Raw genomic sequence first — 72,089 nt, forward strand, 5'->3', positions numbered from 1 at the left:
ATACACAATGCAACAATAACTTAGAGATATAATTTATGTTTCATTCAATCTAGAAGTATTGACATTTTCATTAATTTAGTCATGCAATTTGTTCATAATGTCATGGTTTAAATGTGTTGAAAACTTAGATTTTTTTAATTCTATGGTTGAAAATTTTGATTTTTTCTTATCTTTAATGTTATGATTGAAAATAATTATAATTTTAGCGATCTTTAGTGTCATGTTATTATATGTTTAACGACATGGATGAAAACTGATGAAATTTTAATGTCTTTCGAATCCCATTATTTTATCTCTATTTCCATTACTAAAAAAAATTGAAATTATACCTGGGGAAGAAAACTTTTATTCTACCAAAAACATTAGTGTGTTTTTTCTATTTATTTTGCACAAAAGAAATTGGTTTTTGCACAAAAAAAATGGTTTCACTGCCATTTTTAAATATTATTTTTCAAAAACTAGCCATTATATATAGCCATTGCATATTAATATTTTAATAAATTAATAAGCTAATATCATTATTTAAATATTACTTTTCAAAAACTAGTCATTTAATATAGCCATTACCTATTAATATTTTTAATAAATTAATGAAATAATATCGTTATTTAAAAAAAATATAATAAAAAACTAGCCATTACCTAATAATATATGTTTTTAATATGTTAATAAATATATATTATAACTTAAACATTATTGTTCAAATATAGTCGTTACTTGAAATTATGTCTCTACATTGTTCTCTATTTAAGCCTTTTCCATGGTCTACCTCTTCATATGGTCGTGATGATGAACCACACTCGTTGGTTCGAAACATGTCAGCCAAAATATTATCTCATGTGATTTATATCGAAAGTCTTTGTTTAATTCATTATGGATCACAGAAGCTTGAATACAAAAATTTTTAAATATTTTGAAAATTAACCCTAAAAAAAACATCATTCTAAATATACACTTTTCTTTTTTGGATAGTTTTCAATATATTTTTCTCGTTTTTTGGCTATGGTTCCCATTTTGAGTTTATAGTTCCCATTTCAAAGTTTACGTTGTCTTCGGTCATGTTGTGGTCACCAACAACCCCCCTCTTTGTTTGATATTAGCAATAACACCAAGCAAAGGGGGACCCTTAACAAAAAATCCAAAAAATATTTTTATCAAAATTTTTGTATTTTAACTCCCTAAAGCTAGATCGCATTGCGAAGAGAGAGTGAAGCATTTCCTATCGACGGGAAATTCATCACATCACATATATTTAAAGCACTCTTAAATGAAAAATCTTAAGGAATCGCCGACGACCGATATGCGACGTCGCATATCGCAACATCGCATAAGCAGCACACAGTGATTGAATGAAAAACATGATCTGCGATCTGCGATGAATGAGACTATCAATTCCTGCGATGACACTTTTTGACATCGCAATCCTCGATACTGTGATGCGAATCGCAGAAACCACTCATCGCAAGATTTCCTCGACATAGTCTGTAAACCCAAAATTGAGCGCGCACCTTAAGGGAAATTAATGATTGTACGCCTGAGTATCCAAGAATGATTGTGTCGCGTTTTTCGAAGAGTCAAGTCATTATGAGTGTCATGATTATGCATTCATTAGAACTTAAAGCTTTCATGTCAATCTTTTCGTCATTTCTCTTTTCCTTTGCGTAAACTGTAAGGCAGCAACTAATATAAATCAGTATGCCGGAAACATCTAAGGAAAAGGGGAAAGCGCCAATACTAGGAGAACAGAGAGGAGATGCCTTCGCAAATGGTTGCCGCATGCAGCAGGACCACGGATTCCAGAGTATCACTCAACAGATACTGATGGAAATAGACTATCCAAGACTCAGAGTCAAAGGCGCACAAAAGCAGCATGTTTACAAAAGATCCTGAAGTTCAGACTGGGTAAAGCAAAAAGAAAAATGCTAAAGAGGGAGGACGCTCAAGAAAAGCCTGGAACAAAGAATGGAAGCAATTTTCAATATAGAAGATTGTTCAGGCAACAAAATCCCTAACTCATTGAGTCATTCGCACGGCCAGAAACCGAAATAGCAACAACAGAATCAGTTTGAAAGAAATCTGGGTTTTACTAAGTATACACACAATGAATACACCCAGCCAGAGGAAGATTTTCGAAAATATCTTCTAGTTTGTCAGAAAGAGGTGCCAGCTCTTGTTATTTCTACTTTTATCGCTCGAACGAAAGGAAAAGACAACCAGCCGACTCTTTCCAGGCGAACGTTGCATTGCTTACAGCACTAAGGAGCAGATATAGAAACAGTTAGAAATTAGATTCAATTTTTAGAAATAAATTTGTTTTAGTAAAAGGGCAGTCATTTGAAGTTGTTTCCTAAATTTGTGTAATTAAGATTAATTAGTTAGTAGTATTTAACCCTTCTCATCGCATTTGGAGAAGGGTCCGGAAATTTGTCAAAAAACTTGTCCTCAGAACATGCACTTTTACACCCTCGGAGGGGGTTTTTGATGAATGGATGGATCGAGATTTATTTATGTTTGCATTTTAATGTCTACTACTGATGTTGCACTTCTGTACTCTTAGTAGATATTAGAAAAAGTAGAGATAAATCGTTATTGCTTGAAGTTTGTGAGTGAAATCAGTCATAAATGGTACTTTTATCTCTTGACCAATTTCTGCTTATATTCTTAGAGTGATATGCAGCTGAGTTGTTTATATGTTAATGTATGAATGTGTGGGTTACCATTTGGCACTTCTGTATGGTGGAGTCATTTATTTGTGCTTGACATATGAATAACTTATTATGCGATATGCTGTTCACAACTGTTTTGCCTAACTTTTTATGCAGAATGGTTTATCTTAATTGATTTCTATTCTTATGATAGCTGAATGATCTTTATTACCAGTTATTGTTCGAAATCTTTTTAGATCGCATAATAGAGGAAATCTACCCCGGGTTAGCGTAGATTAGATGTGTTTTTTTTGTTAGATTACAATAGCATAGAGTCAGTTTAGAAGTTAGAATTAAATTAGCTTAAAATACTTCTAGATCAGCATCATCAAACTCTACACACACACACACCCCTTAGATTGGGAAACTGGTCCCATTATCCCTAGTCGGACCCGCTATACCAAACGGACAAGGAGCTGCCAACCAAGTTCCGGACCGGGTGGGTATCCCCCTTGTTGTTGACCCGATTTCCGGGCCCTCAACATATTTGGCGCTAGAAGGAGGGCACGAACTATGAATGGCACCTAAATCAAAATCTAAATACCATTCTGAGAGTAAATCACCCTCATCAACTCCCCCAACCTCTCCAATACGGTTAAACCCGGAGTTAGAAGTCGCTCGAGTATCCACCGCTGCTACATACCCTAATATATCAGACCAACTTATCATTGAACCCCTGAAATTCAAACTTTGATTTGTAAACTCTAGGGATTCTCTATTTTTACTAAGAGGTCTAATAAATCTAAAAGCAGCGTGACTTCGCAGTACAACCCTGCTCATCCCCTGACCAGATTGAAGAGTGAAAAATTTAGCATCCAACCAAGTGAAATCCCTCTCCCCACTAGGAAAAGAGCAAGGAAAACACCACCAGAGTTTGACAGTGAGACTCTTTCATCTACTTCGTCCATTTCAACTCCCTCACCGCGAAGTCATCCACCCACATCTTCATCCCAAATCACTCATCCATCTTCCACAACCCTTCCTCTTCAATAATCAAAGATCATAATATCTTCATCTTCTCAGCATCAGGGATCATCCTCTACACTTTCATTAACTAGCAGCTCAACGATGGCCCAGTCTCCATGGAACAATCCTGGGGCGGTCTTAATGCCTCCACCCCTGAGCCCAATACCGGCCCATCCTGAGGAATGGCTACCTAAATTCAATCCAGAAACAAGCATGCTAGCTGAAGAGCATATCAATAATTTCATGCTTTCTGTTAATCTCAATGGAATTACCAACGAAGATGCTGTTGTCCGGCGTTTTCCCTATACAATGCAAGGAACAGCCGGGTCATGGTACTTTTCGTTACCTTTCGGGTCTATCACAAGTTGGGACATTTTTCAAAGTCAATTCCTTACCAAGTTCGGTGATGACAGATCAACAGCGACATTGATCAATGACCTATCCAATCTTAAAGCTGAGGCTAGAGAACCCATCAAAGATTTCAATTTACGGTTCAATAAGATCCTCAACAAAATTCCCGCTGCTTCTCAACCCAGCGAGGAAGTAAGATGTGAATGGTATATCACGGCCTTACCATCAAACTTGGCTATCTTCGTAGATAGGGCAAACAAGACGACCTTAGTTGAAAACTTGACAGAGGCGTTAGCAGTAGAAAAGCGCGTAGTAGCCCTAGAAAAGAGATCTGCAATAGAGGAATGCAAATCTAAGAAAATCTCTTTCAAAGAAGACACCAAGAAGAAACAAACGAAAGATCCTTTCGATTTGGAAGGATTACAAAAAGTGTTAAAGGCCATGTCTAATGAGATGATTGACATAAGAAAACATGTAGCAGAAACTTCTTCAAAAAAGCCCTACAGAGCTTTTAAAAGAAATCCTCCCATGGATGTGAAACCACCCAATGCTGTCTCAAACGTCGAATCTGAAGAAGAAGAAGAAGAAGAGAATACCACTGAAGGGCAGACCGATGATGAAGAAGTTGTAGAACTACAAGGAATGTGGGATTTCATCCTCCCACAAGAAGAAGATCAAGAAGCATTTCCGGTTAGCACACGAAGAAAAAATCAACTTGATCCTCCCCAAACTACCCCTAAACAGAAGGGCGCCAGCCCTGCAACAAAAGATAAGGTCGCAACAAAGAAAACAACCGCTAGAGCGACCCAATTTAGCCCAGTCCAATCAGATCAAGCACCTCCATCAAGAACACTGATAGTGTCGGATGAAATGGAGTATAACATTATTGATGACATGAAAAAGACTAGGGCTAATATCACTCTTTACGAGTTGAGCAAATTGAAACATCAACAGAAAATAATGATGAAAGAATTACATGCCGTGCCTACTACATCTTTACCTACAACTGTAGCTTCCATCAACATGGGAAGACCTCCAACCAAAACGATCAATAAGATTGATCCAAATGACATCGCCTTGATTGGAGGAAGATTAAGATCTCATACTCCTCCTTTTCTTCTCACTTATGAAATTTTCAATAAAAACGTGCACAATTGCTTGGTTGATTTTGGTGCTTCAACGAATATTTTACCCAGATCAATATGTGCCAAATTGAATGTTCAACCACAAAAATCCGCAGTGCGCATAGTTCAACTTGATCGATCTCAAGTCGAAGTGATTGGTGAACTTAATCAAGTGACCATAAGATTGTCGTCTAACCCGAAGGTATGCCAGGTTATCGACATTCTAGTAGCTGATATCCCTGAATTCTATGGTTTGATTCTTATCAGGGATTGGTCCAAAAAACTCCACGGATATTTCTCAACCGACTGGTCGCACATGTGGTTACCCTACAACGGTAAACCGAATAAAATAAAGGTTGAACGAGAGTTGCACCAAAAGTACATAGTGACGGAATTGGAAGGAGAGAATGAAGCAATAGCATACAACAGCAGTATCATAGGAAATTACTCGGTAGATTCTTTCCTCGGCAATTTCAATGCTCATATTTCACCTTACTTAGAAAATTCAGTTTTGTCCCAAGTTGAAAATTTTTCCCAAATTGATAATTCAAAATGTGTTAATTTTTTAGATAACCCTGTAAATACATCTTTGTTTTGGAAATTATATTTTGATGGCTCTAAATCTAACGAGGGAGCAGGAGCAGGATGCGTTCTGATTAGCCCATACGGAAATAAGACCATGCTTACGTGCAGACTTGAGTTCGATTGCACAAACAATACAACGGAATACGAGGCCTTGGTGCAAGGCCTATACAAAGCAATCGGGTTGAACGTTAAGTATCTTCAAGTTTTTGGAGATTCTGAGATTGTCGTCAAACAGGTACGTAACACCATACATTGCCTATCAGGTCATTTGAAGCACTATCAATCTTTAGTACAAGATCTGACTGCACATTTCATAGCATTCAATATTTCGTCAATCCCAAGACTCCAAAATGTGAGCGCGGACCTGTTAGCTAACGTAGCCTCTAGACTTATTCCCTCCGAAGATTTTAGTCCAGATAGATTCTCAATAGAATTAATCTTTAGACCATCCATCCCTGACAACATCACCAACTGGAGAGTATTCAACGACGATCCTGACATTGTAAATTTCCTCACTTCTGAAGGATCCTACTCAAACCAAATAATTGACGAAGACCATCATGATCACCAAATACAACAAAATAGCACTGATAATGCTATACCTAAATCGGTGGTTAAGTTAGAAGACTTATATGATCTAAAAAGTCGGTTTAAAAGGTCTGCCAATTCTAAACTCTACAGTTTGACTCTGAACTATGAATTAGTGAACCTAGGAACCGATGAGAAGCCACAAAATGTTAATCTAGGCCACGGCCTAGCCCCTGAAGAAAAATCAGCATATATCCGTCTTCTGAGACAATACAAAAACGTTTTTGCCTGGAATTACGATGAGCTGAAGACATACGACACTTCTATCATTCAACACACTATCCCTATGATTGACAATGAAAAACCTGTCCAGCAGAAACTCAGAAAAATCCACCCCAACTTAGAAAATCAGATAAAGACTGAGCTAAATAAGTTGTTGAGAGCCAGAATAATTTTCCCCGTCAGACATTCCAAATGGGTATCCAATATGGTGCCCGTTAGAAAGAAAAAAGGAGATATTAGGATATGTATCGATTTCCGGAATCTCAACAAAGCCTGTCAAAAAGACAATTTTCCCCTCCCACCTATGGAGCAAATATTACAGGTAGTAGCAGGCTCAGAATTAATGTCTTTTCTGGATGGATTTTCAGGATACAATCAAGTGCTGGTGCATCCCGATGATCAGTTAAAAACCACATTCCAAACTAATGGGGCACATACGCATATCGGAAGATGCCATTTGGTCTTATCAATGCCGGTGCTACCTTTCAGAGAGCTATGGACATCGCGTTTAAAGGTTTAGTCAATAAATCTGTAGTGATTTACCTGGATGATATAATAGTGTACTCCAAGAAGCGAAGCGACCATATCAAAGACTTGAAACAAATCTTTCAAATATGTTTAAGGTATGGGATTTCACTTAACCCAAAGAAATCTTTTTTCGCATTAAGTGAAGGGAAATTGCTAGGATTCATAGTGTCGAAATCTGGTATTCACATTGAACCTGACAGAATCAAAGAAATTTCCGAAATATCCATGCCTCATAACAAAAAAGCCATGCAATCTTTCCTTGGTCAAATCAATTTTGTAAAGAGATTTGTCCCAGATTTTTCACGTATTGTTTCTCCTTTGCAAAATATGATAAAAAATAATTCAAATTTTAAATGGGGTCAAGACGAGCATGAAGCATTCAACTTGATCAAGCAAGCCATCATTAACGCTCCATCTTTAGCAACCCCAAATTTTTCAGAATCTTTTATCCTATACACATTTGCCTCAGAGAAATCTTATGCCGCGATTCTAACTCAAGCAAATCAAGAGAAGGCGGAAGCTCCAATCGCATTTTTTAGCTCGAACTTACAAGGTGCTGAACTCAATTATTCAGACGTGGAGAAACAGGCATATGCTGTTTTCAAAGCGATCAAGTATTTCAGACCTTTCTTACTTAAAGCCCATACCAAAGTCGTAGTATCGTTTCTGGCGGTAAGAAACCTTCTGATACAGAAGGATGTGGGCGAAAAGAGAGCAAATTGGATTACCGCCTTACAAGAATACGATCTTGAGATCAAGCCAGCAAACATTGTAAGAGGTCAAGGCTTCTGCAAGATGTTAGCTGGAGCATCGCAAATTCCTGAGAACTCATCTAAAGAGGTACATACGTATGAGGTAAGCCTAAACGACGCAGAATCATTATATGCTGACACCATTTATTATCTTAAGAATGGGTATGCTCCATCACACCTAGACCACACCAAGAAAAGAGCTCTGAGATTGAAAGCTAAACAATACCAGCTCATAAATGATGTTCTGTTTAAAAGGAATTACGATTATGTACTTCTTAGGTGTCTTGAGAAAACTGAAGCCGAAAAGGTTTTGCAGGAACTCCACGATGGACCAGCAGGTGGACACTATGCTGGAGAAGCTACTGCACATAAAATCTTACGTGCAGGATATTATTGGCCCACGCTGTTCAAAGACTCATACAATTACGTAAGGAAATGCCAAGTCTGCCAGACTGCTGCAGGGAAACAAAAGAAATCGTCCATGCCACTACAGCCGATTAATATCGAGCAACCATTCAGCCAATGGGGCTTGGACATAATAGGTGAGATCGTTCCTCACTCTTCTAAGCAGCATAGGTATATCCTCACGGCAATAGATTATTTTACTAAATGGGTAGAAGTAGTTCCTCTCAAAACAGCTAATTCTGAAAACATTATTGAATTCATAGATCAATTTATCATCACTAGGTTTGGATTGCCAACGGCCTTAATGTTTGATAATGCCTCATACTTTTCTGGAAATACAATGACTGAGTTTGCACTTAAAAGAGGGTTCAAACTGAAGTATTCTGCCAACTACTATCCGCAAGGTAATGGGTTGGCTGAATCAACAAACAAAAACCTAATCAGGATTATTAAAAGAACAGTCGACCAAAACCAAAAGAATTGGCACAAAGCGCTGGTAAATGCTTTATGGGCAGATAGAATTACGAAGAAAGCTTCAATCGGCACTTCTCCCTTTAATTTAGTTTATGGGAAAGAAGTGGTTCTTCCAACTCACTTAGTCATTCCCTCTTTGTCTTTAGTACAATACATCGATGAAGTATCTACTTCCTCCTTACAATTGAGACAGATGGAAATAATCAAACTAGAAGAACGACAAGAACAAGCTAAGAAAACCCATGCTCACCACCAAGCGCTAATAAAATCCTCTTTTGACTCAAGCATAATGACCAGAAAAAACTTTCAGATGGGAGATTTAGTTTTGAAATGGGATAAGGCTCATGAAGAAAAGGGCAAACATATGAAATTTCAGAAGCTGTGGCTTGGTCCTTTTTAGATTGTAGAAGTCATAGGCCCATCGACGTTTGTGTTGCAGGATTTGGCAGGTAGAAGAGATTCTTTGCCTGTGAATGGACAGATTCTTAAAATGTATTTTCCATAGAAGATCATTCTTCTATTTTTGTAGGATAGTTTTAGTTTTTCATTTGTTTTTCTCTTTCTTATAAATAAAATTGGTTGTAAATGATCATCAAAAAGGATTCATGAAAGAGCACACCAATTCTCTATCAGATTTTGATTTCGCTTGTACAAGTAGCAAAACTTTTCGAAAAATCTGATTTTTATTATTGACAAATAGAGTTAACTTTAGCCTGAATATGATGTTAGTTTCAACCTCAAAAAAAAAAAAAAACTTTGATGAAAGCAACCTTTGGTAAAAAATTGTTTTATGTCAGCACAATGAAAGGTATCATCAATAATAAAATAAATATTCTCTGTAAAGCTGCTGTTTTCAAACTCTATTATTGTCGTCCAGAGCTTTCTTAAGGAAAAACAATGACTTCCTCCCTGCTAAAGGAAATCGCAGCATTCAGAGAAACAATCCGAGAAAACACTATATCTCAAAGAATAAGAGGTCTCATCACGAGCCGGCTTATCATGATCACAGATTTTATAACTTGCTAACTTTGCCAATACTGTCTATCAAAACAGGGCAACGACTCAAGATTGTTGCAATCAAAAGACAAGGGGTCTCATCACGAGCCAGCTTGTTCAGCAAAAGTGTAAATCAAGTGAATGTCTGTGTCATAATTTGGCCACCAAACCAAGACATTGTTCTTTAGAGAATAAAAAAGGAAAAAGTGTCAAAAAGGATTTTTCTCTGAAATGTTGTGAATAACCTCAAGCAGGAAAAAGGATCATTGCTGGATAACATGGTAACCCTGTCAAGGCTATGGACGCTTGCGGGCAGCAGAGGCTCTACCTACGAAAAATGAGCATATTTTAAAAAGCCAGTACGCAGAGAAGACCTTATTTTATCTTTAAAAAGACCGAGTAATGTCTGGTATGAATGCAAGAACTAAGCCTGAGGAAGCAGACAATTGGAATATGAAAAGGTTGAGACAAAGTATCATTGACAGGATAAGGAGTAATGTACTCTATCTGTCCATAACAAAATTTAGACATATGAAAATTTTTCTGTTTCGGAAGTGGAAATTCAATAGAAAAGCAGAGATAACTGGTTCTTCACAGTGAATCGCCATTGTTGTGGTCACCAACAACCCCCCTCTTTGTTTGATATTAGCAATAACACCAAGCAAAGGGGGACCCTTAACAAAAAATCCAAAAAATATTTTTATCAAAATTTTTGTATTTTAACTCCCTAAAGCTAGATCGCATTGCGAAGAGAGAGTGAAGTGTTTCCTATCGACGCGAAATTCATCGCATCGCATATATTTAAAGCACTCTTAAATGAAAAATCTTGAGGAATCGCCGACGGCCGATATGCGACGTCGCATATCGCAACATCGCATAAGCAACACACAGTGATTGAATGAAAAACGTGACCTGCGATCTGCGATGAATGAGACTATCAATTCCTGCGATGACACTTCTTGACATCGCAATCCTCGATACTGCGATGCGAATCGCAAAAACCACTCATCGCAAGATTTCCTCGACATAGTCTGTAAACCCAAAATTGAGCGCGCACCTTAAGGGAAATTAATGATTGTATGTCTGAGTATCCAAGAATGATTGTGTCGCTTTTTTCGAAGAGTCAAGTCATTATGAGTGTCATGATTATGCATTCATTAGAACTTAAAGCTTTCATGTCAATCTTTTCGTCATTTCTCTTTTCCTTTGCGTAAACTGTAAGGCAGCAACTAATATAAATCAGTATGCAGGAAACATCTAAGGAAAAGGGGAAAGCGCCAATACTAGGAGAACAGAGAGGAGATGCCTTCGCAAATGGTTGCCGCATGCAGCAGGACCGCGGATTCCAGAGTATCACTCAACAGATACTGATGGAAATAGACTATCCAAGACTCAGAGTCAAAGGCGCACAAAAGCAGCATGTTTACAAAAGATCCTGAAGCTCAGACTGGGTAAAGCAAAAAGAAAAACGCTAAAGAGGGAGGACGCTCCAGAAAAGCCTGGAACAAAGAACGGAAGCAATTTTCAATACAGAAGATTGTTTAGGCAACGAAATCCCTAACTCATTGAGTCATTCGCACGGCCGGAAACCGAAATAGCAACAACACAATCAGTTTGAAAGAAATCTGGGTTATACTAAGTATACACACAGCGAATACACCTAGCCAGAGGAAGATTTTTGAAAATATCTTCTAGCTTGTCAGAAAGAGGTGCCAGCTCTTGTTATTTCTACTTTTATCGCTCGAACGAAAGGAAAAGACAACCAGCCGACTCTTTCCAGGTGAACGCTGCATTGCTTACAGCACTAAGGAGCAGATACAGAAACGGTTAGAAATTAGATTCAATTTTTAGAAATAAATTTGTTTTAGTAAAAGGGCGGTCATTTGAAGCCGTTTCCTAAATTTGTGTAATTAAGATTAATTAGTTAGTAGTATTTAACCCTTCTCATGGCATTTGGAGAAGGGTCCGGAAATTTGTCAAAAAATGTGTCCTCAGAACATGCACTTTTGCACCCTCGGAGGGGCTTTTGATGAATGGATGGATCGAGATTTATTTATGTTGGCATTTTAATGTCTGCTACTGATGTTGCACTTTTGTACTCTTAGTAGATATTAGAACAAGTAGAGATAAATTGTTATTTCTTGAAGTTTGTGAGTGAAATCAGTCATAAATGGTACTTTTATCTCTTGACCAATTTCTGCTTATATTCTTAGAGTGATATGTAGCTGAGTTGTTTATATGTTAATGTATGAATGTGTGGGTTACCATTTGGCACTTCTGTACGGTGGAGTCATTTATTTGTGCTTGACATATGAATAACTTATTATGCGATATGTTGTTCACAACTGTTTTGCCTAACTTTTTATGCAGAATGGTTTATCTTAATTGATTTCTATTCTTATGATAGTTGAATGATCTTTATTACCAGTTATTGTTCGAAATCTTTTTAGATCGCATAATAGAGGAAATCTACCCCAAGTTAGCGTAGATTAGATGTGTTGTTTTTGTTAGATTACAATAGCATAGAGTCAGTTTAGAAGTTAGAATTAAATTAGCTTAAAATACTTCTAGATCAGCATCATCAAACTCTACACACACACACACCCCTTAGATTGGGAAACTTGTCCCATTATCTCCAGTCGGACCCGCTATACCAAACGGACAAGGAGCTGCCAACCAAGTTCCGGACCGGGTGGGTATCCCCCTTGTTGTTTACCCGATTTCAGGGCCCTCAACAGGTCAGTATAAGATTTTCTACATGAACAAGGAATAAGGTAGACTCTCGGACTAGGCATAGGATCCATTTTTTCAATAGGATATTTGAGTAACTGCTTCAGGGTTTTATAAGTTCTAAACAGGTTTTTAATGTTCTTCCTAGATAATAATTTTCAAATATAATCTATAATAGGTTTTATATATGGAAGGGATAGGACGGCTCTCAGAGGGGAATGGGATGATTGGAAGGGTGTGAACGAGCTTGTTAAAATATGTAACTAGGTTTAGTCTTCATAATGACATATGTAATCATGATTTTATGTAATTGATGTGTTGATGGTGCTAGAACCACCAAAATTTCAAGCGGATCTCCCATGTAAGAAGTGCCAATTAGACCTCAGACTATTTCGTGTAGGAGTCCCAGCACTGGGTCATAAGGTAATGCCTTGACTACGATCTCGCACAAAGCCAAGTAAGATAAATATGTCATTAGCAAGGGTGTGACTGATGCAGAGAGTTAAGGAATGTCTACGAGAGGTTCCAACACTTTAAAGGAGAGGAAGGTGAAGGTGAGCTCCAGGTTGAAAGGCATCAGTCCCAACTCAAATAGGAACACACCACAGGAAGGACATGCACAACTTCCGGCAAAGCAATCCACTCAAATGTTGCAGTCACAACCACAAGGTAAGATAACACAAACAACACTCACGAATCAGTTTAAGACAAGTGTGATGATTGATATAGCAAGGTTCATGAGATAGGTATGTCTGATGTCCGACAGAGCAGTCGACATGGACGGTGAAAACATTAACAAGATATGCAACAGATTAACAACAAGATTCATATAATTTCATACAAATCAGTTCATATACAAGTACGTATGTTAAACAACATATATCATTAAGGCAACTAGAGCATTCCAACTACAATAACAACATATGCATCAAAATGTGTTGGCTCTTATTATTAAAGAAGTGTAAGTCAAAATCATACAATACACCATGTAAACATGCTAGCCCCATCAGTGGAATGACACAACCAAATCCCCCTTCTCCTCCAAAGAAATGTACTAGCTCCATGTAGTGGAAAAGCCAAGGCCCTATACAATACTATCCAAGCCTTCTTCAAGATAGTCTTAGTAGAAGCTTAGCTGACCAAAATCCTATACAATTAGTTATAAGGGATTATTTATAGCAAAGGGTGGGGTGACCCTTGACATTCCCCTTTGTGATAGTTCAAATACACTCATGACTCTTCACCTACTCTATGATAGTTACATCCAACTATTGACACTCGACTTACATTTGACATGACTCAACATTACAATGCACATGTACTCATGTGAGACAACATGGCTTGAGCAAGCCTTGAAATACATCACTGACACTTGATCCCCTATGGTGAGACCAACTCTTTGACGTGCTTGTGATGGTGAAGCTAGTGAGCTTATGCCAAGCTTGATTGTCAATGATGGTGTGCATGTACCTCATGGTGACATCTTGCTGAAGCAAACTCTTGCCTCCATTACAACCGATGCATTGGTTCGGCTCCTTCATCCAACTTGTCTGCTAACATGCACATGATATTCTTGGATATGGTTGAACCAGGAACATACTGATGCATAGTGTCCGTGCTGATATTCAATTGTGTGATGGTCGTCATGCACATCAACTTGTCAAAGTGCATGTTCAGCCCGAGTTGGACTTGCTTCTTGTCTTCACCTTGGTGAGTGTGTTGAATGGGTTGGATTGCGTGTGTGCACTCAATGACATGGATGTTGTTGGATCCTTTGCATGCGATCAAAAACACTTCTCACCATGTTTGTTCTGTGTTAGCTGTTGGGATGGATCCTTAACTTGTACTGGTGCAATTTCATCCATGAGTGCATGTTGCGCCCACTGTTGTTCATGTTATCACTACAACTCATTGGATTGTCTGTACCACTTTATGTTCTTCCTGAGTTGCTTCTTCACCACATGCAACTCCTTCTTTGTTCCATCTTCTACCATCGTGCAAGTTTCATGTCGCACCATCACTTCATAGCCTGAATCTCCAAAGTTTCTTTCATTATCAGTGGATTTTCTTGATCTTGAAACTTTGATCGACCCTTATGTTGTCAACAACCTTGCTCTTGCATTCACTATGTTTGCTTCATTCGATGCATTCAATATGTTGCCTTCCATTGTTGTTCATGATGTTTCTCGTTGTGATGTTGTTGCTTGATGTCCTTGTCCACAAATAACTTGATGTCTTCGTGAGTAGGCAAGCTCATAGATACTTGATGAACTGCATCCCCAATAATTCTCTGGATGGTGTCTTCGTCTCTTCTCTCCTAGAAACCATTTGACCTATACTGCTAAGATGTAGATGAACACCTACAATACCTAGAGACATGACAACACACATAACAAGAAATATATTAGTCGAAAACTAGAATGAACATGAGAACTGACTTGCAACATACCTGGGTGAATGATCGTGAAGGTTGCAAAATTTTGACCGGGAGGTCAGGAGACTGACTGCCAAGACTACGCAAGGAACAGTTTGAGTTGCTGAGAGACTAACTGACTGGCAAAACTACACAATGCAGAGTCCAGTCTAGCAACTAACTATTAGGATTGTGAATTGTGCAATTTCAGTTGGGAAAGACTGTTGGCCCAGGGATATATTTGAACAATTTCTTGAGCCAAGTAGCCACTGTCCTCAAGAAATGCACAAAATAGTCCTGGAGGCTAGTGCTTGGTAGGAATGCACAAATCTAGAGAGGAAGGTGAGCCTTCCTTCCCCATATTGCATAATTCATCCTTGGTGAAGGCAGAGTCCATGCCAAGGTTGGCCCTATTCGCAGACAGGCAACTGAAAGCAACTAAGATAGTAAATGCATGGCAACACTAAGTGATAGCAGAAGTGATTGACAATGCATGAGAAACATGAATGAAATATTTAGCATATAGATCAACATGCATGTGGGTGAGGCAATTCGTTGGTTGGGCAAATGTTTGTGCAAAACAATTTCATGCTTGCGACAATAGTGAGATAGCAATGAAAATTGAAACAGAGCTAGGACAAGCTATAATACATGTAAATGATAGCATGTGTTCAAAGAAATCAAGCAAACATCACTTTCACAAGCGAATACACAAAAAACGACAAAAATGCAGCACAAGGCATGGGAAGTGAGCTTACCCCAAAACAGTAGAGATGAAGATGCTGACTGCTCCTAGATGTGATGTGGGATGTTAAAGCTACAAGGTTGATGTGAGGAATTAGCTATGCAGCATCTGGTTGATGAGTTTTTATAAGATCGAGGTTGTGATGCACATGCCACAAATCTAGGAGAAGCAACACTTGGAGGGAGGTTTTTGAATTATTCCTTGCATGTAACCTCCAACTGCTAAACATAGATCCCTAAAACAAGGCATCCCTTTGCATGTTTCCTTGGGAGAAATAGATTATCCATGCAATTTTGTTTTTCTCAGTCCTGGAGGGAACCGGTCAACTCAACTGCACATGCAAGAGGCTGCTTGACTACTGGAGAAAAATGTGCATTTCTGGCTGGGAGCTGGGCAAGCTGCCCAGGAGATTTGTGCAATTTCTGGGATGAACAGCTAACTTCTGCGTAGATTTGCACAGATCCTGGGCTGAAAAACCTACTGCTAGAAAAAAATTTGCAAATCCTGCTAGGAGGGTTGGCTGGTAGGATTGCGCAATCCTGTAGGCCAACAAGTTGTCAGAGAGGATTGCACAATTTCTAGGGGGAAAGCTAGTTTCCCTCCAGAAATGCACAATTTTCAAGGAGAAATTGCTCAACCTGTAGCTAGACCATGTCTGGGTGAGCAACCTGTGAAGGGAAAAGATCAAAATATGAGCAACAAGCTGCCTTTGAGCAAGGAAGACACTGAAGCTTGAGGACTTGACGAAGCAAGGCAGGCTGCTATGAAGGTTAGTAGGGAGGCTCCAAAACAGGCTAAGGAAAAATTTTGGAGAGTGGTTGTAGCCGCTAAAACACTTGGTGACACACTGGTAGAACTTCAGCTCTTCGAATGGACCTTGATTGTGAAAAGCGAGTCTAACACCTCCGAAAGTATTATTCAGATCTCATCTCATCTTGGCTTCACACTAGCTTGATTGTAAGATGTAGAATCTACCAGACTCATGGTAGATTGACAAACATTCCAATCCAAGACAACATAATTGTTTCGATTAGGGTTGAGGAGTATATAAGTTCACAAGTAGTATAGTCGTCAGAGTCTAAGTTTCGTCTCTGGCGTTGCTCCACTGCCAATAGACCTAGACAGTACCCCGGTGGAGCCACATAGGAACATAAGCATGGCCACGCTACCAATGATCCTGGTCAGTACCCTGGTGGAGTTACTTGCATCACCTCCCTATGCAGGAAGACTTTCTCTTCTTTCTCCTTATTCATTTTTCATTTGAATTTTTTGACTTTTCATTTTTTTCATTTTCACTATGCATAACACTTATTCATTTCAGAGGTGGAAGAGGGATCCGAACTTATTGAGAGCAAAGGAGGTTGTTCCAAAAGAGAAGTAGCTTATTGTATATCTGACATGATTTCTAAGGTTTCCCCCCTCACCTTACTCTACTTGACTAAGCTTACAAGGGTTAAACCAAAAACAGCCGACTAGAGCACATGACACTAGTTAGCGTGCAAGCATTGTATTTTTTACCAATGTTCAATTTGAACACTACGTATTTTCCTTCGATGTATAATGGACTAAGTGTAACAAGCTCATCATTCAAAGGCAAGATGACAGATAACCAAGTAGTCATAGTTTTACAAGCCCTCTTGTACTTTACCCAGCTCGTTCCATGAGTCACACATGGTTTCATGAAAGCTGACCTACGAACGAAAAAAGTGAATGAACTAGAAATCAACAAAGAAAAGCAAGAGTGGAAGAAAAAATGAAAGCGAAGCAAGTAAACAAACAAGCAAGAAAACAAATAAGCAAACAAATCATGTAATCAAACAAGCATGCAAGCAAACAACTAAAAGCAGACACTACACCTACTCCTACACTAACGGTGCATAGGCCTGATCACGTGAAGTGATACTTCCAATGTAGCCATCGGTACATTGGTAGACCCATGTTGCTGAAGGCTTGGTCCACGAGTAACCTAGTTGTGTGGACCAGCAAACAAGAAAAATATAGTCGTGAAGACAACCGAAATTTGTGTTTCAAAGTGCGCACGGGACATAAGTGAGTGCATGTGCATGACGAGTAGTCAGTGAAATTATCGTGGTGTTGTGTGATACTACGTGTAACTCTGAAACAAAAGCACACTCTTGACTGTGACATGCAAGCAAACGAAAGAAAAAAAGATAACTTGTGTTGCACACGAGTGTTTGCAATGTAAGGTTCCTCGAATGCATAGGCAATGAGATTTGGTAGTTCGAGTGGAGGAAGTGTGATCTGTGTGTGAGATGGATCCTCAATGCATACAGATGACTGATGAGGAGCCTTGGGTGATTGAACAATTTCATGATTGGATGTGAGACTAACCCCAAAAGAGAAAGGACCTGATGCAACCATCATCTCGGGCTGAAGTGCCTCGACAGTGTTGGGTATCTCAACTTCATCATTAGGTAGATCATCATAAACCAGTGTCTTCAAAAGATCATCTACGGTAGATTCATGACCGTGATAAAAAATGGAAGCAAATGGATCACGACTGCCATGATTAGATAAATCAATGAATTCTTTGGCATCCTCATGATCATATGAATTGAATAGAGGGGTAGATGTAAAGCGAACGAAGTCATCCTATATATTTACAGCAAAGACAGATGAAGGATCAAGTGGATCTTTAATGAATAACTTATCCTTTCCATTGTCGAATGATGCACTAGCAATGGGTGCACCCGTGGATGAAGATACACCTGTAAAATCATGGATGGCAGGTTCACCAAAGAAGCTACGAAAGAACAGAGGGGGCTTAGACGGAAGGGAGTCATCCTTCTCCAAGTGTTCATGTTCAAGCCACCCATTCATACTCTTCATGAATGACAGCACATGTTGGTTTCGCAACACCAACTCTGTCAGTGGGCTGTTCCTCATTCATGTAGAAATCCCCATTGTAGATCAACAGATTATGCAATATACTAAATAAAAATACCAGATCTACTTCTATAACAAACTTGTGGAAGCTTAATTTATTTTGAGCAAGATCAAATAGAACACATATAATAGAGGAGAAGATTCAATCATGCATGAAACATAGAAGAATACTCTGGGGAAAGCCTCAACTAAAAACCCCACTATTTGTAGTATCATACAAGTGGGAATATCTCAAGGTTACACAAAGCTTTAGCTCTCAAGCTATCCAGCTCTCAGTACAATCCTCTGCTACTCCTAGACAGTCGAAGGCTTCTCACAAACCTTCTCTTCTACCCTCCAAGCCTACTATTTCCTTGTGCAGTTTCTCCTGGGGTCCAATGATGCCACCTTTGTGAATTCACCTCTCACACTGCTCACTGAACTCAGAAGTAATTGCACAATCCTAAAGGAGATAATTCCTTCTGCATGGATGAGTTTCCTATATAGGAAAATTCCTCCAACTGATAGTACACTATCCCTTCCTCTGATCTCAATTAGGTCTCTGACTGAACTGACATGGATGAGTTATTTATGATAAAATATTCAATTATTTGAAGTGCAACAATTACATGCATGCATGGATTAACCAACTGAACTCACAATTTGTTCAACAAACTATTTGAACTAATCTAACTGGACTTAACTCAGTTAATTGAGCTAACTAATTACAACTCAAAGTACAACTTATCCTGATCTCCTTTTATCAAGGGATAACTTCCTCAATCAATGGAGAACTGTTGCATGTCTTCACATAGACTTCATGTTTGATTTCCTACAACTAATTAACTCAAGATGAATTAATTAATCATTTTACAAACAACTGCTAAGATCAAATTCGAATTTTACTTCTCAATTTTAATTCAGGGACTAACTAAAATTAGAGTCTATACCAAAACGATATTTATTGCAATGTTATTTTTAGCACTTCCATTTTCATTCCTTGTTGCTATGTCCAACACTAGTACCTAAAATTTTATTTATAGCAATGCTATTTTTATCATTTCTTGTTGTTATTTCCAAAACTCCCCTCAACAAGAGAGGAATTCAACTCGAACCTGATCCTAAACCTTTGGAATGTTCTGCATGCAACACTTCTCCCAAGTGTTTTTTCTCCATCAACTCTAGAAACAAAAAATCTCCCAACTGACCTCCTTATTAGGATAGAAACAGCCTCTGATACTGAAGCTCCCTCTTCCACTGATAAGTGCTCCCTCTATGACCTTTAATCTGCTACAACACTCCATGCATCTTGCACTATTCCACACCTCTCTGTGCCATCCTGCACTGGTGCAACATTCTTGTGCCTCTCGCATTGTTGCAACCTACTAGCTCTACATTGTCTTGGGATTCCTACACTGTAGCTCTCTCTGCTCCATCCGCATTTGCCTCTACCCACTTAGCCAATCCTGCTACTCCTCATTGGGGCTCCCGTAGCAACGTCTAATCAAAGAAGCTAGGTACTCCAATGATCCTACCCCTATTTCAGCCTTCTTCAGAATATCACTCCACATCGCCCTACCTCTTTCCTAGAGGTATGGATGCATGTTCTCCCTCTACCCATTTGGCTCGAAATTTCCAACTACTAGAGGTCCCTGCATGAGTACATACCTCCACTCAATCTCCTCTAAACTTCTCCAGTTGTGGCTGCTCCATAACCTCCTGAAGTTGCTTCACCAATTATGGCTCCTCCATAATTGTCTAAGACTTCTTCTGGCGATGCATGTTGAAAGGTAATGTACAGTCCCTCTCAACCACGAAGTCTCCAATAATTGCCTTTCTCCTCAAGGCTTTGCAAGCATCTTGAACCTCAAGAGCATACAGGTTCTTAAATCGTGAACCGATCTGCTTCACCTGTCTCATGGTGACGTGTCTAAGGAAAACCTTTCCCTTACTGAAGACTACATCATAGGCTTTGTTTCCTAGCATTGAATCAATACGAAGTTTTTATTCATTCTGGGAACATACTTCACATTAATTAAGGTAATGCGAGCTCCATGCTCCCTCTTAAAAACAAGTGTGCCTAATCCTAAGACATTATACTTTTCATCATTACCCATCGTTACGAGTACTTGTAGATCTTTCTCCTCCAAGGTACTGAACAAACTCTTATCACGGGTCATGTGGAATGAAGCTCCACTGTCAAGAAACCAACCACATCCCACTATGGATGAAACCATGCATGCAAAGAGGGTGAAATCCAACTCGAACTATGAGGCCAATGCCTCACCTTCAGATCCTTCCTTGGATCCCATCTTAGATTTCTTCAATGGAAAATTTGTTGCAAAATGGCCCACCTCATGACAATGAAAGAATCACACTTTTGATTTTTCAAACTTCTTCCTCACATGGGAAGAACTTGATTTGGGATGAGAATCATTCTCCTTCCCTTTCTTTGCCTTACTTGCTAAGGTGTAGTTTTCTTCATCCTCCTTGGATGAAGAACCATCTATGAAGCTTCCTCTTATCTCCTCCTGCATCAGATCCGACCAAAGTCATTCCCAATCTGGCAATTTCTCTCTTCCATTGACTGAGTCTTGGTAGCTATGCCAACCCTTAGGAAGACTGAGGAGAGAAAGACTCACCATGTCATCATTGGTTGTAATGATCCCTACTCTTCCAAGCTCATCCCTGCAGGTGGTGAGATTGTTCAAATATGTAGAGATCGTGTAGCCCTTTTCACACTTGACTTTCCAAAGCTTGTCTTTCAATGCCAGCGTCCTTTGACCATTGTTGTTCTGATATAGATCTTTCAATGTTTTCCACATTGAAAACATCATCTCCTTCCCATGGAGGCTTGAGACAATCTGGTCTCGAACTCCCTCCAGCAGGATTCTCCTCGTTTTAGCCACACATTTCTTCCATTTTGCCAGTTCTGTAGCATTAGCTGCTGCCAGCTTGGGGACTTCTTAATTAATTAAGTCCTTTAGACCATTTTCCTCTAATACTGCTTCCATGCGATCCTTCTAGGCTATATAATTTGAGCTACCATCAAGGGCATACTTGAGTCTTAAACCGTTGAATACCATTGGTGAAATTGAGATGTGATAGTAACTCGATTTCTATATTCAGGAACCTCAAACTTGAACTTCTCCCTTCTTGTATATTGTTCTTCACTTTAATCACCTTTGCTCTGATACCATGTAGAACTATTTCAAAAAAACCTTTCTCTGATACCATGTAGAAATTCTTGTTGTAGATCAACATATTATACAATATACTAAAGCAAAATACTAGATCTACTTCTACAACAAACTTGCGGAGGCTTAATCAATTTTGAGAAACATCAAATAGAACACATATAATAGAGGAGAATATTCAATCACACATGAAACATAGAAGAATACTTTGGGGAAATCCTCAGCTAAAAGCCTCGCTATCTGTATAATTTAGCATACAAGTGGAAATATCTCAGGATGACACAAAGCTTTAGCTCTCAAGCTATCCAACTCTCAATACAATCCCTCTGTTACTCATAAATGGTTAGAGGCTTCTCACAAAGCTTCTCCTCTGCCCTCCAAGCCTCCTATTTCCTTGTGCAATTTCTCCTTGGGTCCAACGTTGCCACCTATGTGAATTCACCTCTCACACTGCTCCCTAATCTTAGAAGTAACTGCGCAATCCTGAAGGAGATAATTCCTTCTGCATGGATGAGTTTCCTATATAGGAAAAGTCCTCCAACTGATAGTACATTGTCCCTTCCTCTGATCTCAGCTAGGTGTCTCACTGAAATGACATGCATGAGTTATTTATGAGAGAATATTCAGTTATCTGAAGTGCGGGAGTTACATTCATGCATGCATTAACTAACTGAACTCACAATTAGTTCAACAAGCTATTTTAACTAATCTAACTGCACTTAACTCAGTTAACTGAGCTAACTAATTACAACTCAAAGTAAAACTCATCCTGATCTCCTTTAGTCAAGGGATAACTTCCTCAATCAATGGAGAAATTGTTGCATGTCTTCACATGGAATTCATGTTTGATTTCCTACAACTAATTAACTCGAGACGAATTAATTAATCATTTTACAAACAGCTGCCAAGATCAAATTCAAATTTTACTTCTCAATTTTAGTTCAGGGACTAACTAAAATTGGAGTCTATCTCTGAAATGCTATTTATAGCAATGTTATTTTTAGCACTTTTGTTTTTCATTCCTTTTTACTATGTCCAACACTGGTAACTGAAATACTATTTATAGCAATGCTATTTTTATCATTTCTATTTTTAGCATTCCTTGTTGCTATTTCCAATAGTTCACAATAAGTGAAGAGTCCAGAATGGACAAACACAAGAAAACATCATCCAGAGGAACACCTGGGTGTGAAGACAGAGATCAAAGAAAAGAATGCATATGGGAACCCGAAGGACTCACGACCAACTCTTCGTGAAAATTACATTGAGTGATGTTGGGAGGGTGTGAAGAATGAACAGATGTGAAAACATGATCCTTAGCATCACTGGGCAATGGTGGAACTGTTGAATGAAAGGGAGGCCGATAGTTTGTTGAGACAGTGCCTGCACCCACATGGGATTGCGTAATTCCATCAACGAAGAAGGTTGAGTGAGGCTTTATATCAAGCTTCCTCTTGGGATGGCATATTTCTTAATAGAATACTTCAACTGGTCCCAGAGATGAGAGAACTTCATCTGGCTCCTCAAAGCTTGAAACTACAAGTCATGGAAGCACTGCCAAAAATCAATAACGGATTCATGCGGATCCCTTCGTTGTTGTAACAGATTCCAGTCAAGATGGTCTGGATCAGAATGATAGAATGTGTCTTCGATAAGATCATAGAAGTTCTCACATGAGTGCTAGTGTCAGCTGGTAGGTTTAGCACCCAATGAAATGGAGATTCGCAAAGTGTGTATGCGAGTAGTAACCCAACCTATTTGTAAATAAACTCATCTTCCACATAAATCATGGAAGGAAAGTTATGTAAGTGCTCAAGCCAGGCTAGTTTTCCTTCATCATCATACGTGTGAGTGGAAAATATATTGAAAAGCTTCACTAAGATGGAGACAACTTGAAGATTTGAAAAGCACCTCGGGGGAAGAAGAATGCAAGACTCCATGAAAGATATGCAAAGGTTCAAAACTGGATGAGAGGACATTGTTTGTCATCATGCCCTCCTTCCAGTGCAAAATGTTGATGATGCTAGACTTACCAACATGTCAAGGGGATATCCCTAGTAGGAAGTCCCAATTAGACCTCAAACCATTGGGTGTAGGAGTCCCAGTAGTGGGTCATAAGGTAATTCCTTGACCACAATGTCACATAGAGGCAATTAAGATAACTCTGTCAATAGCAACGGTGTGACTAATGCAGAGAGTCAAGGAATGTGTACAAGAGGTTTTGACACTTCGAAGGAAGAGGAAGGTGAAGGTGAGTTCCAGGTTAAAATGGATTAGTCCCAACTTAGGTAGCAACACACTACATAAAGTGTTGGCTTGTGTTATATTCTTTCCACAACTAGCCCATGTAGTTAATCGGGAGGTTAGAGGGGGGGTAGAGCCCCCCCTTCGTTGCGCCGATTGTGTAGCGAGCGGGTCACAGGGTGTTTGAGGGGTGTAGGTAACCCCACTCTATGGGGTCTGGGGCAGCTCCCCAGAAAATTTTGGTCATAGAACCTATGTTAGGTTCGGCAGACCCACCTATGGTTTTGTGCATGATTTTTACACATGTTTTTGGATGCAATGGTTTTCAGTCCATGGTTTTGGACGCGATGGTTTTCCGTCCATGGTATTGGATGCTTCAGAATATATAAATATGTATTATAAAATTGAAAAGAACATAATGAAAAATCAAGCTCGTAGTCCCAGTTTTGGGATCCAGAGGAAGATCTCTGTGTATATGTCTTTTATGTGTTATGCTCTCGCATTGTTTATGTGTTTTAGAGTTCGTATGCAGGTGATTTCTGTACGGGGTTAAAACCTACATTTGGTATCAGAGTTGTTTTTAGCTTCAAGGGGATGCCTTTTTTGTTGACGGGTTTTGCTTGGGCCTATGGTAGACCTTGTTGAGTGGGAGATCTGTGAGATTGATTCTGGTAATGAAAGAAGATGGAGAGCAGTGGAAAGATAGAGACCAAGAAATTTAATTGTCAGAGTTTTGAGTTGTGGAAACTCGAGATGGAGGATTTGTTGGTGGATAAAGATTAGTGGATTGTGGTAGATCCAGTTACTAAACGAATGGGAGTGTCTGATGAAGAATGGAAAAAGTTGGATCGAAAGCAAAAGAGCATAATATGATTGTGTGTCTCAAATTCATTATTACTGAATGTATCAGGGGAAGCTACAGCGAAGGCTTTGTGGAAGAAGTTAGGGACTTTGTACCAATCTAAGTCTCTGGTGAATAAATTGTTCCTGTGGAAAAATTTGTATAACCTGAGGATGAAAGATGGAGACTGGGTGACAGAGGATCCGAACGTATTTAATACTGTGGTAATTTAGTTAGCATATATTGATATTAAAATTTTAGATGAAGATAAGTGCATCACTTTTTTGTGTTCTATAGTGGATTCGTCGGATAATCTGGTTATTGTAATAGGTAGCAATGCAATTACCTTGTAGTTTGATGAAATAGTCTCATCCTTGTTGACGGAGGAGATGAGACGGAAAAATATGGAGAGCTAGAATGGTGATGCCTTGTCTGTACGAGGATGGTCCTAGAACAGAAACAAAAATAACTCATCAAGTGGGAGATGTAAATCTAGAGGGAGATCTAAATCTCCAGGAAAACCTGTAAAGGTGGTGTACTGGAAATGTGGAAAGGAGGGGAACTACAAAAAGGACTATAAATCTAAATCTTCTAATAAAGTAAAGGGATGTGATGATGCTCCTTCTATAGAGGTAGAAACCACCTTAGATGAATGTGGGGATGTGTACTTGGCTTCTTCAAGTACACATGTAGATTATGAGGCATGGTTGATCAACATAGGTTCATCCTTTCACTTCACTCCCTATAGAGAGTGGTTCTGCGAGTAAGAGAAATATTATGGTGGTGATGTCTTCTTAGGGGATGATAGGAAGGCTAGAATCATTGATCGAGGAAAAGTAAAGTTGAATTTGCAAGGTGGAAGGCTTAGAACACTTCCAGGTGTTCTGCATATTCCTACATTGGCCAGAAATCTGATTTCTGTAAGCAAGTTGGATGGTGCAGGTGTAAAAATAGTGTTTGAGAAGCAATATGGTTCGGGGAGCACTGGTATTGATGTGGAGAGTTCGGTTTGGAACTCTGTAGTAGCTAAAAGGTAGCTCAGTTGTTGATGGATGCAACAATATTGTGGTTGTTGAAAGTGGAGCAGAAAATCTAGTAGTCTCTAGAGAGAAGACAATGTTGTGGCATCAAAGGATTGGACATATTGGGGACAAGGGCCTTCAAATACTTTATGGTAAAGGTATGGTAGAATCTATGACTAATATCTCTCTGGATTTTTATTTCTATGAAAATTGTGTATATGGGAAGCGGAATTGTGAGTTTCCCCTCTGGTGGTAAGAGGGCGAAAAAGATATTAGAGCTTGTGCACAGTGATGTGTTTGGACCTGTGAATGTTCCATCACTGGGTATGTTTATGTACTATGTATCATTTATAGATGACTTCTCAAGGAATACATGGATATATTTCCTTAAGAAAAAATCTGAAGTCTTTGACATGTTTAAATAATTTAAGGCTCTGGTGGAAAACCAGAAAGAGAAGAAGATAAAGGTGTTGAGGACAAATAACAGTGGGGAGTTTTGAAGTAAGGAATTTGAAGAATTCTATAAGAATTGTGGTATAGCATGGCAAAAGGCTACTCCATATACACCTTAGCAAAATGGAGTTGTAGAAATAATGAACAAGATGTTGATGGAAAGGGCAAGAAGCTTGATCAGTGGTGCCGGGTTAGGACAAGAATTCTAGGCAAAGGCGGTGGGGACAGCATGTTACCTGGTCAACAGATCACCTTCATCAACGTTAGAGGATAAAACTCCACAAGAGGTATTGACTGGTAAGAAACCCTCTCTTTCACATCTGAGGGTATTTGGATGTGATGCATATGTACATGTTCCAAAGGAGAAACGAACTAAGTTGGATAGTAAATCTGAAAAGTGCATCTTTATTAGGTATAAGGATGGTTTAAAGGGTTATAAGCTTTGGAACCTAGTAACAAGAAAGGTTCCGTATAGTCGAGATGTGGTGTTCAGAGAGGTGAAAGATGTTATTAAACATGAAGTCCAACCAAAGGAACCTGAGAAGATAGAGTTTGAGGTAAAGGAGGAAGAATCAGACTCTACAGCAGAGGAGGGATCAGAAGATGAAGAGCCACAAACTCCAGGTGTGAGAAGATGAGTTCGAGAAAGAAGGCAGCTAGAAAGGTATAGTCCATCTGCTTTCTGTTAAAATTTTTCTTTATCTATTACTGATGATGATCCCAGAACTATCAAGGAAGAAGTAGATTCAGAGGATGGAAAACTATGGAAAGAGGCCATGGTTGATGAAATAGCATCTTTCACAAAAATGAAGCTTGGGATCTGGTGGAGTTTCTGGCTAGAAGGAAACCCATTGGCAGCAAATGTGTGTTCGAGAAGAAGACAAATGCAGAAGGAAAGGTGGAGAAATACAAAGCTCGGTTGGTAGAAAACGGTTATTCCCAAGTGCCAGGAATTTATTTTGGTGATTATTTTTTCCTGTTTCCAAGGTAACTTCTATTAGATTACTTTTATATGTTTTTGTTGCTTTTGATTTTGAGGTAGAACAGATGGATGTGAAGACAACATTTCTTCATGGGGATCTGGAAGACAAAATCTACAGGAAGCAACCTGAAGGCTTTGTGGTGAAGGGTAAGAAAGAACTGGTATGCAAGTTATAGAAGTCTTTGTATGGGTTAAAATAGTCACCAAGGATGTGGTGTCATAAATTTGATACATTTATACGGGGACTTGGTTTCACCAAAAGCAAAGTAGATCACTGTGTGTATTTTAAATTAATTGGTGAATGTGTTATTCATTTGGTCTTGTATGTCGATGATATGTTGTTGGTTGGAAATGACAAAGAAATTATCCAAGATTTGAAGACCCAATTGTCCTCCAAATTCGACATGAAAGACCTTGGTGCTACAAATTATATTTTGGGGATGGAATTTAAAAGAGATCAGGCAAAGAGGAAGCTCTGGTTAAACTAGAGGAAGTATGTTGAGACAATATTGCAGAGATTTAATAAGCAGGATAGTAAACCAGTGAAGGTTCCTATTCCTGTAGGTGTAAAGTTATTTGTTGAACAGTGTCCCAAGACACAAGCAGATTAAGAGGACATGTCCCGTGTCCCATATGCAAGTGAAATCAGTAGCCTGATGTATGCAATGGTCTGTACTAGACCAGGCATTGCACATGTAGTGGGAATATTGAGCAGTTTTATGTCAAAACTAGGAAACTAGCATTAGAAAATAGTGAAGTGGGTTTTTAGGTATTTGCATGGCACTAATAATTATGGTTTGTGCTACCAAGGAAGACCAGGATTGGAGAGAGTGTTGGATATTCATGGCTTTATTGATGCAAACTGGGCTGGAGATATGGATCAAAGAAGATCTACAAGTGAGTATGTGTTTAACCTATTTAGAGGTGCAGTTAGTTGGATGAGTAAGAAACAATCTGTAGTGGCATTTTCAACTACAAGGGCAGAATACATGGCAGCCACTCATGCAAGCAAGGAAGCAGTTTGGTTGCAGAAATTGTGTTCAAGTATGGGGTTAGTACAGGGAGCTATAAGGATAGATTGTGACAGTAAAAGTGAAAGTTTCTTAGCAAAGGACCTTGCATATCATTCAAAGACAAAGCACATTGATGTTCAGTATCAATTTGTGAGGGATATGATAGAAGACAAAAAGGTGTTGCTGGTAAAGGTGGACATTTTGAAGAATATTGCAGATGCATTGACAAAATCTGTGAGCTCTAAGAAGTTCTCTTGGTGTAGAGAAACAATGGGCACTGCAGGGCTGGATAAATGACTAAGCTCTCTTGTGCCCCCTTGTGGAAAGAAAACAACAAGTGGGAGAATGTTGGGTTGTGTTATATTCTTTCCACGACTAGCCCACGTAGTTAACTGAGGGGTTAGAGGGGTGGCGAAGCCCCCCCTTTTTTGCATCGATTGTGTACCAGGGGGATCAAAAGGGATTTGACGGGTGTAGATAACCCACTCTATGGGGTCAAGGGCAGTGCCCTGTAAAATTTTGGTTTTGGAACCTATGTTAGGTTGGGTGGACCCACCTATTGTGCATGATTTTCTCACATGTTTTTAGATGTGATGATTTTCTGTCCATGGTTTTGGATGTGATGGTTTTCGGTCCATGATATTGGATGCTTCGGCATGTATAAACATGTATTATTCTCTCACATTGTTTACTTGATGTGTTTTAGAATTCGTATGCAGGTGATTTCTATATGGGGATAAAACCTACATAAAGGACATGCACAGCTTCTGGTATAGCATTCCACTCAAATATGGCAATGACATCAATAAGGTAAGATAATATGAAAAACACTCATAGATCAGTTCAAGCTGAGTGTGACAGTTGATATAGAAAAGTTCATGGCATAGGTCTGTTTGATGTCCAGCATAGCAGTTGACACAGACAGTGACAACATTAACAACATACGAAACACATTAACGACAAGATCCATATAATTGCATACAAATCAGTTCATATACAAGTACGTAAGTTAAACAACATATATCATTAAGGCAACTGGAGCAGTCCAATTACAATAAAAACATATGCATGAAAATGTGTTGGCTCTTACTATTAAAGAAGTGTAAGTCACAATCATACAGTACACCATGTAAGCCTGCTAGCCCCATCAGTCGAACGTTATAACCACATCTACGTGCTCCTCCAAAGAGATGTACTAGCTCGATGCAGTGGAGAAGCCAAAGCACATGACAATACTCTCCAAGCCTTCTTCAAGATAGTCTTAGCAGAAGCTTGGCTAACCAAAAGCCTTTAAAATGAGTTATGAGGGACTATTTATAGTAATGTCTGGAGTGACCCTTGACATTCCCCTTTGTGGCAGTTCAACTACCCTCATGACTCTTCACTTACTCTATGACTATTACATCCAACTGTTGACACTCGAGTTACACTTGACGTGACTCAAAATTACAATGCACATGTACTCATGTGAGACAACATGGCTTGAGAAACCCTTGGAAAACATCACTCACACTCGGTCCGCTGTGATGATACCAACTCTTTGACATTCTTGTGATGGTGAAGCTGGTGAGCTGATGCCAAGCGTGGTCATCCGTGATGGTGTGCATGTACCTCATAGTGACATCTTGCTGAAGCGAACTCTTACCTCTGTTGCAACCAGTGCATTAGTTCGGCCCCTTCCTCCAAATCGTTGGCTAACATGCACATTTTATTCTTAGGTACGACTGAACTGGAAACACACTGATGGATAGTGTCCATGTCAATCTTCAAATATGTGCTGGTTATCATGCAGATCAACTTGCCAAAGTGCATGTTCAACCCTAGTTGGACTTGCCTCTTGTCCTAGCCTTCGTGAGTGTGTTGAATGGGTTGGATTGCATGAATGCACTCAATGACATGCATGTTGTTGCATCCTTTGCATGTGATCAACAAAAACTCTCACCATTTTTTCTTTATGTCAACTACTAGGATGGATCTTGAACTTGTACTATCGTAGTTTCATTTGTGAGTCCATGTTGTGCCCACTGCTATCCCTGTTCCTGATGCAACTCATTGGACTATCTGTGCAACTGCATGTTATTCTAAAGATGTTGCTTCAGCACATGAAACTCTTTATTTGTTCCATATTTTCCCTTCACACGATCTTTATGTCGCGCCGTCGCTTCATAGCCCAAGTCTCCAAAGTTGCTTTAATTATTAGTAGATCTACTTGATCTTGCAACTTTGCTCCACCTCTATGTTGTCAACAATCTTCCTCTTGCATTCGCTGTGTTTTCTTCATTCTCCGCATTCACTGAATTTGGTATGTTTCCCTCAACTTGTCAGGCCAGGCAGTAACTCCAATAGACAGTAAAACTGATTCGATTTATTTCATTAGTTATTCTATTGTTATATACAAAAGGGTGTGACTGCTCAGTTCGTCTCCTGATGACTGTTCACATTCCTAATTTAACTATTTACATAAATTCACCCAATCGTGAGGATTAGGTGTCAACATTCCCTCCTTAATCTGAAGGGATGTTGGTGAGTCCAAGCATCATTCTGAATCTTTCAGGCTTTTCTCTTCCAAGCACTTTGGTGAAGATGTCTACAATTTTCTCATTTGTGGAACAATGACGAAGATGGATTGTTTTGGCCTCAACACGATTTCGAATCAGATGATATTTAGTATTGATGTGCTTCGTTCGATCATGGAACTTTGGGTTCTTGGCCAACTTTATTACAGAGATATTGTCAATCATGAGTGGAGCTGATTGTACTTGTTTTACCTGCAAATCTTCAAGAATTTTCCTGAGCCACACAATTTCTTTTGTTGCTTTAGCTGCTGCCACGTATTCTGCCTCTGTTGTGGAATCTGTTGGAACTGATTGTTTGCGTGATCTCTAGGAGACAGCTCGTGATCCAAGACTCATAGCATATCTTGAAGTAGATACCCCAGTTTCTTTGTCTCCATCGAAGTCTGAATCAGAGTATCCGATCAAACTGAAGTCATCCACCTGTGTGTACTTGATTCCAAAGTCTTGAGTTCCCTTCAAGTACTTTAGAACTCTTTTTGCAGCAGACCAATGTCCCTCACAAGGCTTTTGCATAAACCTGGAGAGGATTCCAACAGCAAATGAAATATCTGGTCTGGTAGTAGTTAGGTAGTTGAGACTTCCTACAAACTGTCTATACTTTTTTGCATCCTCAAATTCCTTTCCTTCAATAGATGTGAGATTTAACTTTTTTTCCATTGGAGTAGTAAGAGGATTGCACTCTGTCATGCCAAACCTGTTCAACAAATCTCCAATGTATTTCTTTTGAGAAAGAAATATGGACTTTGGATGTTCGGTTACTTCAATGCCAAGATAGTAATGAACATAGCCCAAATCAATCATTTCAAAACTTTTCCCCAATTCCTTCTTTATGGATGCAATCTAGCTTTCATTGTTCCCTTTCATTAAAAGATCATCTACATATACCACAAGATATACAACTGTTTTGCCAACTCCCTTGACAAATAAAGTTGCATCATCAAGATCAAAATGATTGAAGTTGAGTTTCAGAAGATGCTCAGTTAATTTTTCATACCACGCTCACGATGCTTGTTTGAGGCCATACAAGGACTTCACAAGTTTTCATACTTTATGTTCATGTCCTTTCACAAAAAATCCTTCAGTCTGGGACATAAAAACATTCTCTTTTAGATCTCCATTCAAGAAGGCAGTTTTTACATCCATTTGATGGACTTTCCAACCGTTCTGAGCTGCTAGTGAAAAGACTGTTCGGATGGTGACCCATTTTGCTGTGGGGGAAAAAGTTTCCTCATAATTGACCCCTTCCTTCTGTTCAAAACCTTTTGCCACAAGCCTAGCTTTGTGCTTGTCAAGTGATCCATCAGCTTTGTACTTGTTCCTGTAGACCCACTTGTAGCCAATTGGTTTGGTTCCAAATGGAGGATCAACCAGCTTCCAAGTGTCGTTCTTTATGAGGGCATCATACTCCTTTTGCATCGCTTCTTTCCATTCATCATGAGAAGAAGCTTCTTTAAAGGAAGTTGGTTCAAAATATGTAGACAAGTTCAATTCACAATCATAAGAAACATTCATATCAATAGGTGAATTAGAGTCATCTACATCACCTCCATTTTGGCGGTTTGAATTTCTAGTTCCTGTTTTTCCAATTTCATCAAGATGAACACTGTCAAGTGTCTTCGTTAGCCACTTTGGGGGACCTTTCTGAGATGGTCCAGGCTGCTCTGTTGATTGAGTTGGGACTGAATCAAGATTGAGTCTCCCAATTCTATCAATTACATCACTTAAAGCATCATCCGTTGTTGGAGTTTCATTCGGGGGAGAGTGTTCATCAGAAGAAGATTCCACATGTTGATCTAGTATAGGAATCCCCCCTTCAAGATGTGGAATTTGATTATCAAATTCTTGAAATGATTTTGTTTTTGCGAATCTATCCAAGCGATCAAGTTGTCGCTCAACAACATTGTCAGTTTTGGATGATTCAAGGAAAATTACATCTCTAGATACAACAAACTTTTTATTTACTTCATCATAGAGACGGTATGCTTTGGACGTGTTTGAATGCCCCAAGAAGATACACTTACGACTTCTAGCACCAAGTTTGTTTCTATGTACCTTTCGTATCAAAGAATAATAGGTGGAACTAAAGACCCTAAGATGTTTTACCGAAGGAACATGTCCATACCACAATTCATAAGGAGTCTTGTTTCTTATAGCATTATATGGACATGTATTCTTTATATATGCAGCACATAGAAAAGCATCAGCCCAAAGCATTATCTTTACATTTTTGAAGAAAAGCATGGATTGTACCATATTCAAGATTGTTCTATTCATTCTTTCAGCTACACCATTCTGTTGGGGATTATAAGGCACAAATGTTTGATGTTTGATCCCATGTTGGTGAAGATAGTTTTCAAATTCATTTAATGTATATTCTTTTACATTATCAGTGCGAATAGACCCAATATGAGATTGTGCATCATTTTCAATCCATTTATGAAAATTCTTGAATGTTTGAAAAGCATCAGATTTGTTCTTCAATAAATAAACCCAACACATTCTGATGTAGTCATCAATAAACATCATGATATATTTATTTCCATTTGCAGAAGAAACAGACATTGGACCACATAAATCTAAACGAATGAGTTCAAGTTTCCTATGTGTTCTTGAATGTGAATCATGAAAAGACTGTTTTCTATGCTTTCCTAGAATGCAAGCATCACATTGCTTAATTTTTCTAGGAATTGTAGGCAAACCAGCAACACCATTTTTCTTCAATAAGCAGAGACTATCATAGTTCAAATGTCCAAATCTAGCATGCCGTAATAAACTTGATGGAAGTGTACCTTCTTCATGATGAGAATTGTATGAGAAATGTTGTGCATGAGCAGATGTTCCTTGCAGCTTGAGAAGCCTTTCTTCTTCTATTCCCCTCATGACAAGTGAGTGGTCAGATGCTTTTCTTACCTCAAGCTTGCCATCAAACATATGAATGGAGTGACCTTTCTGGCAGATGTGGACCAAGGAGAACAAGTTTCTCTTGAGCAGTGGGAGATAGAGAACATGATCCAGAAGAAAGTCTGGAATACCAGGCAGTTTAAGGCTGATTGTACCAAGCCCTGATGGCTTGATTTTTTATTGATCTGCAAAGTATACTGCTCCATCAACATTGTCAGTGAAATCTTCAAAAAAATCTTTTATATGAGACATGTGGCAGGTTGCTCCTGAATCAAGCAACCAATTATTTTTCCAGGAAGCAAGTGAAGCATTAAACAAATCTTCATTTACTCCAATGTTACGTTGTGCCTCAACATAGTGAGCGGATTTAGGTGCTTTACCTTTGTCTGTATCATCAGTTTTACCTTTCTGTTGGTTTCTTTTCTGCTCAATTTTGTCCCATGGTAGCTTGCATGTAGAGGCATCATGTGATCCATTTCTTTTGCAGCGAATGCAATGCAGATCTGCCTTTTCTCCTTTAGAATGTCTGCCCCCCTGCCTCTGAAATATCTTCTTCTTCCTCTTTGCCCACCTCTTCCTCTTGTAGAATCTTGAGTGGGATGCTTTTGTTTATGAGCAAGGCACACAATCTCTTCAGAAGATTCAGGGGCTGTCTTCTTTCCAAAAGCTTTCTCTCTTCCAGCAAACTTTTTGACAACAGAGTCAAAGGTTATATCTTTAAGATTTCCATTTGCCTGCAATGACTCAAGATAATTGGAGTAATTAGCATAAAGTGCCTTGAGAAAAGCAATAAGAGGAATATCCAATTCAACCTTAGTGGATTTGATATCATGCATTATAGACTTTACATCAGATGCAAGAGCAAGAGGATCATTATTTTGCAGTTCAAGAGTGAAGAGTTTAATCATGAGTTGGACAACTTCAAGTGCAGAATGTGAGTCATAGAGTTCTTTTAGCTTTTGTAGGGCTTCAAAGGCAGTTGAATATGATGAAATATGGCAACTCACCTCTTCATTCACAGATGCTACGATTAATGCATAAGCTTTGTTGTTCTTGTTTTCCCAAATGACGAGCTCTTTTTCTGAAGTACGCTGTACTGGGTCATTGCCTCCTTCTCTGACACACACTCCTTTCCACAACTCATTGAAGATGATGGTGTGTTTTATCATCCGGGACCATTTAGGATAGTTCTCCTTGCCAGTGAGAACTATTCCTACCATGGAGATGATTGAATGCATTCTGTAAAAAAACTTTTGCTGATAGAAAAGAATACTTTTGCCAATATACAGTAAAAATGTACTCAAAAGGGCATTCTCAAAGGGTATTATTGTCCACTAAGACTTCTAAGATAAGGTTTTCATGTACCCATTGAATCACTATCATCACAACTTCAATACACTGAGAGAAAATGACTTTCAAAATGTATACGGCTACCAATAAAACATTCAATGTATATGCAGTATACGACCTCTTTTAAAAAAGGGCTCAATGCACTATGGATGTTCTGCCTCCACCAAATATTCTGCTACAAATTTTTTATTTTTTTCTCAGAAATTTGTAGCATCATTAATAAACTCATATCAAGACCGTATTAGACAATACATGATAATTTACCCCACATAAATCTTCAATAATTGCATAACAGAGATACAAGAGGAACCTTCCAAAGAAATTTCCACCATATGTGAAGCAAAGCACGCTGTCCCAGAATGCAGCCACTAGTTCTGACCTTTAAATGTTGCCCATGCACTTATGGCCAACGCAGCACCAAAAACAATGTAATACGCACTAGTTAAGCCCAAAAAAAATACGAGTTGAGGAACACGGACCCCTCCATCGCCAACGCCCTTCACAGGGTGATTATCCGCAAGGCTCATTTAGTGTAACAACACCTCGTACTCCAAGCTCTTTCAAGCATTGAACATCTTTAGGGAATGGAACAACACCTAACAAAACAAACTGATCAACCTCATCCCACCATCGAAATTCTGATTCAAACTTGTTCCGAACAACATTAAAAAAGAGTCGGATAAAATAAGACGCGGGCACTTGCTAGACCTCGAGCAATGGCAAAAGTTCGAGTTAGATTTTGAGAAATCGAGTCTGCTCCGATGTCAGTCCTCGAACTGGTAAAAACTTTGTAATTTACAAGCGAGCCATGGCAAAAGGAAAAGAGCCTGCGGAATAAAATGACTGAGTTTTAGATCAATGCGACTTGTTGTTGATCGATGGGGTAGGATTGAGGTGACTGAGCCTATGAATTCTCCGTGAAGAAGGAGAATAATCTCTGTCAAACGCTCAAGAAACAGTTACCAACTACAGCGACCATTCTGCCAGCAATATGGAATATGGACAGATACTATGTCAGAGAGTGTTATGTAAGGACTGAGGCAGCGCTGGTGCGCCAGAGAACGTTATGTAAGGACAGAGGCAGTGCTGGTGCACCAGAGAGTGTTTTGGACAGATGTCAGTCAGAACAGTGCTCAGGTCAGAATGACAGAGGACATCGCTCATTGGACAGTGCTCAGACCAGCGTACAGCGCATAGTAGCAAAAATGAAGGGAGTTACAACTATTTTGAGAACTGGCTCTGATACCATGTCAGGCCAGGCAGTAACTCCAATAGACAGTAAAACTGATTCAATTTATTTCATTAGGTATGCTATTGTTATATACAAAAGGGTGTGACTGCTCAGTTCATCTCCTGATGATTGTTCACATTCCTAATTTAACTATTTACATAAATTCACCCAATCGTGAGGATTAGGTGTCAACACAACTATTGTTCATGATGATGCTCATTGTGATGCTACTACTTGATGTCCTTTTCCATGAACAACTTGATGTTTCGATGAGTAGGCAAGCTCATAGACAATTGATCGACTCCATCCCCAGGCATGCTCTGAATGATGTCTTTGTCTCTGCTCTCCTAGAAACAATTGTACTTGTACTACTGAGAGGCAGATGAACATCCGTGATACCTGGAGACATGGAAACATTCATAGAAAGCAATCTATCAGTCAAAATCTAGAATGAACATGAGAACTAACTTGCAACATACCTAGGTGAATTATCATGAGGGTTGCACAATTTCAATTGGGAGGTTAGGAGACTAACTGCCACAGCTGCACAAGGCATAGTCTGGGCTGCTGAGATACTGACTAACTGCTAGAACTATGTAATGCACAGTCCAATCTAGCTACTGACTGATGGGATTGCACATTGCACAATTATAACTCGGAAGGATTGTTGGCCTAAGGATGAAATTACACAATTTCTTGAGCCAAGTAGCCATTGTCCTCCAGAAATGCACAAAAAAGTCTTGGAGACCATTTTTGGGTAGGAATGTGCAAATCTGGAGAGGAAGGTGAGCCTTCCTTCCCTATATTGCACAATGTAGCCTTGGTGAAGGCATACTCGATGGCAAGGTTGGCCCGAGTCGTTTATGGGAAACTGAAAGCAACTAAGACAGTAAATGCATGGCAACACTAAGTGATAGCAGAAGTGATTGACAGTGCATGCAAAACATGAATGAAATATTTAGAAAAAAGATCAACATGCATGTGGGTGATGCAGTTCTTCGGTTGGGTGAATGTCCGTGTAAAATAGTTTAATGCATGCGATGGGAGTGAGATAACAATGAAAATTGAAATAGAGCTAGGACAAGCTAGAATGCATGTCAACAACAACATGTGTTCAAAGAAATCAAGCAAACATCACTCACACAAGAGAATACACAAAAAGTGGCAGAAATTCAGCACAAGGCATGGGAAGCGAGCTTACCCCAAGACAGCTGAGTTGAACGTGCCTACTACTCCTAGATGTGATGTGGCATGTCAGAGCTACAAGGTTGATGTGAGGAATGAGATCTATAGTCTCCGGTTGATGAGTTTTGATAACATCGAGGTTGTGACGTGCATGCCACAAATCTAGGGGAAACGAAACTTCAAGGGAGGTTTCTGAATTGTTCCTTGCATGTAACCTTCAACTGTTAAACATAGATCCCTGAAACAAGGGATGCCTTTCCATGTTGCCTTGGGAGAAATAACCCATACATGCAAGTCTATTTTTCTGAGTCCCAAAGGGAACTGGTCAACTCAGCCGCACATGAAAGAGACTGCTTGACTGCAGGACAAAAATGTGCATTTCTAACTGGGAGCTGGGCTCACTGCCGAGGAGACATGCATAATTTTTGAGCTCAGTAACTAAATGCTTCCCATATTTGCACAAATCCTGTGCTGAATAGCCTGCTGCTGGGAAAATTTCCGTAAATCCTGCCAAGAATGTTGGCTGGCAGGATTGCGCAATCCTGGAGCCCAGCATGTTGTCAGAGAGGATTGCGCAATTTTTGGATGGAAGGCTGGTTTCCCTCCAGAAATGGAAAATTTTCAAGGGGGAGTTACTCAGCCTACAGCTGGACCAAGTTTGGGTGAGCAGCCTATGAAGGGAAATGATCAAACTATAATCGATAGACTTCCTTTGAGCAAGGAAGACAGTGAAGCTTGAGGACATGACGAAGAAAGGCAAGCTACTGTGAAGGTTGGTAGGGAGGCTCCAAAATAGGCCAAGGAAAAATTTTGAAGGGTGGTTGTAGCTGCTACAAGATGATGTAAAGAAAAATAATATATTTTGTTATGCTTGAGGCAAGGGTTTCATGCTCAAGGAATTTTATTTTGTAGGTCAGGATCCCATTGTGAGCTCTTAGGATTGGTCATTGAGTTAGAAAGTCAATTAGGTCATGGCCATGTATTAAAGACCCATTTGGGCAATGTTGCATATTGCATTGAATAATTTTTTTGAGTCAAATAGAATCAATTGACTCTCCACAGACATAAACAAGTCAGCTCAAGAGGCAGTGAGATGGAAACTATAAAAGGAGAGTTGGGAGTCATTTGTTAGGGCATCGACTACACTTAAGAAACAAAAGTAAGAACTGTTAAATTAGTGAATAAAAGAGGAGGATAATATAGGAAGAAAAAGAATAAGGCTAGGATTTTGTTTTTGGGGAAAAAATATTTATTTGTTCAGACTGTTGTTAGGGCAACATCTATCATCAAAAGAAATTCAATCAAGAATAAAAATAAATAAAAGGAAGCTGGAATAATTATCCGATAAGAGGAGAAATATAGCAATGTTCTGGACCATTCTTTTGGCTCAACCTATTGATATGCACAAAAATTACAAAATGTCATCTACTATAGCAGAATCATGAAGTTACAATTATCATCACTAGCTAAATTTTTGGGTAAAAGGAAGTCTCCTTCTCAATCCGAGTTTCCAAGGATGAAAGGTGATGACAAAGAAATAGGATGGAAGAGGAAGTTGACCATATTTTGCTATCACATATTATCCTAGGGTTTCTAAAGAGATCAAAAAGTGGCAAGAAAAATTAAGTTGGAAGTTACAATCAACGATGAGGTCTGAATTGATGATGTAAGGGAGATGCTTCAGTTGACTTTGTTATAAGTGAAGCCCTACAAGAATAATTGTGACTTGGTCTTGGAGGGGTCATTTGGTCAAGCGTCTAGCTCTTGGAATTTGTCAATTAAACATTCTATAAGAAGAATATTTCTCTTGGGTTTTCCTCTCAAATTGGAGACTTTCTGCCCCTGGCTGATCACCTACATCTTATGTCCTTTGTATCATTTATCTTTATGGTTTGTTAGTTTTCTGATGAATAACAACACTAATAATAAACAAGTGAAATAAGAAGTTAATCAATGAATTAAAAATACATCACAAGAAGATATCCAAGAAGATAAATCACCTACACTTGTTTCCTCCATATTTCTCAACATGGTATCAGAGCTAAGGCATCAGATCAAGTAAAATCAACTTGAAGAGAGGCATAAAAAATGGTATCAAACAAAAATCAAGACATAAAAAGGAACAATGAATCTTCAAGAATACCTAAGGACCAAGTTCAAGATGAAAGCTTGGGCACAAAATTCTCAAGGTATGATCTCAAAATAACAAGTAAATTACTCTGAACTTCATTTCTCCCTCAAGAAATAGGAAACAACAGAATGTTCTACCTACAATAGTTTTCCTTCACCAAGCAAGTAGAAATCCAAACTCTCGGAATAGTGAAGTTATTTATGATGTATATTTAATAATTATTTCAAGTTGAAAGAATAACTCAAATATTCAAAAAAATCTAAGTCTGCTAGTAAGAAGATCAAACATCTGAGCCTTTAAAGAAAGGATTCTTTACATTTTCTAAAGGGTTATCCTATTGAAGAAAATTTATAGTCAAGTATCTTGCATCTTCAAAATCTTCAATTAATAAAGGTATTCAAGATATATCATATTCCTATCTCTGATTCGAAGACCCAAATCTTTGAAACTTCAATCCTTTATGTAGAATTAAGAGTGCAAATTCCAATCAGTCAAATGTATTTATTAATCAAGAAAACTAAAATTCCAATCAGATTGCCTTGATAATCATCTATACACTTTGGTAAATGGAACTGAGAATCTATAGACAAAATAATATCTACCTTCAAATTTTTTGACAAAGAAGTTCCATATAAGTCATACTATACCTTGAAGGAACATGTGAAGAAGCAGGTCACATTAGAAGAATGGAAATATCTTTTAATGGCTCATTAAAAGAAGATGATGAAAATGGAAAATAATCAATGACAAGTACAATATAGTTGTGAAGAACCATGGCAACCAAATTACTAAGCACTATAGGTAGGTATCAATAAGGTATGTATGATATTTTTTATTTTCAAGGGTTGATCATAAGATGTAGTAGGGATGAAGTTATGGGTCTCTATTTTAAGAAAACCCTCGTATTTAGAAAACCTAATCTTAAGGTATTTGTTCCCTATGATATATAGGGTTTGTTAGATTTTCTAGTGCACGGGATAAACTTTGGAATGACATAAACATAAAAGAGTATTCTCTAGGGTTTGAACTTAAGAAACCCTAAAATGGCTTCTTGATTGCATAAAAACCTAGAAGAATAACTTGACATCATGTTTTTGTATCTTATTTTTCTTGGGGTACTTGTTAATCAGTATTACACATACAAGAATTAAAATATGGATGGTTTGATCCTTTGAAAGGCATGATGAAAGAAGGAAACTATATTGACCCTTAGAGACTATTCATGATATAGATGGACAACAAGAAAAATAAAATATTAAAGACCTCTACCATGATTGAAGAATAATAGAATGAATATTATTAAGAAGGCATCATGGTAAGCAAGAGCTCATGTCATATTTGAAGTAAAAGTATACATACTCGTAGCAGTCGTCATAGGATAATGTAGCTCTTGGTAACCTCATTATAAGCAAGTAATCTAGTATATATATCATCATTCATCATACATTATTAGAAAGGATCATTTATAGGGTAAGGATGTTCCAAATCGTTCATAGGAATCTTCACTAGAAGGTTCATCTCTTTGAAGAAGCAAGTGTCTCGCTAAGAATAACACCTTCAATGGGATTCGATATTTGGATGAATGATGGTATGATGATATGGTTGGATGAATCACTTTCAATCAAGGATAGGACACTACTGAATAAAGTATAGATGATCAGAAGAATAAAAGAGGTATGTATGCATATGTTCAATGAGTCAAGTTAGTTCATTATCTAATTGATACTAAGAATCCATACTCTACCTCGTGAGCATGATCAAGGGAAAGTAATCTCTTCCATTAAAAGGATGCATGAAGGTATGTGTCACTTATTAACTAGATGAAATCAAATTAGTACGTCCTCATAGGTAATATAAGGTGGTTGAAAAGATGAAGGAACTATGATTAGGATTTCCTAGAAAGTAATATGTGAATAAAGAGAAAGGAATATATCATAAATAATGAAACTATGGAGAAGGAAATAATCATCCAATAACTAAAATGATTTAACTATGATATCTCCATGGGAAAGTTATGAATATCTTGATGAAGCTTGAAAAACAAGGAGACCCTGGACATTGTACATATTTTTAAGATGTGTCAATATGTATGCACGGCGTTGATGCAAACAAAGATAAATCATGATGAAAGACCATTCCAAAGGTAATTTTTATTTAATGTTCATTTTCTATTTTTGAACAATATTTGGATGGGCTTATGCAGGGCTACACGGGGAAGGACTAATGAATCACTTTCTAATGAAAGAAGGATTAAATAACTAACATAATTCATGGATTAAAGTAATGGATGGTATGTTCCCTATGAAGAAGTCCAAAAAGGATATAGGTTCCATAACAACGACGACATTCATGAAGGTTCCATGACAATGACAAAGTTCATGATATTGAAAGAGAGAGTCCTAAAAGCAGTTGGTCTTCCCATGATACCCTCCTAGGGAGTTGCTGGAAGCAAGTCCCTAGTCAAGAGGGAACTTGGGAAATTCCTTGGTTAAGAGGGAGCTTGGGTACATTCCTTTTAAAGGAATGGGTAAAATTTATTCATTATAATGGGAATATCCTCCCTGATTGAGAAGGAGAGATAGACACATCATTCTTGTCCTCACTTGCGAAGAAATAATGGAGGATTTAGTAAGCATCTGGCATCCAATAATCTTTGAGGATGTGCTAGGGAATATAACATAAGAGTAGTTGTGAAGGAACAATATTCTTTTAGGACTGGGAATCGAATATAATAATAGTCCTCGTGGAACATACTCTGAGGGAACCCAAGTGTCGTATGCTTGAAGAGAGACAATAATGAGGGGTGTCTATAAACCATTAGTCTTGCCATCACTTTTCAATGATCTTGTGGAGACATAGAGCAGTTAGTCAAGGCCTTGTTATGTGTAAATTCTGATTGATATGATCCTAAACAGATGGCTTACCAATATGACTCTTCTTATGAGAATTCTTGATATTGAGAATGTCTAAGTACCTCGCATGGATTACGAATACCTCCCTAATTAAGAGGGAGTGTTGAAATATGTGACTAGGTTTGGCCTTCATAATGACATATGTAATCATGATTTTATATAAATGATGTAAATAATATATATATGTGTGTGTGTGTGTATCTATATTAGTTTGTTATGCTTCAGCCATGGATTTCATGCTCAAGGAATTTTATTGTGTATGTCAATCTCCCATTGTGAGCTCTTTGGATAGGTCATTGATTCATTTTCATGTATTGAAGACCCATTTGGGCATGTTACATATTTCATAGAAGATATTGTTTGAGTCAGATAAAGTCAAATTATCCTCCAAGACCAAGTTGAAATGCAAGCTACAAGTCAGCCTCATGGCAAAGATGATTTGGCTCAAAAGGTAGTGACATGAAGACTATAAAAGGAGAGCTCAATCTCATTTGGTAGGATATCTATTACACTCAAGAAACAAAGCTAAGAAAATTAAATTGGCGAAGAAAATAGAAGGACAAGTGAGGAAGAAAAGTCATCTGGTGAGGATAGTGTTTTTGGGAAAAAATATTTATGCGTTTAGACTGTGGATAGGGAATCATCTATCATCAAGAAGAAAACAAAGGAATGAAAGGAAGCTGAAATAATTAGCTTAAAAGAGGAGAAAGATAAAAAAAATTGGATTATGTTTTGGGCTCAACCTATTCACATATGCGAGAATGACATAATTTCATCTATTGTAACAGAATCATGAAGTTACAATTATCATCAATAACTAAGTTTTGGGGTAAAAGGAAGTCTCATTGTCAAGCCAAGTTGCCAAGGATGCAATGTGAAGAAAAGCGAAGAAGATGGAAGAGGTAGTTGATCATGTTTTTCTCTAATGTACTATCCTAGGGTTTCCAAACAAATTGAAAAGTTGCAGGAAATAAGACGAATGTTATAGTCAAGGTTCTCGTCTAAACTCATGATGTAAGGGAGACACTTGAGTTTTCTTTTCTAGAAGTCAAGATCTATAAGAATAATTGTGACTTATTCTTGGAATAGTCATTTGTTCAAGGGCCTAGGTCCTGGAATTCATCAACTGAAGATTATATGAGAAGAAGATATCCCGTAGGTTTTCCTCACAAATTGGAGGAGTTTTGGCCCTAGATGATCACTTACATATTATGTACTTTTTCATATAGTTCTTTATGGTTTGGTTGTTGTTTAATTAATAAGAACACTAATAATAAAAAAGCGAAAGAAGAAACTAATCTAAGAAGTAAAAAACATCAGAAGCAGTTATTAAAGAAGACAAATCATCTAGAATTACTTCCCCTACATTTATCAAAATGGCATAAGAGCTAAGGCATGAAATCAAGTTAAAGAAACTTTAAGAGAGGAGTAAAAGAGGGTATCAAAGAAAAATCAATGAATCAAAAGGAATATTGAATATTCAAGAATAAGTAAGGACCAAGCTCAAGATGAAAGTTTGAGAAAAAGTTTCTCAAGGTTTGATCTAAAAATAGTAAGGAAGTTATAGTGGACTTGATTTATCCCTCAAGAAATAGAAAAGAACCAAAGTTTATGACTACAATATTTACCCTTCACCAAGAAAGTAGAAATCCAAATTGTGGGCATAATAAACTGATTTATGATGGATATTAAATCACTATTTCACGAAGCCAAAAGCATAATTCAAACATTAAAAATAGTCTGAGTTCCTTGGTAAGAAGATAAAACACTTGAGTCTTAAAAGAAATGATTGTTTACATTTTATAAAGGGCTATCCTAATGAAACTATGCCAAAGTAAAGTATCTTGGCATCTTCAGAATATCTAATTATAAAGATAGTTAAGATATATCATATTCCTATCTCTGATTATAAGACCTGAATCTATTATAATTTAGACCTCTATGTAGCACTAAGGTTCACATATTTATTTATCACTCAACAAGGTTGACATTCCAATGGAATGGCCTTGATAATTATCTATACAGTTTGGTAAATGGTGGAACCAAGAATCTACAGGAAGAAGATTCTCTAGTTTGAAATTATGTGGCAAAGAGGTTCCATAGTAGCCATACTATACCTTGAAGGAACACATGAAAAAATATCCCCCAACACAATAATGAAAATATCTCTAAAGAATCATTAAAATAAGATCATGAATATGGAAAATAATCAATTACAAGTACAATACTATTGTGAAGAGCCATGGCAACCAAAATACTAAGCATTACAGGTAGGCATCCATGAGGTATGTATGATATTTTTTATTTTCAAGAGCCCATCAAAAAATGCATTAGGGTTGAAGTTATGGGTTTATATTTTAAGAAAACCATAGTGTTCAGAAACTCTAATCTTAAGGTATTTTTTCCCTATGATTTCTAGGGTTTGTTAGATTTCTAGGACATGGGTTAAACTCTAGAATGACATGAAGAGATAAGAGTATTATCTAGGGTTTGAACTTAAGAAACACTATAATGAGCTCTTGATTTCATAAAACCATAGAAAGATAACTTGACATCATGTTTTTGTATCGTATTTTTCTAGGGGTACTTGTTAATTAATATTGTAGATATAAGAAGTAAAATATGGATGGGATAATCCTTTGAAAGGCATGATGAAAGAAGGGAACTATATAGAACCTTAGACACTATTCATGATATATATGGATATCATTAAAAATAAAATATGAAATACCTCTTCCATGATTGAAGAATGATATAATGCGTCTTAGTAAGAAGGAATCATGATAAGAAAGATCGCATGTCATAGCTGAAGTAAAAGTAAACATATTGGTAGCAGTCATCATAGGAAAATGCAGCCCTTGATAACCTTATTAGAAGCATAAATAGCATTGATGGAAGAAGGAATTAATATAGTATATATCTCATCATACATCATTAGAAAGGAGCATTTTCAGGGCAAGGATGTTCAAAATCCGTCATAGAAATCTTCATTAGAAGGTTCATGTCTTTGAAGAAGAAAGTGTCTCACTAAGAATACAACCTTGAATGGGATTAACTATTTGGAAGAATTATGGTATGATGATAAGGGAATGCAACATGTCAAATATGATTGAAGCACTATCAATCAAGGAAAGAAAGTTGCGAAAGGAAGTCTCGATGACAAAAAGAAGAAAAGAGGTATATATGCATATGTTCAATGAGTCAATTCATGTCATTATATAGTTTATAATAGGAATCCATGCTCTACCTCATAAGAATGATCAATGGAAAAAATATCTTTCATTAAAAGTATGCATGAAGGTATGTCTCATATATTAACTGGATGAAGCCAACATAATATCTCCTCATATGGAATATGAGGTGGTTGAAAAATTGAAGAAACTATGATGGGGAGTTCTTGGAATGTAATACATGAATAAAGAGAAAGGAAGATATTGTGAGTAATGCAACCATGGAGAAGGAAATAAACATCCAAGAAATCAAAGGATTGAATTATGATATCTCCATGGGAAAGATATGAAGATCTTGATGAAGTAAGAAAAAGAAAGAGACCCTAGGAATTATATATGTTTTTGGAGATGTGTCAATATGTATGCAGGGTGTTGATGCAAACAAACAGATGCCATGATGAAATACCATCACAAAGGTGATTTTGATTTAATGTTAATTTTATACTTTTGAACAATATCTGGATCATCTTATGTCGGGCTTCTAAGTCAATGACTGTATATGTGATCTACAACTAATATTCACGTCGTAGGATGAAAGACCCTGAAGGAAATCAAGACATGAGATTGTTAGCAAGGTATGAAGGAAGGCCAAATAGATACTAATGAATCACTTTCCAATGAAATAATGATGACATGTCTAACATGATTAATGGATGAAAGTAATGGATGGTCTATTCCCTATGAATAATTCTTAAAAGGATGAAAGAGGGAGTCCTACAACATCTGGTTGTCCCATGATCTCATCTTAGAGAGATGCTCGAATCAAGTCCCTGGTTAAGAGAGAACTTATTCGTGTCCCTGGTTAAGAGGGAGCTTGGGTACATTTATTTTATAGGAATGGGTACATTACTTCATTGGAATGGGAGTATCCTCCCTAATTGAGAAGGAGAGATAGAAACATCATTTTTTTCTTCACTTGGCAAGAAATAATGGATGATTCGGTAAGCATATGGCATCCAATACTCTTTTAGTATGTTGTAAGGCATCCAAGATAACAAGTCATGAAGGACCAATATTATTTGAGGAATGGTAATCCAAGATAAGAATATTCCTGGTGTAACATTCTCACAGAGAACCTAGGTGGGGTATGTCACAAGAGAGAATGATGAGGGTGTCTAAAAAACATTGGTCTCACTAGCATTGTGCTTGAACCTTGTGCAAAGATAGAGCAGTTAGTCAAGGCCTTTCTATGTGAAAGTGTTCGATGATATAATGCTAAAAAGATGGGTTACCAATTAGAATCTTCTTATTATAATTATTAATACTGAGGATGTCCAAGTACCTTGTATGGATTATGAATACCTCCCTAGTTAAGAGGGAGTTTTAAAATATGTAATTAGGTTCAGTCTTCATAATGACATATGTAATAATTATTTTATGTAATTGATGTAAAGAAAATGAATATATATATATATATATATATATATATATATATATATATATATATATATATATATATATATATAGATATATATAGATATATATATATATATTATTTTGTTATGCTTGAGGCATGGGTTTCATGCTCAAGGAATTTTATTTTGTATGTCAAGCTCCCATTGTGAGCTCTTAGGATTGGTTATTGAGTCATAATTTGAATTTAGTATTTCCATATATTGAAGACCCATTTCGGCATGTTACATATTGCATAGAAGAATTTTTTTTAGTCAAATACAGTCAAATGACCCTCTAAGAACAAGTCCAAATGAAAGCTACAAGTTGGCTTGAAAGAAAGTGACATGAAAACTATAAAAGGGGAGCTTTGCCTCATTTTTTAGGCCATCAATTACACTCAAGAAACAAAACTAAGAACTCTAAAATCAGCGAAGAAAATAGGAGGAAAAGTGAGGAAGAAAATGAATATGGTGAGGACTGTATTTTTGGGAAAAAATATTTATACATTCAAATTGTTGTGAGGGCATCATCTATCATCAAGAAAAAATTTAATAAAAAATAAAACAAAAGAATAAGAGGAAGCTGAATTATGTAGCTTAGAATAGAAGAAACATAACAATTTTTGTATTATGTTTTGGGCTCAACCTATTCACACAACCACAAAAATGACATAATTTCATCTACTATAGCAGAATCATAACGTTACAATTATCCTCACTAGCCAAGCTTTCAGGTAAAAGGATGTCTCCTTATCAATCCAAGTTTCTAGGGATGCAAGGTTAAGGCAAAAGAATAAGATGGAAGAGGAGGTTGACTATGTTTTTCTCTCACATACTAACCTAGGGTCTTTTAAGAGATCGAAAAGTTGTATGAAAGAAGAATCCAAAAGTTACAGTCAAGGTTCAGGCCAAAATCATGATGTAAGTGAGAAAATTAGTTGAATTTTCTAGAATTCAAGCTCTACAAGAAGAATTGTGACTTGGTCTTGGAGGGGTCATTTGGTCAAGGGTCTAGGTCTTGGAATTCATTAACTAAAGATTCTGTAAGAAGAATATTTCTTGTGGATTTTCCTCTGAAATTGGAGAGGTTTTCTCCTTTCATGATCACCTACATCTTGTGTCCTTTGTCTTATTATTATTTATGGTTTGGTAGTCGTGTGATGAATAAGAACACTAATAATAAACAAGTGAAAGAATAAGCTAGTATAAGAAGTAAAAATATATCACAAGCAGTTATCAAAGAAGAGAAATCACCTACACTTGCTACCCCTAGATTTCTCAAGAAGAATATCCATAAGATTTATATATTTGGGAAGATGAATAACCATTATTTTTAAGGGAATTGGTGAGGTGAGCTTCCTCCAAGGATAAGAATTGGGGAGGAAAAATTCTAAGAGTTCAAAAAAAGAGGGTCGTTAAGGCAATAGATATTTTAGCCCGATGATGATGAGAGTTTGCATGGAGGTATTGGTGGGTGTGATTTTATTCACCTACACTTGAAAGGAAAGGGATCCATTAGAATTCCAAGTGAGGAGGACATTGAGAAAGGGAACAGTTGAGTGTTCCTCTAAATCCATGGTAAATTGGATATGTGAAGAGAGGTTGTTAATGTGCTTGAGGAAGGCTTGAAGAGAAAGAAGCACATGTGGCTAAACAACCAAACTGTCATTAACAAATACATACCATCATTTAGAGAAAGAGAAGATTCCATTGTCATGAATTATGTCTATTCATAGAAAGTTCTTTTAAAGTGAAAAAAAGTAGTGTTTAGACATATTTTAATGAGATTGAGGGTTTTGGTTTCCCAAAAATTCAAGATTAAATCTAAGTTTTCAAGAACATGAATTTTGTATAGAGGAAAATGACATCAAAGATAAGCATGATGTCATTAGGGTCAATATTGATTGAATTGCATTTAAGAATTAAGTGGGAAGAATCCTTCATAAAGGAATCATAACAACCAACAAAGGGTTGTAGTTTATCAACAAGGAATCAAGAAGAGCATGAGTAGGGGTTCTATTGGCACTTAGTACGGGTCTAAATGGGGTGTACCTTTTGTAAAAATATTTGTCTCACAATATATTATATTGGTAACTAAGCGACGAGGGATGAGCCATTTCTGTATGAGGATCAATGGATGAGGACTTTATAGCTTTAATGAAAAGGTACATGACACCATTAATGAGATTTATATAGAGAAAATTGTATGAAGAAGAGGAGAGGAGCTCCAGAAGTTTGGATTCATATTCAGATGCATTCATTATAATATAGGAATTCATTTTATCCAATTTAAACATTAAGATGTTAGGATTAATCTTACATTCATTAGTGGAAAGCGCCTTACTTTTGAAATGTTAGGCCACGAGGGTTTTGCACACTTAAAAATTCTTACACATTCTTGCCTAATCTCTTCCACCTCATGAGAATATAAACTATTAGTAATGGATTTTATGGTCCACCTAATGTCTTCCATGGGGATTTTATTAGGGGAAAGGTAATAGTTAAATCATTTTTCAAGTACCTTTATATTGGGTGGGGTCAAGGTGAAGCAAAGATAGATTTATCATTGTGGAAGCATGGTTTAAGGACAAAGAGGACGTGTGAGGTTTCAGTTTAGTATTTGACATAGGATCAAGAGATGGATTTAAACATTAAGAGGTGTTAGGTTTCAATTTAGGATTTAGCAAAGGAACAAGGAATGGCCTTAAAGAGGAAGAGGTGTTGGCTTTCAATTAAGGATTTGCCATAGGGTCAAGAGAAGGTTTGAAAATGGGAGAGGGAAGGTTTGAGGAGAGTCGAGGTAAAGGAGAAGAATTTTATGACAAAGAGCAAGTGGGCAAAAAGGGTAGGATAAAATTAGGGTTAGCATGTGAAGTATGATGGGAGCAAGTAAATGAGGGAAGAGAACTCTCAAAGGAATTAATTCCCATCTCGTAAGGGAAAGTAGAAAAATTAGAGGTGATTGAAGTCGAGAAAAGGAAAACATTTGTGGATAAGGAGAGGGTTGGATCAATACTACACTGTGGTGGACATGAAGCCAAGAAAATAAAATTTATAGATGACTGATTGAATGTGGTAATCGTAGAATCGGTTAAGGTTTGATATGGTGAAATATGGACAAAAGGAACCAAACTGGAGCTAGTTTACAGGTTAGATTTTGATGAAAAAACATTAAGAGTGAAAGAGAAAGAGGTTAAAGAGTAGGAACTAAGAGAAAAATAGGTATCAAATGAAGGAACTGAAGACCATTATGGAGTTAAGTCACATAATATAGGAGAATTGAATAGAGGGGATATTATGGGTTTTAAGGGAAGAATAGGCTTAATGGAAATGAGTACACAAGCCTCAAGATCAACAGGATTAGTAGAGGAGGATGAATGTGGCTAAACCTAAGGATAGTTGAGGGAAATCCTAGTGAATCTAGATGTGCCAGGCGATGATGTCTCCATTAAGTCATTTGAGGATTGAAAAGAGTCATCTATGGATTGAAAAGTAACAAATGGAGACCCATAATTATATAGAGGTGAGAAGTGAGATCCATGAGTTTCTAAAAGTGATGAAGGAACATGTAGGAGCTGACGGGTAGTTACCCTAAGATCATAAGCAAAATTCAAACACTCTTGAAGATCATAAATACAAATGATAGAGTATTGAAGAATGTAAGTAGAATTGATTAAGGATGAGGTTGAAGGGTTAGGAAAAGAATGAAGACGGTGGAAGCGAGAGTGTTGTTGATATAGTAAACTTATTAAAATTGTTAATTTACTTAACAGTGAATGATTCAAAACCAGATGATATAGAGGAAAAAAACATACAATCAATTTGATTCTAGATATTCAAAAGAAAAATAATAGAGTTTTAAATGAAGCTTAAATAAATTATCTAAAACTTGAGACAGATCAGACACGATAAAATGATATTTTTCCCAAAGTAGAGTGAAACTAGTCTTACAAAAGGTTATATCAATGTCAATTATACATTTAGATTGATGGATATCACTAAAGGAAGGAAATACCTAAGATTCACAACATCGCTTTAAGAAAGTAATATCAACTAGTATTTTCCACATTTCCCCCCTAACTTCTTGAATGTTTGAGTCTCATTCAAGCCTTTTTCTCCATAGACATTTAAAATAAAGCTATGTATGTTTCCACAGTTGGTCATCATACTGCTTGTCAATTCTATGGAATTAATTGTGTATAATGTTTTTGATGCACTTGCCACCCATCATGAAGAAGAAAATAAAATCTTAATGAATTGGAAAAGGAGTGCTTGAAGATTATATAGATAAGGTAGGTGCCAAACAAAAATTAATATTATTAATGTTGAAATTTTCAGATTGGAATTTTTTGAAAATCAAACTAGTAAACATTCACTATTTTATTTAGGACCAAAACTACTCATTAAACACAAATAAATATTGAAATAATAAAAAAAATATTAAATAACGAGACATATTCAATTAAGATATAAACTTAAATGGATAGTAAATTAAACATTGTAATATTAAAATATATACACTTAAAAAATTAAAATACTCTATATTTTACCTATGACTAAAATAAATAATGACAATAAAAAAAATAGAATATAAAAACAAATTAAGGTAATGAATTAGTGGAGATTTATCTTTTACCACGAAAGGTATTTAATTAAAAGAAAATTGAACCAGAAATAAAGAAAAACTAAATTTTTAAACACAAGAATTATATTATTTTTATATACATGAATTCGAAGGATGATAAATTAAATGTATACAATTTAGTTTATAATTTTTAATTTATTGTAGTAAATAATCTAAATAATCAAATTAAGAGGGGAATAATTTGTAATAAAAAATAAACTAGAGGGATAAATGTAAGGTGGTAATTTGATTATTAAAAGTTCAATTTTTAATAAGGAATTAAATTAGAAATTAATTAATAAACATGATTGAAAAGGTTAAATAAATAAATGTATTATAAATAGAGATCAGAATTGATAACCATTATAGTTAGGAGAGTTAGTAACGAAGATGGGTGTTTGTTTGGGATTTTTAATAAAAATTAGAGATTATGATTTTTAATAATTAAGGGTAAAAATAAAAATTACATAAAATGATGTGTAAAAAAAATAAATTAATTGAATGTGATTAGATTAGTAAAATATTTTAAAATTATTAGTAGGGAATAAAATAAAATATTCAGTTAAAGAGACTCAAGACAATGATAAGATAGTCAATCAGTAATCTTATAAATAAGGGGGAAAAGTAGACGAAAAAACAATTGATGACTAATCCTATGAATAAGGGGTTTCAAGGATTGGCTAAGCTTGTAATCATCTACCATATTGAAGTTATTAGGGTGCTTCTCAATCTCAAGGGCCTCGCAAATCCGAAGGATGGATTTGAATAGAGGAGGAGCTAGGATCTTAGCTTGATAAAAGCCAATGAGGTGGTTGATGTTGAAAGAGTACTCTAACAATGAAAATCTTAGAATCTAACTTCATCTTTGATGTACTATGTGCTCCCTAAGTCGAGTTTTATAAGACATATCAATTTCGCCAATATACTATTTTCCACATGAATGGGGAATAAGCTAGAATCTAGGAGCAATAATAGGATCCACTATGTATTTACTTGTTTTGAATCTACCTGAGGGTTTTGTAAGGATTGAATAGGTTTCTAATGTTCTTCATAGCTAAGAATTTTGAAATATAAATTGTCCTGCCTTTTATATATGGAAGGGATAGGAGGCCTTGGGAGGGGGAATGGGGTCTTTCGAAAGGTGTGAAGGAGTATATATGTAAGCTTTATATATTTTGAAAGAGGAATAATCATTCTTTAAAAGGGCATTAGTGAGGTGATCATTCTCCATAGATAAGAATTGGTGGTCAAAAATTGTGAGCGCCCTACTAAAGAGGGTCTTAAATATAATAATTTTTTTATTTGGGTTGTGATGTGAGTTCACATGGAGGTATTGGTCAGTGTAACATACAGCGAGATATCATGAGTTATTTTCACCTAGTTTAAAATTGCATTTATGTTTTTGTTACTACTAAACTATTGGTCCTAAAAAATAGCCAGAACAAATACTGTTATTTATTATTTTAAAGACTTTGGACAGATTATTAAAATAATAATAAAAAGGAAATAAAAAACAGTTATAACAACTCCTCAAGTAGTTGGAAACGGTTACCACCATTTTTCTCCAAAAAGGAAAAGGAAAAGGCAACAAGGGGGCGAGAGGAATTTCTCCTTGAGCTGGGTTGTGATAACAGTGGGAGGATTTCATTTTGATGGCAAACAATCGAGTGGGTATGGGACTTGAGGCTGGACAATAGTCCCAATGCCCAAGATACCTAACTGTATTTATTCCAACTGATAGGAGCAGGAAGTGCTCAGTGGGGGACCATGTCTGGGTGGTGAGACCTTCTAGAAGGACTATTGATTTGCATGAAACAAACAACTCATAGCAGATAGGTAGTCAAGGAGAAACTTTAATTACTTTTGACAGTTAAATTGGTATGCATTAGGAGTAATGACCTCATTTCTTTTCTTAAGCTAGATGTTGAATGATTATGGGAAATAGTTGATTACCAGACTCATTCACATCATAGAGAAGAAAATAGATGCATAGTATTATGCTAGTTACACTATTCTTTTTTTCTAAACCCATCAATTCTATAGCACCTGAACTTATTTAATATCTATTGTACAAAGAAGAAAACTATTGTAATGAAGTAGCTTGAATTTCATTAATATCTTCTATGTAAAGAAGAAAATTACATTACTGTAGAATCGTGGACTTATTTAATATATGTTGTATAAACAGGAGCAAAACTACTACTAATATGACAATAAAGTTTCAATTTCTATTCGTAACCTGTCAAACTGTAAATAACTTGGAATGGAAATCAAATTATACTGTCTGTACATTTATTCCACTTTACTAAAAGAATAATTAAACAGGATTACAAAGCATTCCAAACAAGAAGGTCCACAACCTTATGTAGAAGTATTTTTGCAATTAACAGGAGCGAAACCAAGAAATAAACTTATACACATTTATTCAAAAACTAAGTATACTAATACTCATGTCGTGCTAATATCACTGACTAAATAAATATCACATATACGCCATACCATTCATAGGTTTATTGCAAAGCACAAATAGTTTAAGAGAAGTATAAATATCAAAGAAATACAAGAATTGATATAATATATATATATATATATATATATATACATACATATATATACATACATATATATTCTAAAGTATTTCTCTGTCCTAAATTTCGGGTCTTCATATAAACTACAATAAGAATTTCATTACAGCCTCCTGGGTAAGAGTCGAGGCTTGGAAATGGTCCATGCCCTTCCCAACACTTATTACAGACAACAAAAGGGTTCATAGAGCCAGAAAATGAAATGAATGTTGTAACCATGCTAACAAACACTTCGAAGAATCAAAAGTACTCTTTAAGCTGCAACTGCGAACCCAAGCAAATGCATTAATTCTCTAACCTCCATTCTCTAAGAAACCCTAGCGGACTTCGGATTGTGGTGAGGGTTTGACTGTGTCGAAGGCCAGCAAACTCTCCCACCTCATTTTGGAGTCGAGCAAGCATCTCAGACAATGATTTGAACATGAGATCTTAGACAATTATTAAGGTATTACAGACTCATGTGCATGGATTTGCCTATGTTACTTTGTGCAATGGTTCGATAAGATTGCAAAATACATAGACAATGAAGCAGTGAAAGAACATAATAGACAAACACACATAAACACAACAAGTTTAATAAGGAGTTCACCCAACACTCCTGGGCTATGTCTCCTGGGCCAGCCTTCAGTGGTGACCTCTCTATTATGTCTTTAGAAGCAGAGTTTTTACAAAAGTGAGCTCAATTTGAGTCTCACATAACAGATACAAAACAACAAGGCTTTACATAGATCCCCCAAGTCTTTCTGAGTACACAAACTCTCCTCATTGACTCTCTGTCTCTATTTTCTCTCTGTCTTAGCACTGCTTGTCTCTGTTTCTAGCAGTCTGTGGCTTTAAAGCCAATCTGTGTTGTCTGTTCGTTTCCTCTTCTCAGGCTCTCTAGCTTCCTAGCCTCTGTCCTCTCGAATCCCCCTTCTAAGCGTTAGAAATCATAGCATAATGTCTTCAGGGGAGGTGGCCACTGTTCTGTAATGAAAGATTCCATCAGGCCTTTGAAATCCCCGAAATAGCTATTCTTTATTTACATATAGAAATACATTCAAATACGGAAAAAAATCTACCAAAACACTATTCATCAGACTTCAAATATTCGTAAATCCACACTATATTCCTATCGGGTCTACCCTCAATCACTATCGTTTATTGCAACTACCCATGTCTCATGGTTTCCCTTTTGTATTTGGAAAATACGTTAAAATACTTAAAATATCACAAAAAATGGCTTTATTCCAATTTGGAATAATATATATTTTCATTCACAAACCCTTTCGGGTTTGGTTTTCATCACATCGGTGCTTCCCCTCATATTTCTTTTAATAAATGAAATACGTGAAAACACATAGAAACTGCTATTAGACAGATCTCAAATTTTAGGAAATATCACCTATATCTCCATCGGGTCTCACTATCACATCACACACACACACACATATGTATATATATATATATATATATATATATATATATATATATATATAGATATATATAGATATAGATATAGATATAGATATAGATATAGATATAGATATAGATATATATATATATATATATATATATATATATATATATATATATATATATATATATATATATATATATATATATATATATATATATATATATATATATATATATATATATATATATATATATATATATATATATATACTCCTCTATGTAGCTCTGATGCGATATTGTGATGCAATTGATCACAATCGCATACTGCACATACCCCCGGGCCATTTGGTAAGCGCTCCCCTGTGGTTTGACGACGCGATATTGTGATGCAACGTGGGCCGTTGATCTGCATGCTTGATCGATGATCCCTGTTGACCCCACTGATTACTATCGCATTTCCCATGTAGTAACCTTTGGCAGCCTCTGCCTACCACTGCCGATCGTAATTTGCTGATCAGATCTGGATTGTTGATCAGCCAGATCCAACGGCTCCTGTGCATTGCTCCTTTGACCACCAATAAGCCTGTTTTTCACTATTTCTTCACATTTTTCCCTCCCGATAGTGTAATCCAATATTTTTAAAACTTCTTCTTTTGCGATTGTTTTGATTTTTTTTTAGGATTTTGAAGACTTAGAGGGTTTTTGGATCCATTTTGGATCACATATTCCCACTGAAAAAGATTTTGGACCACTAAAAGTTGGTTTCCAAGGATCGATCAAGTGAGGATATAGCTTCCTCACTTGTCCAATTTCCATCCAACGTGCACTGCTTGGTTTTGAACGTTTGAGTCCAATTCTGAGGTACTCAATATCCCCTCTACGCATAGTTCTCACCTTCCTATCCAGAACTGTATCTTCCTACAACTCATTGAGATATTTAGGCAACAGATCATTAATAGAAGGCAACTGACTTTGCTCTTTGGGATCTTCAATTAAAGAAGGTTCAAACAGTCTCAAATTTTCTACATTAACCACTGAATAAATGTGCATTTAAGCTGGAAAATCAAGGTGAAAAGGATTCTCACCAATTTTCTCAAGTATCTTGAAAGGCCCATACCTTATTGGCTTCAACTTCTTTCTTTCACCTTGTATTCTGTCTTTGCTAATGTATAGCCATACCTGATCACCAACTTGGAAGCTATGTTCAATTTGATGCTTATCATGCCTTACCATGTAATTGGCCTGGCTTTGTTCCAATTGTTCCTACACTACCTAGTGAATTTCTTTGATCTGCTCAATGAACTTGGTTGCTTTGTCCACATCATTGTGTCCATCAACTGCTATGTCTTTACTAAAGACAAAATCCAAGGGAGAACTTTGGTGTAAAACCAAAACAATTCTCAAAAGTAGATCTTTGTGTAGAAGAATTTTTAGCATAGTTGTAAGTATGTTGCACATAACACAAATGTTCATCCCAAAGCTTGGGATGTTTGCTGCAATAGCCCCTGAGCAACTAGATCATTGTCTTATTGACCACCTCTGTTTTTCCATCTGTTTGTGGATGAAAGGCTGTGCTCTTCGTCATTCTGGTGTCCATCAACTCCCACAGACTTGACCAAAACATCCCAACAAATCAGGAATCTCGATCAGATACAATGGAAGTGGGTAACCAAAAATGAACCCCGACAGGCTGAACGAATAGCTTTGTTGTTTTTTCAGCTGTAATCTGCTTGTTACAAGGTATTAAAATACACATTTTGTTGAACCTGTCCACAATAACATATAAATAGTCATGACCTTTTCTAGATTTTGGCAATCCCCCAACAAATTCCATGGAAACACTTTCCCAAGGATGATAAGGAACTGGAAGTGGAGTGTACAAGCCTAGTTTTCTATTGTTAGGCTTTCTTTTAACACACATGGTACACACTTTAATATATCTAGAAACTATTTTTTGCATTCTTGGCCAATAACAGAACCTTTGTAGTTGTGCAACTGTTTTACTTACCCCAAAATGACCCACTATTAGAGAGGTATGTGCTTCTCGAATTATGTTAACTATTTTAGTTTGAGGAATGCATAACTTTCCCAAATGATACAAGACTTGATCCTTAACATGATAATCCAATTCTTCTACTTGTTTACCATGACTTAAAGTTGCATATACATCTTTAAAATCTACATCTTCAATATTGTTCAATGTAGCTTTCATGCAATACTGAATTATGCTTAAGTATAGTAGATGCATTTATGATTGGTCTAGATAACATATCTACAACCTTATTGTGTATTCCTTTCTTATCTGATGACAAGATGAAACTATTATATAAACCCCATCCACCTATAGTGTCTTGATTGCTGAAATTTAGTTTGTGACTACAAATATTGAAGTGGTCGATGATTAGTATGTATGATTGTTTCATTGCCCAATAGGTATGTTTCCACTTTTTCACACTCTCTACTAATGCATACAATTCTTTATCATATGTGGGATAATTAACTACTGCAAAATTAAATGTCTCATAACGATAACATATGGGTTTACCATGTTGCATCAACACTACTCCCATGGCATAGTCACTGGCATCTGTTTCAATCTCAAATGGTCTTTGAAGATCTGGCAATGCTAGTACTGGTGTTGTACTATTCTTTTCTTTCAAGGTGTTGAAGGCCTTCTGCTATTTGCCTCCACATTGAAACACCTTTTTCAATCATGTCAAAGCATGTAAGGGAGCGGCAATCAAGGAAAATTTATCAATAAACTTTCTCCAATATTTTGCTGCTCCTAGGAAGCTCCTAACTTCTGTAGCAGATTTGGGTTCACGCCAGTTCACAATGACTTCAACCTTAGAGGGATCCATCTTCAATCCAGCACCCCCTACAATATGACCCAAATAATTCAAAGGTGTTTTGCCAAATTCACGTTTTGATAACTTAACATAGAGATTTTCCATTTTCAAAACATCTAGAGTCTACTTTACATGCTTCAAATGTTCTTTCCATCTTTTACTGAAAACAAGAATGTCATCTAAATATACAATTACAAAATCATCAATAAAAAGCCTACATACATCATTCATAACTCTCATGAAAGTGGCTGGAGCATTAGTTAAGCCAAAATTCATAACCAGCCATTCGTACAACCCTTGCTTTGTTTTGAAAGTAGTCTTCCATGCATCTTGTTCTGCTTCTATGACCTAATGGTAGCCACTACGCAAGTCTAACTTGGAAAAGTAAATTGCTTCTTTCAGCTGATCCAATAGATCATCAATGCAAGGAAGGGGATAACGATTCTTGATCTTTATTTTATTTAGCACTCTATAATCAATGCACATCCTCCACGAACCATCTTTCTTTCTCACCAACATGATCGGAGATCCACATGGTGATGTGCTTGGTCTTATGAACCCTTTGTCAAGCAGCTCCTATACCTACTTCTTGATCTCTGCATTCTCTAAAGCGGATAACCTGTACATTCCGATGTTAGGCAATGGAGCATCTTGCTGCAAATGAATACCATATAAAATTTCCCTTTTGGGTGGTAGGCATTTAGGTTCTTTAAATAGGATATCTATTCTGAAACAACAATTTCTAAATTAGCTTTCTGTTTAGCATCACTACCCTCAAATACATTGGTTTTATCAGGTTTTTTCTCCTTTACAACCATTAGTAAAAATTGTTTGCAAGAATTTACAATTATTTTCATCTTCCCTGAGTTTATGAGAGTATAGTTAGTTTTGAGTTTGTGAGCTCTTACAATATATTCTATTCCATATATGGTGAGTTGATACTTAATTTTAGCTCTATATAAAATGGCTTTTCTATCATACAAGTAAGGACTTCATAAAACAATACCACATATATCCAAGGGAATTATATCTAACTCAACCTCATCTACAAATGCTAACCTAATATCAAACCTAAGTTTACATTGTCTAGTCACTTGTAGCTTTGCTTTATCACATACCTAACCTAATGGATATGGCTTCTTGTGAGGTTTGGTTAGTAATCCCAGCTTCTTTACAATTGCTTCAGAAATCAAGTTTACTTGTGAGCAACTATCAAATAAAGTATCAATATTTTGATGCTTGAAAATAACTCTAATATGAAAAAGCTCATTTCTTTTCCTCTCATTTTCTTCATTATCAATAATTTGTGCAGAATTACTAGTAGATGCTTCAGAATTTTTACCTTTTATACCTATGGCTGTGACTGTTGTTTCATCACTTGAGTCTGACCCCAAATCTTTCTAAATAGCAACAATAGTCTTCTTCTTCTTGCTATCAAACTTCTTGGGTTTTAGCTCCGGATGTAGAGAACAAGAATTTTCATCATCTTGTCCATCCTTCTTGTAGTGAGTGCATGAAGGTTTGCCTTTCTGTACAACATTTTCCTTCCTCTCTTTCCATTTTTGCTTCTTCTTTTCCTATTCTTGCTTGCAGTTGGTTTTGATGATCCCCCAATCTCTGGGTTCACATTCTTGCCTCTAGCCTCTAGATGTGTAGCCTAAATGGATACCTCATCTATGCTAGTGGGCTTAAACGTGAGAACGGTGTTCCTCAAATAGCTATGTAGACCACCTATGTACTTCAGCAAAGTTTCAGGTGAGTCTAAAGAAATGACTAGAATTAAAGCTCTTTTTCTAAATTCCTAGGTATAGCTTTGTACACTTTGCTCCTTTAATTGGCGAATAGTTTGCCAACTCATCATGGCTTGCTGCATATAAGCTAGTGGATAGAATTTTTTTAAATGGTAGAAAAAAATTCACTCCAGGTAGAAAGAATTTTACCATGCTTCTTCAAATCAGCTTGTGTCCTGCCTTCCCACCACACTAAGGCAGTTCCTCCAACGTGAAGGCTCGCCAGCTGAATCTTTTTCCTTTCTGAATCGATGTTCTACACCCTGCAATATACATCAATTTGTCTAATCCAGTTATCTAGATTTTCTACATTTAATTCTCCATCATATATTGGAAAATTAAATTTTACATCTAATTTAATCAAAGATGTTTTCTTCTTTTTATTTTCAGGGCTAGAAGGAGGTGTTGATAGAGCAGGCTCTTCCCCTTTGCCTTTTCCTTCTAAATGGAAACTAGAAGAGGTTCCTCTACTCCTTTGCCTATTTGAAATGCTGAAGGGCTTTTCCCTCGGCCTTTCTTAAATTCTCGATACATCACTCCTACCATGGCTCTCATGGTCATGAAACTATCCATGAACTGAGAGTCTGATTCCAAGGGAATTTCTTCTGTAATTTTCCTCTTAGGATAGACTCTTCCAATTTTTGGGTTGGCGGCAACCAGTTCTCCTTCTCCTAATTTTAGTTTTGACCTAGTTAGCATTTAACAATCCAGCACAATCTTCTCTAACCTTAGCAGATCAAAAACCAAAAGCTCTGGTACCACTTGATCTGAAAATGAGATCTTAGATAATTATTAAGGTATTATAGACTGATGTGCATGGATTTTCCTATGTTACTTTATGCAATGGATCGATAAGATTGTGAAATACATAGACAATAAAGCAGCAAAAGAACATAATAGACAAACACACATAAGCACAACAAGTTTAATAAGGAGTTCACCCAACACTCCTACACTATGTCTCCTGGTCCAGCCTTCACTGGTGACCTCTCTATCATGTCTTCTGAAGCAGAGTTTTTACAAAATTGAGCTCAATTTGAGTCTCACACAACAGATACAAAATAACAAGGCTTTACTTGGATCCCCCAAGTCTTTTTGAGTACACAGACTCTCCTCACTGACTCTCTGCCTTTGTTTGCTCTCTGTCTCATCACTACTTGTCTTTGTTTCTAGCAGTTTGTGGCTTTAAAGCCAATCTGCATTGTCTGTTTGTTTCCTCTTCTCGGGTTCTCTAGCTTCCCGAGCTCTGTCCACTCGAATCCCCCTTCTAAGCATTAGCAATCATAGCATAACATCATTAGGGTAGGTGGCCACCTGTTCTACAATGAAAGAGTCCATATGGCCTTTGAAATCACCGAAATAGCTATTCTTTATTTACACAGAGAAATACATTCAAACACAGAAAAAATCTGCCAAAACATTGTTCATCGGACTTCAAATACTCATAAATCCGCACTATATTCCTATCAGGTGCGCCCTCAATCGCTATCGCACATCGCAACTGCCCATGTCTCATGGTTTCCCCTTTCTATTTGGAAAATACGTTCAAATACTTAAAATATCACAAAAAATGGCTTTATGCGAATTTGAAATAATATATATTTTCATTCACAAACCCTTTCAGGTCTGGTTTTCATCGCATTGATGCTTCCCTTCATATTTCATTTAATAAACATAATACACAAAAATACATAGAAACTATTGTTTGACAGATCTCAAATTTTATGAAATATCACCTATATCTCCATCGGGTCCGGCTATCGCATCGCATATATATATATATATATATATATATATATATATATATATATATATATATACAGATACAGATACAGATATAGATATAGATATAGATATAGATATATCCCCTCTCCTCTGTGTAACTCTGATGCGATATTGCGATGCGATTGATCACAATCGCATACCATACATACCCCCACTATGGTTTGCTGACACAATATTGTGATGCAATGTGGGCTGTCAATCTACGTGCTTGATTGACGGTCCTCATTCACCCCACTGATCGTCGTCACATTTCCCATGTAGTAACCTCTAATAGCCACTGCCTGCCACCGCCGATTATGATTTTCTGATCGGATCTGGACTATTGATCGGCCAGATCCAACGGCTCCTGTGAATTTCTCCCTTAACCGTCGATAAGCATGTTTTTCTCTATTTTCTTCACATTTTTGCCTCCCGATAGTGTAATACGATATTTCTAAAACTTCTTCTTTTGCAATTGTTTTGATTTTTTTTTAGGATTTTGAAGACTTAGAGGGTTTTTGGATCGATTTTGGATCAGACAAGTAGACAGATAATGGAGAAAAGGTAACCAACGTGTAGAGAGTAGATAGGCTTGGTTCAGGATTATGACTCTTGAAAGACTCTTCAACTAGCAACAGGATCAAGCCATACCTGCAAAAACATCCAAGTAACCTGTTAAAACTACACCTCGAGTTAAATAGCAACAGAGAATGCTTAGACAATAGAAAAACAAGGTAGGGATTTAGTACCTGAGGAAAAGGGTGCCACTGCTACAGCACCAAATTCCTAGAAATTGAATAGCCATCATCATCAATCACAAATCAGAGACGATTCTTAAAACATAAAGGTGTTCGAATTAAAAAGAACTTGACCCCGGCGATAGAAGCACATTGTTGTTTGGCTCTCAGGGTAAGATTCCAAACTGTCCATCTGACCATACCTATAGCAACATTGGATTAAGCTAAGAATGAGTAGGTATTTGTGTTTCCAAGCAAAGGATAGACTGGTTCGCTTACCTCCTCGTCTATGTATGAGTTGTTGCCTCCGGAAATAGAAAAACCTTCACTCAAGAAGAGGTAAACCCTTACACCATCGTTCTTACCTTGCGCACTAATAGAGCGGTGTCTCCACCTGACAACAGTGTGGAATGAGATGAAAAATCATAATAGGATTTCATTTGAGATTAAATGCCTCATCCAATTCACTGGATGTTTCGTACCAAACTTACCATTGCATTAATCGCCAAGCAAAGGAGCCATCACCTCTATCGAGGTGCAAGTAGGTGGCACAAATGTACATGGCTTAAATCAGATTGTCATGCAAGAACCTTGTATGTCATTTAATTCCGTTAATTACACCAAGTTGGGAGTCATTCATGACCCTTCCCATTCATTTACACGATGCCTAGATTGGGTTAAGGTGACATGTAGGCTTGAGAATTAGGGAGGATAAGTAAAAAAAATTATTATTATTATTTATTAATTGTTTCGGGGTGTTACAAATGGTATCAGAGCCTAGATTCGTACACTAAGGCTTCTGGGTTGTTTAAACAGTCAATTAAGTTGTGATATTCCTATATATATGTATTTAAATAGAAAAATAGACTGAGTTTTGACTAATTGTAAACACAAAGAAGAGAAAGAGAAGGTGAATTAGCATCAAGAGTACAATGCATAGGAGTCCCAGATCATCGAGCCAGCTGGAGGTACATTATGCAGAGGCCAAGCTAGAATTTTGGGCGCAATTGGGAGAAGAATCAAGACAGACTAATGCTTCCTTACTTGAGACAGTACAACAACTTTGAGCAGAAATGATGAACCTTATATTAGACAACAAACGTTTAAGACAGGAGCAGGAAAAGATTCTTAAAATTTTGTTGGATCGGAAAAATCAAAGAAGACCAGATCTCAATACAGAAAATAGGGAAAAGACCCCAACTACTCATAATGAAGAAGATCAGGCAGAATCTGTGGAGGGTCACAAAGAAGAATATGAAGGGTATTCAGATAACATTTTTGCCCAGAAGAAGGAAAAAAGATCAAAGATAGAACTACAAGGTGAGCTCAAAAAAATCAGACCCTCACTGTTCGAAGGAGAGCCAGAAGAAGTGGCAGAAGCCTAGCTGATAGACATGGGTAAATACTTCCAGATTTATGAATATACTGAAAAACTTAAACCGAGGTTGGGAGTGTACCAATTACGATGAAAAGCCACCCTCTACTGGGAAGAGATTAAAAGCATAAGAAATATTAATGAGGAGCAAGTGGCATGGCAAGAATTCTAGAAACACTTTAAAGACAAATATTTAAGAGAACGTTATTATGACGAGAAAGAAAAGGAGTTCCATGAATTGAGACTGGGAACCCTGACCATGGATGAATACGTAGCATGCTTTACTTCCCTATTGCATTATGTTCCATGTATGCAAGAAGAAAAAGCTATTATTCAATGGTTTATTAGCAGTTTGCCCAACTTCATGAAGGAGAAATTAGAATTCGACTACCCCAGAACCATGGACGATGCGGTCTGAAAGGCTCATATCCATTATCAACAGATGAAGTAGAAAAATAACGGTTCTAAATGATTTTCTGCTAAGAAAATGAGGAATTTTCCACCAAACAGACATCCAAAAACCATGCATGGCAGAAACAATCAGCAAAGGACTTTTGGAAAGTTCGCAAGAAACCCGCCTAGGGCTCAAATATTCACTGAAAATAGACAACTTGAAGGAATTAGTAGGACTGTTACTGAGTAGCTAGTGAAACCATCACTACACTGTTGGGGATGCGGAGAGACAGATTATTACAAAAACTTCCCGCAAAGAGCTCAGACTGAGCAACTTTCTAACATGCAAGAAGCCTTTATAGTAGGGTATATCGCAAGGAGCATACCCAGGATCAATGCAGCATCGGATGATCATAAGGCTAAATATCAACCCACCATGATCAAATGTGAAGGTATGATTACTAGTCAATATGTTTCTATTTTATTTGATCCAGGTGCTAGCTTGAATTATATTAGTCCTAAAGTGGTATAAAAATGTCAACTGCAAAGAATTAAATACAAATAGTCGTAGCTAGTTCAACTAGCTACTGGTACCAAAAGGAAGGTGGTAGCAAAAACAGAAAACTACCCTATTATAATTTCAGGACAACCTATCCAGGTCAACCTAAATATTTTTCCCTTAGGCTCATATGATGTATTAATAGCGACGGACTAGATGGAAGGTCACTGGTCCTTGGTAGATTGCAACGAAAATTATGTAATATATCTTATTGAGTCGAGATAGTGGAAGGAAATTCAAGGAATTAAGAAAAATATCAAGTTGCGCCCTACTAGAGCCAATCAAATCGGAAAATCTATAAGAAAAGGGTGCCAGAATGATGTTGTTCAGGTAGGGTACAACAATGATAAAAATAAAATTACCTCTTTGGAGAATATTCCTATATATAGGATTTCTTAGATGTGTTCCCTGAATCTATTCCAGGATTACCACCCACACAAGACATTGACATCACAATTGAATTAATTCCTGATGTATCCTCTGTTTCGAAAACCCCTTATCATATGAGTATTTTGGAATTGACTGAAATCAAGTTGCAGTTGTAGGAGTTGTTGGATAAAGGATACATATGCACAAGTGTGTCTCCTTGGGGTGCCCCAGTGCTATTTGCACGCAAGAAGGATGGAAGCTTATGATTATGCATCGACTATCGCCATCTGAATAAGATGACCATAAATAACAAATACCCACTACCCTCCATCGATGACTTATTTGAACAAGTATAGGGAGCTAGCATGTTCTCGAATATTGACTTAAGGTATAGATACCATCAAATCAGAATAAAGGATGAATACATCTGTAGAAGTACATTCCTAACTCGTTACATACATTACGAGTTCATGGTGCTACCTTTCAGCCTTACTAATACACCAGCCACGTTAATGAGCCTAATGCACGGTATTTTCCATCCTTTTTTGGATAAGTTTGTATTTATTTTCATCGATGATATGCTAATATACTCTAAAAATAAAGAGGAACATGAAAGGCATTTGAGAACGGTGCTGCAGATTTTGCGGGAAAACTAGCTATATGCAAAGTTCAGTAAATCTGATTTTTACAAAGATCAAATTCAGTACTTGGACCATGTTATATCAGCAGAAGGAATAGCAGTGGACTGAGAGAAGATCAAAACTATTATGGAATGGACTTCTCTAAAAACCTGGTCGACATAAGATCCCTCTTAGGCTTGGAGGGGCAATACCGTCAATTTATCAAGGACTTTTTGAAAATCACCTTCCCAATGACTTCACTTCAGAAAAAGGGATGGGCTTTCCTTTGGATGGCGGAATGCAAACAAAACTTTGAGCAACTAAAACAATTTCTCACAATCGCTCCGGTGCTAAAGGTAGTGGATCAAGAAAAATCCTTTGTAGTATGTCCCGATGTAAGTGAAGAGGGTGTCAGTGGAGTACTAACTCATGAAGGAAATGTCATTACATATGAGTCATGAAAGTTGAAGGATTATGAACAATGTTACTCTACTTATGATTTGGAGTTGACCGCAGTAGTACATACACTAAAGATGTGGCAGCACTATCTCCTGTGGAAGAAATTTTTGTTGTTAACTGAACATAGTAATTTGAAAAATTTCTTTAATCAATCCAACTTAAATTCTCGCCAGGCCAGATGGACCGCATGTTAGAGTGAAATTGATTTTGACTTGAAGCACATCAAAGGAAAAGAAAACTAAGTAGCTAATTCTCTAAGCAGGAAAACACATTGTATCTATGAGGTACACTTCAGTCATGTGAAATATAACCTAGTGGAGGTTATCTAGGAGGCTTCCCTCAAAGATCCAGAATATGCATTCTTATGGCAGCAAGCTTCAAAATACTGGGAAAGAGGACAGCAGGGTGAGTATGCAATCAATTCTGATAAAATGTTAACATTCATAAATTGAATTTATATTCCTAATCAGATTTTCATGAAGCAGATGTTACTCGATGAGTTTCATAGGAAACCTTATGTTGGCCACCCAAGGTACTAGAAATTGTATTCAACTATCAAGAGAGATTATTTTTTGCCTGGATTAAGAAAATATGTGGCAGAATATTTATCTAAATGCTTAGAGTTCCAGTTAGTGAGTGCAGAACATCAACATCATGCGGGATAGTTGCAACCAATACTCATTCTGGAATGGAAGTGGGAGACCATAACTCTAGATCTTATTACAAGTCTACCTCGTACCAAAAATAACATGACTCAATCATGGTGGTCATGGACAAGCTAAGTAAGATTTCTCATTTCATCCCAGTAAAATCAACCTACAAAACAGTAGAGATTGCAGACATATTTATGAGAGAAATCTTTCAGCTACATGGGATACCCCGAGTGGTGATCCCTGATAGGGATGTAAAATTTACATCCGCTTTCTGGAAAAATCTTTTTACAGGACTGGGGAAACAAATCCATTTCAGTACAGCTTACCATCCACAGACAAATGGTCAAACAGAATGAGTAAATCAAGTTCTGGAGGATATGTTGCACATGTTTGTAATGCCGGAACCACTGAAATGGGAGGATTACCTCCACTTAGTAGAATTCACCTACAATAATGGGCATCATGAATATTTGGGTATGAGCCCCTTTGAGGTGCTTTACGAGAAAAAGTGTCGGGTACCCAAAGATTGGAATAGTCTAGAAAATAAATTAGTGTTGGGTCCCGACGTGCTAGCAGAAATGGAAGCTGCCGTTAAGAAGGTTTTTCGGAACTTGAAAGTGGCACAAGATAGAAAAATGCATATGTAGACAGGAAGAGAAGTCATAAAGAATTTCAGTTTGATGATCATGTGTATCTAAAAGTAAAACCCCAGAAGAGCACCTTGCAGTGGAAAGGCTGTGAAATATTGGCACCCCAATACTGTGGGCCTTTCCAAATTTTGGAATGGATTGGGCCTGTGGCATATAAATTAGCACTACCAGGCCACATCTGAGTACACAACATCTTTCATGTGTCCTTGTTAAAAAAATATATTTACAACCCTCGACATATTATTAACTGGGAAAGTATTCAGGAAATGATGATAGAAAAGTAATATGATTAAAGTGTTATTGTTTTTGAAATGTTCTGACAATATAATATGAATGTGGAGGTAGAACTGAGGGAAAATTCATGCCAGAGCCTCTTCGTATCCTCGATCAGAGAGAAACCACCTTGTGGAGGTGAACCATCATCCAAGTTAAAGTGCAATGGAAGCACTTTGGCCCGAATGAGGCTACCTGGGAGGAAGAGGAGATCATTCGAAAAGCTTATTCTGCGTTGTTTACATAAAGGAAGAACACCAAGGATGGTGTTCCTATCAACGAGAGGGAGTTGTAACATACAACGAAATATCATGAGTTATTTTCACCTAGTCTAAAATTACATTTACATTTTTGTTACTACTAAACTATTGGGCTTAAAGACTTTCGACAAATTATTAAAAGAATTAAAAAAAAAGAAAGGAAAAATAGTTATAACAACTCCTCAAACAGTTAGAAATAGTTTCCACCACTTTTTCCAAAAAGGAAAAGGAAAGGGAAACAAGGGGGCAAGAGGAATTTCTCCTTGAGTTGGGTTGTGATACCAGTGGGAAGATTTCATTTTGATGGCATACAATGAAGTGGGTATCGGACTTGAGGCCGGACATAGTCCCGATGCCCAAGATACCCGACTATATTTATTCCAATCAATAGGGTTAGGAAGTGCTCGGTGGGGACCATGGAAGTAATTTCCAGGTCCATGGCTAGGTGGTGAGACCTTCCAGAAGGACTATTGATTTGCATGAAATAAGAAACTCATAGCAGATAAGTACTCAAGGAGAAAATTTAATTACTTCTGACAGTTAAATTGGCATGCATTAGGAGTAATGACATCATTTCTTTTCTTATTCTAGATGCTAAACAATTATGGGAAATAGTTTATTACTAGACTCGTTCACATCTTGGAAAAGAAAATAGATGTATAGCATTCTGCTAGTTACATTGTTCTTTTTTTTTCTAAACCCAACAGTTCTATAGCACCTGAACTTATTTAATATCTATTGTATAAAGAAGAAAACTAATGTACTGAACTAGCTTGAATTTATTTAATATCTATTATGTAAAGAATAAATTTACTTTACTATAGAATCATAGACTTATTTAGTATCTATAGTATAAAAAGGAACAAAACTACTACTAATATGACAATAGAGTTATAGTTTCTATCCATAACCTGTCAAAATGTAAATAACCTAGAATGGAAATCAAATTCTATTGTCTATACATTTATACCACTTTATTAAAAAAATAATTAAACATGATTACAATGCATTCCAAACAAGAAGGTCCACAACCTTATGTAGAATTATTTTTGCGGTTAACAGGAGTGAAATCATGAAAAAAAATTATACACATTTATGCAAAAACTGAGTATACTAATACTCATGCTATGCTAATATCGCTGACTAAATTAATATCACATATACTCCAGACCATTCATAGGTTTATTGCAAAGCACAAATAGTTAAAAAACTATAACTAAGAGAAGTATAAATCTCAGAGAAATTCAAGAACTGAGATAATATATATATTCTCAAGTATTTCTCTGTCCTAAATTTTGGGTCTTCATATAAACCACAATAAGAATGACATTACAGCCTACTAGGTAAGGGTCTAGACTTGGCAGTAGTCCATAACCTTCCAAGCACTTATTACAGACAAAAAAAGGGTTCACGAAGCTAGAACGGGCAATGAATTCCGTAACAATGCTAACAAACAGTTGGAAGAATTCAAAAGTACTCTTTAAGCTCTCACTACAAACCCAACTGGATGCATTAATTCTATAACTTCCATTCTCTAAGAAACCCTCGTGCACTTCAGATTGTAGTGAGAGTTTGACTATGCCGAAGGCTAGAAAACTCTCCTACCTCATTTTGGAGTCAAGCAAGAATCTCAGACAAGTAGATGGACAATGGGGAAAAGGTAACCAACCTCTAGAGAGAAGATAGCCTTGGTTCAGGTTTATGAATCTCTAAAGATTCTTCAACCAGCAATAGGATCGAACCATACCCGGGAAAAAATCCAAATAACCTGTTAAAACTAGACCTCAAATTAAATAGTGATAGTGGATGCTTAGACAACAGAAAAAAAGGTAGGGATTTAGTACCTGAGGAGAAGGGTGCCACTGTTGGAGCACCAAATTCCTAGAAAGTGAATAGCCATCATCATTGATCACAAATTAGAGATGAGTATTAAAACATAAGTGTGCTCGAATCAGAAATAACCTAAACTCAGCGACAGAAGCACGTTGTTGTTCGGCTCTCGGGGTAAGATTCCAAACTGTCCATTAGACCATACCTATACCAACTTTAGATTAAGCTAAGAATGAGTAGGTATTTGCGTTTCCAAGCAAAGGGTAGAGTGTTTCTCTTACCTCCTCATTTTTGTATGATTTTTTGCCTACAGAAACATAAAAACCTTCACTTAGGAATACGTAAACCATTACACCATCATTATTACCCTACACGCTAACAAATCTGTGTCTCCACCTCACAACAATGTGGAATGAGATGAAAAATCATAACAGGATTTCATTTCATATTAAATGCCTTTGCCAGTTCACCAGATGCTACTTACCAAACATACCATTGCATTAATCGCCAAGCAGAGGAGCAATCACCTCTATTGAGGTGTGGGCAGGTGGCATATATGTACATGGCTTAAATCACATTTCCGTTGCTAGGCCCCTATAAAATTATTGATTCCCCGATTACTATTGTCATTGTATCCCTTATTTTTGTTGGGTGTGGAGCCTGATTATCTTCTATATTCAAAGGTATCGCCACATTGGACCCCAGTTCGAAATGGGGGCGGAAACGCCGCCCGTAAAATAATCGCTGTAGGGGGGGTCCAAGGGGGGGCGGGGGGTTTCGGGGGCAATGCCCCCGAAGCTAAAAACAGCTGTAAAATTGCCTTGTAAAAGTATAGTAATTTCTAGTCAATCTGGGTCGTTCATTAGGCGGATGATCTAACGGTAGAACTTATGTTTAGTTTAGGGTTTTTTGCCCTAGAAGGCAACCCCTCTCTTTGTATGAGGGTATTGTATTTCAGGTTGTGTGACAGATGTGTATTCTATGAGCGGGAAATAGAGAGGTGAGACTTTGAGAGAAAATAGAGGATATTACAGCGGATCTGGTGTATGTTGTGTCTCTTCATTTTGCTGGATAATAGAAAGGAAGGACTGGTTGTTCGGGGTGGATGTAGTCCAAACTGGGTTAACCACGTATATCTGTGTCTCTCTTGTTTTATGCACTTTCTGTGTTTATATTTCTGCAATATTTTATGTGTTCCATTGCTCCATAATATATAATTTTCTAACAGTTTTTATTATTGTGCCCCTATTATCCCCATATTGTTATTAGTATGCCCCATAGAAACCCACTATTGTTATTTTTTTGCCCTTATGTTGTTACTGTTATCTTAGCTTGATTACATTGTGACCCCTTATACTCCTATATATAGAAGGGATGTTTAGTCATTTGTATCATCCAAGAATTGTTCATTTGTGTAATGTAAAGGAGGTTGCCCCCTTGAAGAGGTTGAATTCTAAGGCATTGTCTATCTTTTCTATCTTTTTGTGAGTTTCTTTCCTAACATTTGGTATCAGAGCTTTGGGTTCTAGGGTTTCACTGCTCCAAACAAGTCATCGTGGAATTTTTGCGATAACTTTTTTTGTTATGTTTCAGAAGCTAAAAAAACCCATTTGGGCCAAAATAATTCTGAACTTTGGGTCCTAATTTCAGAGCTTGTCTCTCTACATTTGCAGAGATATGATCTGAGGAAGTTGGCATTTTTGCAAACTCCCGAATTACATTCCTAACAGGTGACCTGGGGAAAATCATCATAACTTTTGTTTTGACCT

The sequence above is a fragment of the Pinus tabuliformis genome, chromosome 2_1 (genome assembly GCF_031772625.1).
Source record: "Pinus tabuliformis cultivar Carrire ecotype Pingquan chromosome 2_1, CPIR1, whole genome shotgun sequence".
NCBI lineage: Eukaryota > Viridiplantae > Streptophyta > Pinopsida > Pinales > Pinaceae > Pinus > Pinus tabuliformis.